The 72089-nt window shown below is 33.2% G+C and overlaps 4 protein-coding genes across 5 annotated transcripts; 2 read left to right on the top strand and 2 right to left on the bottom strand.

Moving 5' to 3' along the window:
- The first annotated feature begins 7536 nt into the window (after positions 1 to 7536).
- On the top strand, positions 7537 to 9251 carry LOC133175008 (proteasome activator complex subunit 4-like). Its single transcript, XM_061310106.1, has 2 exons — positions 7537 to 7726; positions 8947 to 9251. Exons 1-2 carry the CDS (start codon positions 7580 to 7582, stop codon positions 9079 to 9081), a joined length of 282 nt encoding a protein of 93 aa, XP_061166090.1. The 5' UTR covers positions 7537 to 7579; the 3' UTR covers positions 9082 to 9251.
- A 3970-nt stretch (positions 9252 to 13221) lies between these two features.
- Positions 13222 to 34796, bottom strand: LOC133174803 (neutral alpha-glucosidase AB-like). Of its 2 annotated transcripts, none has more exons than XM_061309904.1 (22): positions 34731 to 34796; positions 31577 to 31672; positions 31068 to 31310; positions 30355 to 30522; positions 29034 to 29145; positions 28560 to 28668; positions 27990 to 28086; positions 27715 to 27816; positions 27398 to 27476; positions 27072 to 27245; positions 26696 to 26757; positions 26363 to 26440; positions 25982 to 26184; positions 25373 to 25596; positions 25156 to 25252; positions 24830 to 24990; positions 24263 to 24512; positions 24033 to 24109; positions 23591 to 23779; positions 15704 to 15813; positions 15511 to 15608; positions 13222 to 15140 (listed from the first exon to the last, which is right to left on the bottom strand). In XM_061309904.1, exons 1-22 carry the CDS (start codon positions 34748 to 34750, stop codon positions 15028 to 15030), a joined length of 2862 nt encoding a protein of 953 aa, XP_061165888.1. In that variant the 5' UTR covers positions 34751 to 34796; the 3' UTR covers positions 13222 to 15027. The 2 variants fall into 2 exon arrangements, with proteins under 2 accessions (XP_061165888.1, XP_061165897.1); XM_061309913.1 differs by having other exon boundaries at positions 29034 to 29091.
- A 383-nt stretch (positions 34797 to 35179) lies between these two features.
- Positions 35180 to 41048, top strand: LOC133174905 (CCA tRNA nucleotidyltransferase 1, mitochondrial-like). The gene is made up of 8 exons (XM_061310002.1): positions 35180 to 35329; positions 36694 to 37041; positions 37155 to 37284; positions 37458 to 37584; positions 38143 to 38228; positions 38488 to 38595; positions 39055 to 39167; positions 39885 to 41048. The coding sequence occupies exons 1-8, from the start codon at positions 35267 to 35269 to the stop codon at positions 40329 to 40331; spliced, it is 1422 nt and encodes a 473-aa protein (XP_061165986.1). The 5' UTR covers positions 35180 to 35266; the 3' UTR covers positions 40332 to 41048.
- A 28561-nt stretch (positions 41049 to 69609) lies between these two features.
- Positions 69610 to 71102, bottom strand: LOC133201548 (forkhead box protein G1-like). The gene has a single exon (XM_061337351.1). It carries the CDS (start codon positions 70968 to 70970, stop codon positions 69759 to 69761), a length of 1212 nt encoding a protein of 403 aa, XP_061193335.1. The 5' UTR covers positions 70971 to 71102; the 3' UTR covers positions 69610 to 69758.
- Between the last annotated feature and the right edge of the window lie 987 nt (positions 71103 to 72089).

Raw genomic sequence — 72089 nt, 5'->3', positions numbered from 1 at the left:
AAATACGGCAATATGCATTTTTCAGTCGGATTTCGGCGAAATACTGCTCTGACCTCATAGGCGACAATTCAGTGATAGAGAGATGAGAATATGCACACTGTTTACCGAGTTATCAAAGACAAATGCAGCTTTATTACGAAAAAATGCAAAAATTCCTAACGTGCTTTTCAATTACTATAGAAACATTAACTAGTTCTGAGGTATAAGACTTTTGAGATATTTTCGTTTTTATTCCAAACATTTAGAATCTGTAGCTCTGATTACGGCAATGTTTCTTGATTGGAAAATTATTGTTCAAGACCGCCATCCTTTACAAAACATATGAAGGCATACTTGCATAAATTATTATTATGGTAAAAACGAAGAATAACAAAGATATAAAATATTAAATTTGTGAATCAAATAAGTTAATACATGTGATAATATGAAAAATCAAATTGCATTGTGATGGCGAGTTTCTCCGTCTTCGACGCGTCTCCCTCGCTATCGTCGGTGATATTTTTACAATGTTAACAGTTTTTTTTTTTCAGATCTTTTCTTGCTGACAATTCTAAAATATAAGGTTGGATATTTAATTTCATATCTATGAAATCAGTGATTTGGTCGTCCACAATGCAGAAAATTCAGGTTGTATCGCGTATATTTTAGTAAGATTAACGTGAAGAGCTGATCAGCCATTGTCGCCTTTGACGTCACAGGGTCACATGGTCACGTGATCGCTATCTAATTAACTTTTTTAATTTTTTAATTCAGGGTTTTCATTTGAGTCAATAAATGGTTAATTATATCGGTTTATCCGCAGTAGAAACTCAGAATTTATAACGAGTGGTCATAAGAAATGTTTTATGCTTTTAATTTCAAATAATTTAGAAACATACAATAAGTCCTTTTAAGGGCCAAATTAATTAGAATAATGGAAGCTTTATATCTAAACATTGTTTTGATTTCATTAGGTGATGGGACTGAAGTCTTGGCATTCCCGTGTCGCGATCTTTGGCTACATCCAGGTCACGGTGTTCTGAAATCTTTTAACCATGATCCAGACAAAGTACAAAAAGGAAATCCAGAACTTTATCCTGCCTCTTATCTGTGATGACCAAGTAGAGGTAGGTTATATACTAAAACAACCCGAGGGGGACAATTTTTTTTATTTTCCTGAAAAAATAGGATAAAATTCTAATAAAATAATTAAGAGCTATTATAAATCTTTATGTGCCGAAACCATATTTCAAAAAAGATGTCTTACAGCTCCATTAAATAAAATTTTGATGTAGCATTCCTCCGTAAGAGCATTATAATGATTGATCTGTCTGCTGTTTTATAATTATTATCCCCTTGCAACGGAGTTGAAGGGGATGTAGTAACGTGCTTGTGTGTGTGTGAGTGGGTCTGTTTGTCCTTTGTGCAAAAAGGAAATGACGCAGTTTGCATCGGGATCAATGTCGAATGTTGCCTTGCTTTATAGATATGCTCTTCGTGAGGGGATGCTCCACTTTGTGGTGCCCTTGTTTGAATGTTTCTTTAAGGGGAAATAGTATACAGTTATGGGATGGGTATGAGGGAAATAACAAATTTATGGTTCCACAAGGGAGGAAACTATTTCCCGAGGCGGCAAAGCCGCCGAGGGAAATAGTTTCCTGCCGAGGGGAACCATAAATTTGATATTTCCCGAGTACCCATTCCATAACTGTTTTATTATACCTAAAAAACCATGGGAGATTTATTAAACTAGAGACTCAGGCATTTTTTAAAACAATATAGAGTCATTAAAATAATCACAAATGCATGTGATTAAAAATATTGTAAGATTACAAATGCATCAATACCGAGGAAAATAAAATTATTAAAAAATATAAAATAATTTCACTGACACTTCGAAGAATTATTGTTGTCTTCATTTTGCTAGAATTCCAGTATGATTTTGACAGCGCATGTCGAAATGTTTTGGCGTCATAGTTACATTACTAATAACATTACGTCACTGACTCGAGATTCCTTGAACGCTCCGCCCACTGGTCATTTTAATTGGTTAGAATTATTTATAAATATTCATGAGGGAATAGTCCCAGGGAGTAGCTCCGATGTTTCAGGGAGTAGTCCTCAGATGAGGGAAATAGTATCTTCTCAGGAAATAGACAGTTTTATGGTATTAATTTTATATAAGTAATAACAGTAGAGGTATAATTATTATCATTATCTAAGAGTGAATCATTATTATTATTATTATTATTATTATTATTATTATTATAAGATAAATCACTTTACTGTAATAATTGTCAAAGATTTCACTTCAGATATTTGATTTTCTTCACTCCTTTGTTTAACAATTGAGCAACAAACAGATTGTCTTTTGCATCTGTACACAGTCCTGTTGGTTTACTCAGTCCACAGGAAATTTTGTTCCCTATAGTTTAAGCATGTAGTACTGAATTTTCAATGACATTCCAAATTGTTTTGTATGCTCAGAAAAACTTCAAAATTTTTTTTACCTGATTTCAGTAATGGTGGCAGTCCTATAAATTGATCTCCAAGGGCAGTCTCTATGTACTCTGATCACATGACATACCTGTGTTATCTACCTGTCAGGTGTTTATACTTCCTGGTCTGGAAGGGGATTTAAACACCTTTAACAACTGCTCTTTGAAATGCATTTATATTTATTTTATATATATAGTTTATGTGATATTTAGCTCTACTGGTTAGAGACCAGAAGAGTTTATTACAGATGGGTATTGCCACAAATTTCATATCGCGATATATCACTTTTTTTCAAAAATATCGCGATAATATCATGATATTATTGCAATTTTTGCAATGATTTTAAATGATTATTCATATTTTTCCCGAAAAATATGCTGGAAAAACATAACTTCACTTTTTTCATTTTTATTTACATAATAGCAAGCAATTTTGGATGCTAGGATGCTGTTCTTTTTTCCGTTTTCAACATATTTTACACTTCCTGTAAATGTAATTTGAAAGATTAAACAAATAAATGATTTTTGGAATCTATAACTATGTACCTAAATACCGGTATTTTAGTCTCCATATCACGATACGTATCACGCAATTAAAAATCACGATATAGCGGTATACCGATAAAATCGTACATCTCTAGAGTTTATGTGATAGTAAGGTGTCTGTCATCCATCCATCAGTTTGTCTGTCTGTAAACAATTTTTCAAAACCCCACTCCTCTACAGTTTTGGTCTGATTTCAATATAGTAGACAACACTAAGGTACCTATTCTGTTTATGGGATTTTCATGGTCTCACACAGGTCACATTAGGGTTGTGTATTGAGAAAAAAATTTCTATACAATACGATACGATATCTTATAAAGCGATATGCGATATATTGGATTCTTTAACAAGTCTATCAAAAAAGTTTTGTAAATCATTTAATGCATAGATTTTATAAAAACTAGGTGTTTCATAACCCATTTCTAAAATCTTGTCTCACTGACATTACAAAATTCACATCAAATTCATACTTTTAATGACTGTAAAACCAACATATTAAAATATAGCTGTCCTAGTATTTTGTAATACTTATTTATTATGTGCTATCTCTATCATGTTTATATCATTATTGATCAGTTTTAATTAAAAACAGTTAAATATAATCTTTGCCGATTGAAATTCCCAACTTTTTCACAGAATTATGAGAAAAACTACCTGCCCAATACGTATTGGAAGTTATTTTTTCGATACGATACATTCTTGAATATCGATACATATCGATATATCAATATATTGATTCAGCCCTAGGTCACATAGCATCATATCCTGGGCACTGGCATGGAGGTCCATGTTTTTGCAAATCTGAATTCAAAATTAATAACATGAAACTGTACTCAGATTTGCTCTTATACATAATATGTGTTTGATAACTATCATTCCACTCAATTTCTTTACAATTATTTTTAGCTCTTGTCAGTAGAGATTGTTCTTTCTGACGTATCCGTATAATTAAGTATCCGTAACCGTATACGTATCGAGGTGAAAGAGGCATCTCGATCCCGATGCCTAAACTTTTTACTATAATTTCCATCGTTATTTGTTTGGTTTTAAAGCAGCCCCATTCATTTAAGAATAGCATATGGTATTTTTTCTAATAAAAAATGTATTAAGCTGCTGTAAACGTCTATCATTTCGCTGGAAAATTTTTAAAAAATAGATAATAAAATTAAATAAATTTGAATTTGTTTTCATTATATTGTTTAAAACTTTAATTGCAACTTTGTTTAAAAACATTTATCTGGTTCCCCCACTTTCCATCCTACCATCAGGATATTTTATTGATTGAATCTGTAATTTACATTAGATGACATAAAAGTTACCCCCCCCCCCCCCAGTCACACACACACACTAAAATGCAAAAGACGTTGATATCCACACAATCAATAAAACCGTGTAGCCGCGTCTAGACTCTTACCAATATATGCTAAAAAATGCCAGCCCCCCCCCCCCCCCCCCCCCGGGGGACACACACAAACTTTCATAGCGTCGGTTGGCTTTCTTCATTCTTTTTTTTAATGAACTATTTGACAATTACCTGTATGTCTCCCCTTCCTCTCCCCAGTTGAAATTGCTACTTCCGTGCCTATTCTCATACAGCTTGATTTTGCTTTATATTTTGTCCTTTCAGCAGCATTAACTTGAAAAGACTTCATGGCGACAAAAAATAGGCAATGAAATGAAAATGCAATTGTTAAATTTGATTTTTCCTTTTAGTTCTCTTGTTGTTGTACATGCGTATTATAATTCATGGTTTGATATAGAAACTGTTTCAGAATAGGATATTCATCATCTTAACTCTCTTTTTATAAGAAATAAAAGAACATTAGGTTAAAAAATGTTAAAACAATAGACATATCTATTTCTTCCATGCTACCTTGTCCACTCTGCTACCTAGTCCATCCAGCTGATTTTTATTTATTTATTTTATATTTATTTATTTATTTATGCATTTTGGCCCAGATCGGGACAAGTGTGAGTCAATTCAACACGCAGTTTATAGAACTGAAGAGAAGAGGCTGTTTCAACGTAGCAGAGAAATAAAAAACAGAATAAAGGATAAAATTTATACAAAACATTTAATTGATAAAATATCAGCATTTTTTCAGAGTTTTGATCCCGCTTGTACACAAAGAATTACAGTCATCTTAATTTCAATAAATAAATCATTAAGTAAACTTAAGTCAACATGTATATAAAGAAATGTATAAGACAAAAACATTTTTCTCCGTTTATCTCCTTTTGTCGACTATTGATATTGTGTGAGTGAGAGAGAGAGGTGGGGGGAGTCCCTTTTTTAACTTTTTTTATTTTAAACAATTTAATAAAAATATACATACTTTTTTACTAATTGTATTTTTTTTTTTAATCCTTCCATAAAATGATAGGTGTGAACAGCAACTTGATACGTTTTATTAGAAATATTACTATATATCTTATTTTGAAATGAATGAGGTTAAAATCAAACAAGAAACGATGGAAATGTTACCCAACGGTTAAATCATCGGGATCGAGAAGCCTCTCATACCTCGATACGTATACGGATACGGATACGTATACGGATACGTCAGATAGAACAATCTCTAGTAATAATGTTTGAAATGTGAGTAATTCCTATGCAAGTTTTTCAAAACTTAAAAAGGGGGATTTAAAGTATTTTTAGCTCACCTGAGCTGAAAGCTCAAGTGAGCTTTTCTGATCATATTTTGTCTGTCTGTCTGTCCATCCATCAGTCCGTCCGTCTGTAAACTTTTCACATTTTCAACTTCTTCTCAAGAACCACTAGGCCAATTTCAACCAAACTTGCCACAAAACATCCTTAGGTGAAGGGGATTCAAGTTTGTTCAAATGAAGAGCCATGCCCTCTTTCAACTTTTTTTAGACCCTCGTGGGTAGGGTGGGTCTACAATGGGGTACATCTAAGTTTACATAGGAGTATATAGGAAAAAACTTTAAAAATCTTCTTTTCAAGAATAGACAATCCATGATTAGTCAAATTAATATAGAAGCATTCTCAGGTAGTGTAAATTCAACTTTCTTTAAATCATTTCCCCTTGGGGTAGAAAGGGCCACAATGGGGGATCAAAGTCCTTTTTACAAAGGAAAATATAGGAAAAAAATTTCAAAAAATCATCTCCTCAAAAAAAAGGAGTACCTTGATTAGTCATATCATTATGGAAGCATCCTCAGGTAGTGTAAATTCAAGTTTGTTAAAATCATGACCCCCAGGGTAAGGGAGGGGCCACACTGGGGGATCAAATTTTTTACAAAGGAATATATAGGGAAAAAATCTTTAAAAATCTTCTGCTCATGAACAGCAAAGCCATTACTTATATTGATATGGAAGCATCCTCAAAGTGTTAAATTCAAGTTTGCCCCCCCCCCCGTAAACTTTTCAATACTGAATTGATTTGTGCTTTTTCCTAGCTAATGTGCTCAGGTGAGCCATGTGGCCCATGGGCCTCTTGTTCATTTTAACAATGTTTAACTTTTACAAGTTTACAAAGAATCTATTTGCTTACAGAGGAAATAAATTCATTATCCAGGTCCAATCAAGGGTGTACAGGGATTTAACCCATATTGTATTTCATACACCCTGAACCCAAACATAGAACCTGGATAACTGATAAATTTAATTTATATTGAGAAAAATAGCTGCAGAACAACAGGGCCAAAATGTCTCAGATGAGCTTTGTGGCCTATGGGCCTCTTGTTGTAAGTTCTTTAAATTTCAGATATGCTCTTAGATATTTTAATAAAAACTCAGAACATGATTCTCAATCTAGAATTTTACTTCTCATCCAGAGCTGTAATTCCAGTCATCCCATCTTTACTAGCCAAGTGAATAAGTAGCAGGTCAGGAACACATACTTAATCAAGTTGAGCTCATCCTACATTAATCAACCAATTCCCCTTTATTTGTTGCTAGACTAACAATAGAATGTCAATGAGAATAGGACCCAGATCGAATCTCAAATGTTAACTCTAACTAGGTCTGTCAACAAACAGGAACAATTTTCCTTGAAAAAATAGTGTAGATGAAATCGTACATTGTTTTGTGTATGATTTTGTTTTTAAAAATTGCAACAAACATTTGATATTTGAACATCAATGTAGCATGAGTACATACGTAATTGAATGTATTGATATTACAGGTAAGGGAGATGGCAGCCATTACATTGAGTGGATTAGTACACTGTGGGTTTCTAGACATGGACAAAGACATGCTGGTAATGTCTTGTTCTGCATATGTTAAATTGCTATTTATTTTATTTGATTTCTCTGAATTAAAAACACGAAGTCCTCAGTCAATACAAGATGACCTCTTTGTATTTACTTTTTTTTTTGGAAGGGGGGGGGGGGTTGGTTAAATAGACTTAAAAAATTTCTCTGAATTGTATTTTTTTTTCTCCAGAAAATTCTCAGAATGAAACAAATGTACCATGCTTAGCAAAAAGTGTATATATGTATACATCTTTAGTTATGAATTTACTTATATACAGTAACACTTTGAAATCCTAAGTAAGAACAAGGTAAAGAAGCGTAAGTTAGCCGACTCGATGCCTCTGGAGGCACTAATAAAGCGTCGCGCTGGTGTACTGGGTCTCAGTGCTCTAGTAGAAGCTTATCCTTACAATGTACCAGAGTTCATGCCACAGATCTTAATGGACCTGAGTATCCATGTCAATGATCCTCAACCAATTCAGGTCAGTAAAACCTTACACTCATGTCAACAAATTCGGATCAAAACTTACACTCATCCAATGCAGATCAGTAGAACCTCGCACTCATGTCAACAAATTCAGGACAAAACTTACACAACCAATTCAGGTCAGTGGAACCCTACACTTGTCATCAAATTCAGGTCAAAACTTACACTCAACCAATTTAGCTCAGTAGAACTTTACACTCATGTCAATAAATTCAGGTCAAAACTTACAATTTACCAATTCAGGTCAGTAGAACCTTACACTCATGTCAACAAATTCAGGTCAAAACTTACACTCAACCAATTCAGGTCAGTAGAACCTTACACTCATGTCAATAAATTCAGGTCAAAACTTACAATTCAGGTCAGTAGAACCTTACACTCATGTCAACAAATTCAGATCAAAACTTACACTCAACCAATTCAGGTCAGTAGAACCTTGCTCTCATGTCAACAGATTCAGGTCAAAACTTACACTCATCCAATTCAGGTCAGGAGATTCTTACATTCATGTCAACAAATTCAGGTCAAAACACACTGAATCAGTTCAAGTCAGTAGAAACTTAAATTCATGTAAAAAATTACACAACCAATTTAGCTCAGTAGAAACTTATAAAGTCACCACAACCAGTTCAGGTTGGTAAAACTTGACACTCATTTCAACCATTTCTGGTACATAGAGGCTAACACTCACCTCAGCCAGTTCAGCTCAGTAAAAATTTACATTCAATCAGTTCTAGTCAGTAGCTACTTGTCTCAACCACTTCATCTCAGTAGAAACTTGCAGTCACTCCAACTTGTTCAGTGCAATAGAGCCTCGTTTGCCTCAACCAATTTTGGTCTGTAGAAAGCACTCACTTCTACCAAATCTGGTTGGTAAAACCTTAATAGAAATTTACCTCAACCAGTTTAGGGGTCAGTAAAATCTTACACTCAATATAATCTTCATTTATATTTATACATAAAGGGAATCCAAAAGCTGCATATATATATTACTGGACTGAAGATTTAAGGATGATCATCCATTCATTTTGTCATAGGCAGTATGCTATAGAGCTGCACATGGTACCAGTAAGACAAATGTCGGTACAGACAATACATCTTGTATCCATTTGTATTGATTTTAATATACTTGTAAACGCATTTCTGATAGTTATTTATGTTCTATAAAAGTTGCATCATCGGTGAATGTTCAGTTGCTCTGTTAATGTTTTGCAGATGACTGTGAAGAAAACTTTATCAAACTTCCGTAGAACACACCACGACAATTGGCACGATCATAAACAAATGTTTACAGACGGTCAACTTGTCATATTAACTGATATTCTTGTGTCCCCTACTTACTATGCTTGACAACGGATCATCATCCTAGAGAAATTAAATACCAAGGTGTAAGGCCTAACCAGGAACAGCTCAGCCATGGCAGAGCAGCCCGGAGTTATCTCCCCCCAAAACAGGGTCCCAAAAGTCAACAGCACCTTCTCTTCTCATTTCACAGATTTCATCATATTAAGGGACATGTACAATGCCAATTTTACAATTCCTCTTCCTATTTAGTTTGAGTATTTCAGTTATGTACAAGGGGGTTGTCATATTTTTATGTACATGTATGTCATGATTAAAATATTTCTTTGCACTTTCTTAGGTAATCAAGTAAACATATGCAGTGCGATCAGTTTTATGGACAAAGCTTGAATGTTAGAACATATTCTGTTGGTTAATGGGAAATAACTTAGATAATTGTTTTTAAGATTGCTAACAAAGGGAGATTTATTGTATATGTTGTTTTAAATCTGTGTTTTACCACAAAGGTTCCTTGCAGAAATGTAACCAACGTTTGACTGATTGATTAGTACCTGAAGCTCTTGAAATGTAATGTAATAGTAACATGTATTTATTTTCAGAAATAGTTTGATTCTATAAGACTTAACCATTAAATATATTTTATCTGGATAGTCAAGGATGCAGTGCCAAAGTCATATGGCATTTGATGAAAGGTATTAACTTTATGTACAATTTACTATCAGAGAAAGTGAATGAAAATAATTCTAATAGTAAAAGTGTGCAATTTAATAAACTTCAGGGTGTAAAATTGTAAATTTTACTACAGTTATGTGTAGTTTTCATCCTGCATGAGGGTAAAATATAAATTTAGTATGAAACATTGCATTTAATTATTCAGTATAGTAGTTCATTGTTCCTGAAGGCACATTAAAACTTTTCAACTTGGTAAGGTTTTCTTAAGAGATTCTGAATAAATAGATATACATATTATATATAGTTAGACCAGATGTTGGTCAAGAAACACAGTGTAACGATAAAAAGGTAGAGACAGGCTAAAATATCCCAAATATTGAACTTTACATTTCATGTATATGTTTTTAAAGTTAACTTCACATTTCATGTACATGTATCAAAGTGGACTGTGAACTGTGTCATAATCCATGGGTTTTTATTTAAGCTATTCCTGATGTGATACAATTAGTTTACAATTATGTCATTAACAAATTATTTTACCATAATGATGAGAATCCTTGTCATGTTTTCATTTATGAAAAAAATGGATTTAAATGAAAATTATGCTTTCATAAAATTGTTATGTTACTGTTGTTGTTACTGTGCAAAAACAACACGATTCGATCAGTATTTGATCATATTTTGAAATATCCTTACTGACATTTTCATCATAAACATGACTGTACAATGTAAAATTAAAATATGAAAGAGTGGAAGAGAAACTTTCTATAGATTTTGTATTTTAATTTTTAAGAAGTCTAAATATGTATCTGAATATCATCGTGTTACGGACATTTTTATTTCCATGGTTGATAATTTTTCAAATGCATTCTGCTGAGTTGTTGCACAGATAGATAGCAATTACATGTATGTAGTAACATATTTTTTGGAGATCAAAAATTAATTTTCAAATAATACAAGGACTTCCACTAGAACTCTATTGGTTTTTCACTTAATAAATGTAGGAAAGAAAGAAGGACCCTTCCAGAGATTAGACTGAAATAGACAGAGGACATAACCCAAAGATCAGACTGAAATAGACATAGGACATAACCCAAAGATCAGACTGAAATAGACATGGGACATATCGCAAAGATCAGACTGAAATAGTGAAATGTAAAATAATATAAAATCAAACAACAGAGGTATAAATTTTCACTTGGTATAATATAAAAAAAGTACATGAACATGAAAAATTCGGAGCTAAAGTTAGCTCCAAAATTCCAAAAGCAGCGACAAAGCCATATTTCCATTACCTTTATGGTATTTTGAGGTCATCTTTTTAGGTCACCTGAGTCACTCAGGTGACCTATTGCTATCCGTTTTTGTCCGTCGGCGTTCGTCGTGCGTTAACATTTGAACATTTTCAGCTTCTTCTCTGAAACTGCTGAACCAATTTCAACCAATTTTTGCATATAGCATCTATGGGTGAAGGGGAACAAAAATTGTGAATTTCAGGGTCCCTGCCCCCTGGGGCCTGAGGGGTGGGGCTAAAACCACCAAAATTAATGCAATCTTTAAAAATTTTCTCCTTCACTCCTGGACATCAAGCAGTCAAACTGTTGGCATCATTGTAATAAGCAGTGAGCCCTCTACCAAAATTGTGAAGTTCATGGCCCCAGGGTCAGGGGTTCTGGTGTTAAGGCGGGGCTATATAGATCATATAGTGAAAGTGCATTATTTCTTTGAAAATCTTCTCTGCTCCTGGGTATTAAACAAACTAACTAAGTACAAAATTATGGTGAGCAAGAGTGCCTCTTCCAAAATTGTGAATTTCATGGCCCCTGGGTCAGGGTTTCTGGTGTAAGGGGGGGGGGGGCTCTATTGATTATATAGTGAAAATACATTAATTCTTTGAAAATCTTCTCTGCTCCTTGGCATATCAAAGGCAAACGAAGTAAAAGTTTTAATAAGCAAGGTTGTTTTTACCAGATTTTTTTAACATCTGGACCATTTGGCCAAGTGTTCTGGTCCTGGACAGGGCTCTATTTATTATTTATTCTCCTGAGATAAGTTATTCCCCTTTGCAATTCACTTTTGATCATTAATCACTGTACTTTTGATAATTAATCACTGTAAATAATGTATTTGAAAAGTTAATAGAATAAGAGAATTTTGCAAGAAATTTTATTGTATAATACAAAAACTACTTTCATATTTTTAATGATCAGATAGACTTGTAAATAATAGAATAATAAAAATGAGACAAAAGTAACTTATTAATTTGTTCTTCAAAGACCAAGAGAGGCCAATGTGAGAGATTACAATTGTACAGAATCACCAATAGTTTGATAACAGTCTGCATGGTGATAGTGCTAAATAAGGGATAGATTAGAATATAATTTATGAGTTGTTACTAAATATTAGACTAATTATTTCATTGATCCTGATCATCCTATTTCTCTTGCTTTTGGCCAACAAAGCTTCATCTACCAGTTTATTTTATATTCTATGGATCCTCTAAGTTGTTGTATTATACTCAGGTGACTGTTAAGGCCCTTGGGCCTCTTGTTATCTAAAGTTATCAACATCTGTCATTCATAAACAAATTTGAATAAAGAAAAAACATAACTGGATGAAAATATTCTAAACCAATCCTGAATGTTATGTTTGTGATTCAAAGGACCACGTACAGGTACATCTAGAAAAGGGTTGCCTTTTGATATTCAGGTGACCCAAGGTCCAATGCCTCTTCTTAAAAGACAATTATAAACTTAAGAGTACCAACTTAAAGCAATAACTTTGAAATAAATTTTTCTGTTGGATGAAATTTCCTATTTAATACAGAAAAAAAATAAAACGCTATATTCTTTGTTTTTATTTACGACCATCAATCAAATTTGGACTTGCAAAATTTTTAATCTTCAGTTTCATGACAAGAAATAACATCATATTAACACATTGAATGAATGGTGATTCATTAAAAAGACCATCATACAAACTCATTTGTGCTACATTCATTAGAACATCTTGGTCTCTAGTACTCACAGAAAATTATACATATACATCACATTTGTGAAAAACAATTAGACAATCACAGATATGTTCGATGCGTATTTTATCTCTTCAGATTTTACCAGAATATTAGTTGCAAAGTATGAGATGTATATGACAATACTCTAATTATTCTTCTTGTCTTTTTAGTCTGTGTAGAAGAAAAAATTTTGCTGTTTCATCATAAAAATCTTTTGCACTAATGCACATAAACAGGTATTGCAATTTTTCCCTTCATTAAGATAATGAACCGTCTAGCAGTTCTTAAATCTGTCTAGCAGTTCTTATACCCAAGAGTTTTGAAAATGATCAGAAAGCAACAGTATACAAATAATTTTTCCATGTCCAGCTGTCCATGTCTGACTTTTTTAAAACCATGAACAACCATAAGTCACAACATGTGTTTTCCATAAATATATCAATTCTATATCAAACTACACTCATGTTATTCATAAATATTCTCCTTCATGACTCTGTAAAATATTTCATATTTTCTGGTTTGAATAAAAACAACTAACAATTTTTCCTAGGGTTAAATATGAGCAGTTTATATGGGTTATAATGCACCATAAAACATATATGAAAAAAAATTTTTGACCTGGTCAAGATTTTTAATCTATAGTTCTGCTTTTTTAATTAGATTCATAGCACTTACATGATCAGCAATAATTTAGAAAGCACTTTTCAATGTATTAAATTGGATGCAGCACAATGCCAACAGTAAATACAAAATTAATATTTACCCAGTCAAAATGGAGATACCCCATCCTGATATTTTACAGTGATTATCAGATTTCTAAAATCTGAGATTATTTAACACATTTTAAATAAATGATGGCAATAACAATCATGACTTTAATTCTTTCTTGCACCTCTCCAACTACAGAACATGTAGTTACATAAACAATATCACTGGTACAAACACAAAAAGCATCATTCTGACCAAATGTATACAAAATATATTTTAACTTAAAGATCTAGAAAAAAAAATGAGGATCTTTTTCTTTCTTGGCTTGTGACAAAAATATCAAAGGATTTAGCTTTTAGAAAAATGGTTGCTCTGCTTTAAGGAGATCAACTTAATTAAATATGGATAAATCCTTATGATTTTCTCTGTGTAATAGTTTATCATAAAGATTTATAAAAATTAATGTACAGTATTTGATGGTAATTTGGTTTTCCTATCTTTCCTATGACACACATTTCATGAGTTTCTGCACAAATAGGAATGGCCCTTTGTTGAGAGAGGTAACTCTATCCTTGAAAACAAATTACTTTGCTAAAAAAAAATTTAATAAAAAAGTCAAAAGTATACAGTACTTAATGCCAGCTTTTGTTTGTGACAAGTCAGAATTATTACGTTCTTACAGAATTATAAGTTTTTACTAATAAATTAAATAAACAGTGCTATTGTTAACAACATGTGTTGTTTTCATGTACATTTCTCCTAAAGAAGTAACTTTTGACCTACACTGTACCTTTACCCTCTAATGAAATTTTTATGCTTGTTTTCACAGAATAATAAGATTTTTTTTCATTTATTTTAAAACCCTAATACTGTAGATATTTATGGGTATATATATCACTTCTACTGGCTCCTCCTGTCTGCTTTTCTGGACTGAATACATTTTCAAAAGTTCAAATAAATACAGATTGTAATTCTGGGACAATCTTGCTATTAAATGTCAATCAAAAAGCAAGCTAACAAACATGGAATGTTCTACATTTAAACATGTATAAGTACATGTAGGTATACTATATATCCTGATGATGAATTTAAAATCCAAAAATTTCTGACCATTGGTAATTTGACTATTACAATCTATTATTTTGATTTTTTTTTTTAAGTTTCATTCTTTGGAAATAAATGTATTTGTAACTTAAGTCATGGGTGGAAATCAGATTCTATTGTGAAAATAATAAATAAACTTCTCCCATTTTTGGTACAGGAAACTTCTCAGACAAAGTTTTCTTCTCGGATTATGAGATGTAGTATTATATTAAATATTGTAAAATGCCGTCAGTAAAATACTGTAAGATTTTTGGTATTGCCTCTACAAAAATGCATTTTCAAATTGTTTTTAAAAACATTAATTACTTGGAAAATGTTCAAACAATAATCCAAGACAAAACATAATCACTAATTGTAAGTATTAAAACATCCATTTGATTCAAAAGTGAGGTGAGGGGTCAAAAAATAGAGAGATGACAATGAAATTCAGAGCTTTGAAATGTTAAACAATTCCTGATTGGCTCCTTCATAATGATATGGACTAATGAGGCTGCTCTTTACTGAATGGTAATGGTGAAATCTTTAGCAATGTTAACTCCCGGCTTCCTAACTGTTAACACTCTAGTGGTACTGTCATAATTATGATACAGAGACTGTGAATTTCCATCAACTGAAAAAAATACATTGGAAGGGGATTATAATAAGAGATACATGTACAAGAATACTGAATTTTTTTTTCTTCTCCTTAAGTTGGCAATCTTTAAATACCGCAAGACCTTGACCTTGTTAGCTCAATCTCAAAAATTATGAGATATCCGAGCACTCAATATACTGTGGTAAAAACACACAAAGATAAAAAGTGGGTTGGGACTTCCAAATCACTTTGACATAATGTACATGGTATTCAACATACAGATGTTAGAGACATGAAGTTTAACTGTATTATTATTTTTTCATGGGAAGTACAGTGTATGCTTTATATTTCTCATGTTCTTTCAAATGAAATTTTTATTATCAGAAAGTAATGTTCGTTAACCAACCTGTCATATCGACACTGGACGCAGCTTTAGGAAATCCTACAATGACTAATTTTTCTAGCCATTCTTTAGTTGATCCTTGTCCATTTGGATCAGCATTACTGAAATGAAAGAATTATCCTCTTGTTCAAATTCCACTCTTCAAACACATCAAGTAGGAAGACATTATTATAAAGAAAAATCTCTCAGAACCAACCTGCTTTTTAATATATTATTTTTGAAGCTAAATTCTCTGTGAATGTAATTTCCACTTCTGTAAGCGAATGATTTATAATCATCTGCATATAAATCTCCCTCAGCTTCACCCTGTAGGAATGAAAAGGACACAACAGAGATTGTAAGATTGATATTATATTATTGTCCAAATTTATCCGGATCAATTTATTTATCCAATTTTGTCAGAATATGAATTTTCAATCTTGACGTGTGAACCCGCCATATTTGCACGATTTTTCGATGTTTACCCAAAGCTGTAGTGAGTTTGAGCTGTTTTACCTTAGATTTTTGGATGAGTTGGAAAATAATCATGGTAATTACCTTTCTTTTATGGTTGTATAAATGCAGTGTTAACTTCATATCTTTTTGTATACTGTATTTTTGGAGGAAACAAGGTTAATCTTCAGTTTGAGCATATGATGTAAATTAGCGTTCTCACACGTTAGATGTTAACGTCATTTATACATTTCTATTCACTTAAATTATTCAACACCATCATGCATTACTAGTTTATTACATAAAGTATTCATATTTATTGTATTCAGTATTATCAGTCAGTCGAATGGTGCATCATTTCGGTCACATTTATATAATGTACAGCATTGTAAGTTCTGTTTATTTTTTTTGTTGTAGTCAATCTTTTCCCTTTCCTTTACCATTTCCTTTACCTATGTTGATGGAAATAAATGATGGGAAACGAATGTGACAGTTATTTATGAGAAACATGAAAGGAAAACAGTGTCATAGCACTACATCATTGACGTGATTATTCTATTATTGGAACCGGACGGCAGCCATGACAGAAGATGGTAAACTACCAAGGGCTGAGGCCGGAGAATCACGACCAAGTAGGGAAAACAAAAAACTTACAGAAAAGGCCAGGTCATACAAATTACAAGAATATTATGACAGTTTTAGAAAATTAAAATCGTCAGTAACACAAATAAAGAATTTGATGTTAGAGAATAGAGACACTGAACTTATAAGAAAGAGGTATAGTTCCTGGTTGGATAATTATGAACACTTTTTAAACTTATTTGATGTTCTTAAAACCCAGACAGGGGATGAACAAGAGAAAAGCAAATTGCTGTTAGATCATCAAGATTATGACATATTCTTGATAAATTTTAAGAAAGAAGTAGAAGCATTCTTTTCGTATCAAGATACTGTGAAAAATGAAACAATGAATGTGAATAGTGTAAACAAAGCACAAAGTAGAAACTCTAGAACATCGAAATCTTCTTGTGTCTCCCTTGAAAAACTTAAGGAAGAACAAAAGCTAGCAGAACTTGAAGCACGCAAAGCGTCGTTAAAGAAACGAAAGGAATTGGAATTGGCCAAATTAGAACTTACACTTAAGGAAGAAGAATTTAACATAGAGACAGATATTGCAATTTCTAATGCAAAGACTGAAGTTTTACAAAAGTACGAGCTAGAAAGTGAAATTATTGACACTCACAGTGATAAATTTTGTGAAGAAGAAATTACACCTAGAAGAAATCCACCTATGCCATCCCTCAGAATCATAGTCAACGATGCAGAACTTGGTTCCCAAATTTCTGTGTCAGAAAAACAACTCAATCCAAACGCCAGTGTTTTTGTGCCAAACATTTCAATGGAAACAAAACAACAAAATGCAATGCAGGATGTTGTGAACAACCTAAGAAGACCATTGCCAGAAATTAAAAAATTCAGTGGAAATCCATTGGAATTTCGGCGATTCATGAGACAGTTTCACGCAAAAGTAGTGATGAACACTAGTAATGATGATGAGCGTCTCAATTATCTGGAACAGATGATGCAAGGTGAAGCAAACCGTGTCGTATCTGGATACACACACATGTCTGGAGATAAAGGATACCAAGCAGCAATGAAGCAATTGGAAGAAAGATACGGAGACAGTGAACTGATAGTGACATCATTCATCAAGAAAGCTCTTGATTGGCCTATGATCAAAGACGCGAAAATGTTAGACGAATTTGCATTGTTCCTGGTAGAATGTCAAAACGCGTCAGAAAGCATAGACTGTGTGTCAGTTCTGGACTATGCTGAAAATATTAAAAGACTTTTGTCAAAACTTCCGATATATCTACACGATCGATGGAGAACTGCAGTTCTCAAAATTAAGGAGACTAAGAGAAGAATAGGATTTAGTGACTTTGTGACCTTTGTGAAGACTGAGGCAAAGAAATCTAATGATCCCATATATGGAGTTTCATCGTTGAGTGGAAATTCACGTTCACAACCTGATAAGCACCAGAAAAGAACAGTTGCATCAGGAGGCCTAAGTAGTGGAAAGGAATCACCTGGAGCATTAGTATTGAAATGTGACTTTTGCGGTGGTGCTGGCCATGTGTTGATCGATTGTTACAGATTTCAAAGAATTGGTATTCAAGAGAGATATAACTTTATGAAAAATAAAGGACTTTGCTATGGATGCTTGAAAAAGGGACATGTAACCAAGAAATGTAGAAACAGACTTAAATGCATTTCATGTGGAAGTCAACACCCTACCATTCTTCATGACCCATCAAGATCAACACCGAATTATCCAAACAATAGGGAAGAACACAACAACTCAGTTTCATCAAATTCTAACGTTGATCAATCTGTCATCCACACAGGGAATTCTGATGTCAGTGCTTCTTGTGATACTGGGGCCGGAGAACAAACATCGGCCATGGCGATAATTCCTGTGAGAATTAAGTTGAAAAACAAGAACCATAGTGTCATTACATACGCATTCTTTGACTCGGGTAGCAGCGTTACTTTCTGTTCTGAAAACCTCATGCGACAACTAGGCGTTAGTGGAAAGAAATGTAACATCACTCTGAACACAATTGGAGAACCATATCAGTTGGTGTCCCAGTCTGTCAGAGGCCTACAACTCTGTGATATGAACATGATGGAATTCATAGATCTTCCAAAAATTTATACGAAAGACAGGATGCCTGTCACCCATGAACATATTCCTAAAAAGGAAGAAATTTCAAAGTGGCATCATTTATCGAACATAACGCTCCCAAATGTTGCTGCTGAAATTGGCCTTCTTATTGGCAGCAATGTCCCAGACGCTTATGCTCCATTTGAAGTGGTTACCGGACCAAGTGGATCTCCTCACGCCACAAGGACGCACTTGGGATGGATTGTGTGGAATGTACTGAGAGAAGTCGGGTCAGGATCATATGATGTGAACAAAGTGACGCTGGAGCGGTACTGTGAATGTGACACTAAGCTGGAAGAATTAGTGAAGGCGTCAATTAACTCAGACTTTCCAGAGCACATGATAGCAGAAAAGAAAGAACATTCAGTGGAGGACAAAACTTTTCTGAGCCAAGTTGAAAAGTCCATCAAACAAGTGAATGGTCATTACTCAATAGGACTTCCTTTTAGAAACAATTCTGTGAGCTTGCCAAATAATATGATTCAAGGACTACAGAGACTCGAATGTTTGAAGAAGAAGATGTTGAAAAATCCACAATTTAGAACTGATTACACTGTTTTCATGAATAAACTGTTCGAGAAAGACTTTGTTGAGCCAGTTCCTGAGATACAACTACAAAGGGATGATGGACGCGTATGGTATCTTCCTCACCATGGTATATATCATACAAAGAAGCCAGGAAAAATAAGAGTAGTATTTGACTGTTCTGCTGTGTTTAGGGGTGTGTCTCTAAATAGTCAACTACTACAAGGACCTGACTTAACTAACAGTCTCTTAGGAGTGCTTCTAAGATTTCGACAGGAACGTATTGCGATACAAGGTGACATTGAGTCTATGTTCCATCAAGTTGCAGTACCAGAAGAGGATAGAGACTGCAAGAGATTTTTTTGGTGGAAAGATGGAAATCTGAGTGCTGAACCTAAACAGTATAGGATGAAAGTACATATTTTTGGGGCTGTCTCATCACCTACTTGTTGCAATTATGCTTTGAAGAAAACTGCTGAGGAACACAGTAACGACTATGATCAAAGCATACAGAATACCATAATGAAAAATATGTACGTGGATGACTGCTTAGCATCAGTTGATACAGAGGAGAAAGCCAAATACCTCATAAAGGATCTGATGGCCCTTTGTAAACAAGGAGGATTTCGGTTAACAAAGTGGCTAAGTAACTGTAAGGAGGTATTGAAATCCATCCCAGAAGAAGATAGAGCAGAAGACATCAAAAAATTTGGCCTAAATGAAGAAACTCTGATTGAGCGAGCCCTTGGAGTTTATTGGTTCGTGGAAGACGATTCCTTAGGCTTTCAAATACAGTTAAAGGACCATCCTACAACAAGAAGAGGCATACTTTCTGTGACAAGTTCCATTTATGACCCACTCGGCATTGTAGCGCCATTTGTTTTGACAGCTAAATCCATACTCCAACAGTTGTGTAAAGATGGTGTAAGATGGGATGATGAAATTGATGGAACCATGTTAAAGAAATGGAACAGCTGGCTCATGCAAGTGAAACATCTGGAAGATGTAAAAATTGAAAGATGTTACAAGCCAGGGAATATTGGACATTCTGTGTTATACCAGTTACATTGTTTTGCGGACGCAAGCACACTTGGCATGGGAGTTGTCATATATTTGCGCATGTCTGATGAGCATGGAAATGTACATTGTTCCTTCGTCATGGGCAATCAAGAGTGGCACCATTGAAAACAATGACAATTCCTAGGATGGAACTCACCGCTGCGACATTAGCCGTCAAGTTAAGTAAATTGGTGGACAAGCAATTAGACTTTCCTATAGAAAAAATACATTTCTGGACAGACAGTACAACAGTACTTCGCTACATCGCTAACACCAAGACTAGATTCCAAACCTTTGTCACCAATCGACTTGCCATCATCAACGCCCATACAACTTTTGATCAATGGCATTATGTGAACACAAAAGAAAATCCTGCTGACTGTGCATCTAGAGGAATATCTGTGATTGATAAATTCATAGATCATCAGTTGTGGTTTCATGGACCTGAATTCCTCCTGAAATCAGAATCTACTTGGCTTTTGAACTGTGACATTGATACTACTATTGGGGTTAACGACGTGGAAGTGAAAAAATACATCAACACTACCCTTATACAGTCTTCCTTCAATAGTGTTGAAAAAATTCTTCAGCATTTCTCAGATTGGAAAAGACTTAAAGTCACGGTTGGATGGTTCTTGAAAGCCAAGGATAACCTGAGAAAAATAGTCAAGCAGAAAATAGAAAGAAGAGAGAAAATGATAGACTCTGGAGCTTCAAAAGAGAGAATCATGCAGATTGAAAGAGTGGAAAGTGAAACAAGAGTAAAGGAGTCCAAGAAGGCAAAAGACATTCCTTTTCTCTGTACTGATATCCTCGACAGAGCTGAAAGAGAACTTGTGGCATATGAGCAAAGGCAGTATTACGCAAATGAATTGAAAATTCTTGGAGACAAACATGGATATGTCAAAAAATCGTCACAGCTTTCTAGATTAGATCCTTTTTTACATGAAGGAGTCATCAAAGTGGGGGGCAGACTAGAAAAGCTAAATGCATCTTTTACCACTAAGCATCAGATGATCATTCCAAAAAATTCCACACTGACTAGGATGATTGCTATAGATGCCCACAGATCTGCAGGACACATGGGCAAGAATGCTACTTAAGCAGTCATTCGAGAGAAGTTTTGGATACCCGGTATTTCATCTGTATTAAAATCGCTTATCTCAAAATGTGTTATATGCAGACGATACCAGTCTCCTCCAATGCACCAAAAGATGGCCAATCTACCTTCTGAAAGATTGGAAACATGATCCCCCATTCACCCGTGTAGGTATGGACTACTTTGGATCATTTGAATTGAAGAGAGGAAGGAGTATGATGAAACGATATGGTGTAATATTTACCTGTCTTAATACACGAGCAGTCCATCTTGAAGTGTCATTCTCTTTGGAATCAGATTCATGTATTGATGCTATTCGCAGATTCATCGCAAGGAGAGGAAAACCTAAATTTATCCAATCAGACAATGGTACAAATTTAGTGGGTGCAGAAAAGGAATTAAGAGAAGCTATCAAGACATGTAACGTTAACCAAATTCATTCTCATTTGTTGCAGTCAGGGATAGATTGGATGTTTAACCCACCATCAGCATCACATTTCGGAGGTGTCTGGGAACGACTTATCAGATCCGTAAGAAAGGTGATATTTTCCGTTTTACATGAACAAACTATTTATCTGAACGATGAAGGACTCACAACTTTGTTCTGTGAAGTTGAAGCAATTCTCAATGGAAGACCTTTGACGCCCACATCAGATAACCCTAGTGATCTAAGCACCAAACCATTTGCTACTACTTAGATCTGGAGAAACTTGCCCACCTGGAACTTTTTCACAGATGGACAACTACGTTCGACGTAGATGGCGCCAGATCCAATATCTTGCAGACATCTTCTGGAGAAGATGGATTAAAGAGTATCTACCCCTTCTTCAGAGCAGGCAGATGTGGTTAAAGGAGGGACGCAATGTTAAAGAAGGTGATTTGGTTCTTATTGTTGAAAATGGCCCAAGGAATTATTGGAATCTTGGACGAGTTCTGGAGGTTCAAAAGGACAGACATAATATTGTTCGTGTTGTGAAAGTGAAAACTGTGTCCAACATTCTTACACGTCCAATAACGAAACCGTGTCTTGTGTTGGAGTCGGATGACAGAGACTAAATTGTTTCACATGTTTAAAGATGTTAATTGCTCATTGGAAAATTGTAAAATATGTTCTGTGTAGGACCATATTTTAGGGGCCGGTGTAAGATTGCTATTATATTATTGTCCAAATTTATCCAGATCAATTTATTTATCCAATTTTGTCAGAATATGAATTTTCAATCTTGACGTGTGAACCCGCCATATTTGCACGATTTTTCGATGTTTACCCAAAGCTGTAGTGAGTTTGAGCTGTTTTACCTTAGATTTTTGGATGAGTTGGAAAATAATCACGGTAATTACCTTTCTTTTTATGGTTGTATAAATGCAGTGTTAACTTCATATCTTTTTGTATACTGTATTTTTGGAGGAAACAAGGTTAATCTTCAGTTTGAGCATATGATGTAAATTAGCGTTCTCACACGTTAGATGTTAACGTCATTTATACATTTCTATTCACTTAAATTATTCAACACCATCATGCATTACTAGTTTATTACATAAAGTATTCATATTTATTGTATTCAGTATTATCAGTCAGTCGAATGGTGCATCATTTCGGTCACATTTATATAATGTACAGCATTGTAAGTTCTGTTTATTTTTTTTGTTGTAGTCAATCTTTTCCCTTTCCTTTACCATTTCCTTTACCTATGTTGATGGAAATAAATGATGGGAAACGAATGTGACAGTTATTTATGAGAAACATGAAAGGAAAACAGTGTCATAGCACTACAGAGATTACTGTATTTTAAAGAGAAATACGATACATATTTATTAGTCATTGATAAATTTTTACTTTGTATTTTTCATTATTTTTTGTCCCAAGACTTCGCGCAATTCCTTGATCTGTCTCTTTTTACCAGTACTGTAGATTTCTTATTTTACAGGAGTACTTAATATCACAGTGACTTTGTATTTTTCATTGTTTTTTTGTCCCCCAAAAGACTGCATTATTCCTTGATTTGTCTCTTTTTACCAGTACTGTAGATTTCTTATTTTATGGGACTACTTAATATCACACTGACTTGTAGATGTCAAATTGCAAGAACATTAATTAGCGAATTAACTGTTTATGAAGAGTATTTTAGCAATAAGAAAATACAAATGGATAATTCTATTCATGAGTGGTACATCTCATGAATTTACGCAATAATAAATTCTTCATGTATATATTGGAATCTAAAGTATTCTTTAATTACCTGTTTATTGAGACATATAACCAAAGTGAAGGGATCAGATGACATAAGTGAGGAAGACCTCCGCACCCTCATTTTACGTGGAACAATGGATCCACCCCTCTGAAAGACTGGGATTTTCCCAAGAGGTGCATTAATGTAAGTATTCTGAGCACCTGCATAGCTTTGATGTGTCTGTATGTCATACCAAACCTAGATAGAATCAAATCAAAACCAATGTCTGTGAAAATCAAAATAAGTACGCAAATAACAGATTTTTAAGCTACAGTCATTAGCAAAAGTTTTCTTAATTTTGAGAAAATATGCATTTATACATTAGGGTGTATAGATGTATACTTCACTGATTTAAACAATAGGAATATCTTACATCTAGTGACATTATCATCAAAATTTAAAATTCAAAGTAATGTATATTATTAATATTTGTTAAACCTTTGTTACTTACATCATTTCTGCCAGGGAAATACACGGTTGTACCAGTTGCCCCCTGATCTGTGATTGGTTTAACCAGAAGTGATGACCCTGAAGTACAAATAAATATTACGCATTTACAGTATGTAAAAAACAAAATATTGTTGCATTTACAAAAAACACTATTCAGATCTGATCAGATGGAAAAATGGACAGTCATAGTTGAGCAGATTTAGGCCATATCTTATATATCAGCATCTTTACCTAATAGATATTCATCGTCCATTTTGAATGTGCTTTTATCCTCCGGGAACTCAACCCACAGTGGACTCATTACTGTCTCACCGCTACGGTAACCATGGTAAAACAGTGTGTACCAGAAAGGAAGGTAAGTGTACCGCAGACGGATGGCATCCCGGACAATTTTCCTGTTCTCCTCCGGTAACAAGTATGGCTCTCGTCTCTTTGTGTCAATGTGGGCGTGAGCTCTGAAGAACGGTTGGAAGGCTCCAGCCTTTGAAAATACAAAACAATATCACAACAATCTGTTATTTACATGTAGTTATAGAAAGGAACTTAAGGTTAACCATCCCTCTGTTCATTCACATAAAACTTTGCTTTATTGTTAACGATTTTCCACAAAGAAATTTTAATCATAACAAAAATTTCAACATACCTTGCAGGGCAAAATTTGACAAAAATGTCCTTTTCACTTGACAATTTTATAAAGGAGAAATAGTCATTTTTCCCACTGAGTGTTATCTCCATTATCAGAGGGTCAATGGACCTTAAATTGTAAAACTTTTATGCGAAGTCTGAATATGACATTACCTGATACCAGCGGGTCTGGAGTTCACTGTCTGGGTTCTTGAAGAAGCCACCTACATCGGCTCCAGAAAAGGTTATTCCCGCCAGGTTCAAGGTCAGTAACATAGGTACAGATACCTTAAGGTGTGACCATTCACCCATATTGTCCCCCGTCCACACTGCCCCTGTTATGAATCAAAAATAAAATAAACAAAGCCTTTAATATCTCTGTTACCCAGTATATCATAGTACATGTATTCTGATTATCATTTGATGACAAACTGTTTTTACTTGTCTCAGAATTGGTAGGATTTCGAATATCTTAAAATTTTTGATGAAGAAGTCCTTACCAAACCTCTGAGATCCTGCAAAGAAAGCTCTGGTGAGAACAAATGGTCTCTGCTCATTGTTAGACCTCATCAAAATCCCCTCAGCTGTGGCTTTTTGCTAAATCAAATAAACAAGCCTTCTCTTTAGCAAACAATTTCATATCAAAATTGACAAGAAAAAATCCATATTTAATAAAGAAATTTTTTATTCTTGTATAGAGTAAAGCAGATTTCTTACCACATAAAATCCATATAAATTGTGTACATCTCTGTTTTCAAATCCTCCATGATGGAGTACGTCTTTGTGAAAGGTAATTTCTGGCCCGTTAAAGACAGAAGGTTCATTCATGTCATTCCAGATGAACAGATCAGGGGTACTTCCGTCATATTCAGAGTACTGGAATTTTGAAGCCCACCAGTTCCTGACATCAGGGTTGATGAAGTCTGGCCAGCTTGATGAACCTTAAAATAAACATGTATTACATCAGCTTTATGGACCTTAAAATAAACATATTACACCATCATTGTTGGAAAAATGATTCAGTTTAAAATTTTGCATGTTAAGAGAATTCTATTAATATAAAAAGACTTTATTAAATTTACAGTATATAAGAGGGCAGTTATTACCATTTGCCAGTTGTTTAATCTTTACTTACAAAATTACATTATAACTTGTTAATAAAGTTTATGGTAGAGACAAAGTTGCAATTGATGAAGGAGAGACATAATTCATCTACATTCATGTCCATAATGTCACAGACTTGAACTGGTGTTTGAATTAAAACCTTTGTGGTTCATGTACACTTCTAAAAGATACTTGTTCTCTCTTCACATTATAAATTCCTACCTGGCCAGCACCAGCCCTCGTACTCCACTCCGTTCCCTCCTTTCACCATGAGGTCCCTACTTTTAGCATCAGCGTACACTTTGTAGTTGTCGTCCCTCTTCAGATGAGGGTCCACGATTGTCACCATCTTTCTTCCTTTAGCTCCTTCAGCGTCCAGCATGTCCTTAGAGGCAGGAAACTTGTGGGCATCCCACGTAAAGTATCTACAATAAATCAAATTAAATAAATCACATCCCATATCTACCAATACAATAAATCAAATCGATCACATCCCATGTAAAGTATCTACCAATACAATATATTAAATCCATCAAATTCCATTTAAAGCATATACCAATATCAGTATCAGTAATTAAAGCCTGAGATTAATGAGAAACCTACCTTTTACCATCTGTATGTTCAATGTCTAACCAAATCACGTCAAACGGGATGTCAAATAGGTCCATATTGGCATCAACACTGAAGTAAGAAAGTGAAACATGTGGAACATGGTAGTATTAATTCATGATTGTGTCAGACATGTTTGTGCTTAATTTTGAATTAACTAAAAAATATACTGTAGATATGCAGTATTTTTGGATAAATTAAAAAGTTGTGCAATTAATACTGTGCCTAAATACTAATTTGTTTGCTGTTAAATTTGTGGGTTTTACTTAACATCATATACATGTAGATTACTGCTCACAAATATCTCCTAGTCTACATTCTACTCACTTTTTCACATCTTCTTGGTCATTATAATTCCACCTGCACTGATGATATGAAATTGCAAAGAGCTGCAAAGAAAAACAAAATTAGGAAATCATGTTTTCTCTATGTCATTTAAATCACTAATTAACTTTGCTACAGAATTACTTTTGAATCCTTGAGTACTGTGTGTTTTTTTATGTTTTAGTTGAACACAGATTTTCAATGTTTTTCAGGTTGAGGCTGACCATAAAATTAGGTGATCAGAAACTATAAATTTTACTATTTTTAGCTCTCCATGAATTTTCACAAAAAATAGAGTTGTATTTTTTGCCCAAAACACAAAATTTTATTCCCATGAAAATAAATGAATCCCTAGTATACAAATGCTTCATAAACCTACAGGTGGGAGCTCCGTGGATCCAGTCAGAGCAGCAAACTGTTTGAAGACATCTTTGGGGCGGGGACCTAGCATAACAAACACATCAATGACCCCACTCTCAGAAAACCAATGGGTGTCCATCTGAGCCATCTCCGTGTTCCCCTTCACAAGGTCCGCAATTTTTGAAAAGAAATTCTGCAAGGTAAATACACTAACCTACTAAAATCATTTACATTTATATGTATCTGAAATTGGAGAAAGCCTACAGTATTGCATATGGTTATTTGGAATCCAGTAATTGTATTTCTGTATCATTATTACATCTGATAACAGAGGTTAATCTTTACCTTGTCTGCTGTTGTGGAGCTGATATCTATCCACGTCTCTGCAGCATTGTTCCAATATATTCCCACTGTGCTCTTCTCACTACAAACAAACAGGCAATTGTAATCAACATGTAAAATGTTGATTGCAAAATGTAAGATGTTGGTAACAACATGTAAGATGTAAAGTCATCACAATCCAGCATCAGAATCATCACCAAAAAACAAGGAAAGACAAATAACTTTTACTTATTTTTATTTTCACTTTAGCCAAGATGCACCACTTTTACTTTCACTTTAGCAGATCTACACCTTTACTTTCACTTTATAGTAAAACTTACTTGTGGGCCCACATGACAGGTACAGATCCATATAGTGCCATGGGGTTGTACAGTTCATACTCAAAAACATCCAAGTTAAACAAACGATAGGGGTCTGTATCTCTATAAGTATACAAGATAAATGTACATATAGATATACACACACATACCATATGTAGCTTCTGTTAATTCTTATTGGCTTACAAATCTGTATTTAAGAATTTTAAGTTAACAAAGACTACATGTAACTCTCTGTCACATAAGACAGTCACTTTGTTCAAGTACAGTTCACTTACTTTGTAGTTTTGAGTGCCATACTTTCAGCATGTTCAGGAATTCCATACACATTCTCAAAACCTGGGTAGGAGATGTCAATTCCAACAGAGGCAGGTCCTAGAGTAAGAAAACATTTCATGGGAAACACTTTATAAATACATGTGTATGCTCTTGAATGGAATACGTTCTGATTTAATACATGTATAATTCAAGTAAGGACTTTTTTTTCCTTTCACTTATCAAGTAATTAACCCACAGAAAAATTTTCACACTAACATTATGTAAAAATTAATTTTACTCAGACTCGATTGAATCAGCATTGATGGCAAGTTCTTAAGTTTTGCAGTATTCAGAACCATACGATGTTATTTAGGCTGATATCACCGATTCAATTAATTCATTGATGGAAATTTGATTATTTACAGTATATATATTTTAGACAATACCCTCCAAGACATTTAGGTCTTGATACAGGTATATGATCAGGGATCAAATTAAAATCCATGGAAAAATCCATTAGAGTCTAAATTAACTTAGAGATGATAACTGAAGTAAGAATAACAACCATAAATGCCCATGTATAAGCTCACCATTGGGCTTAGGATCATGGAACGATTTAAAGGTTTCTTCCCATAATCCTGACTCCTCTGCTTCCTCTGGCTTCTTCTCTCCTTCTTCTTCCTTCTTCACTTCTTCTTCCTCCTAAAATCAGCCAATCACATATCTCAGCACAAAATAAAGCAACCAATCAAATAATTCAATACATAAGCAAAGCTAATCCAAGATCAATGAAAACATACATATTGCGACATAATAATTTCAATCAAAACCATATTTCATGCTTTTGATTCTATCAATTATCACTCACTGTATGCTTTCCAACAATAAAATAATTTCAAAAACTACAATATTTGCATACTCATATTCTCATCTGTTCTCAAAACATAAAGTAGATACTATATGTACATTTTGTAGTGCATGTATTAGATACATGCTAAAAACATAATATATCAAAAATATAGTCAGAACTCTCACTACTGCCTGGTCCTGACACGCCCACTGACCTTTTTCTCCTCTCCCTCAGCTGGCTCCGCGGGGGCAGCTTCCTCTGGCTTAGCCTCTCTGAAAGGTTGGGAAAACCATGAGAAAACAGAAGTCACCTTGTCGACCCAGCCCCTAGACAAGAGAGAGGCTACTGACTTCTGGCTAGTACAACATGCAAAACTAGTAGCACATAGAACAGTACAAAATGTTCAGAATATAGTGGTATATGTACAGTCAAGCTGTCTGAGAATGGTTATCAGAATAGATATTTACACAACACATTTTAAACTTTACTTATTAATAACTACATGTACATTTTCATTTGCAATGGTTTCTTCAGAGAAAAAAATTTGAACCTTATTTAATGTATTCAAGATGGAACTTTGAGAAATGACAGTTTGATTTTAAATTAGTACAATTACACTAGGGTTAATCTATAAGTGTGGCTTTTACAGATATACTTTTAGACATGAATACTGAGAAATTATTTATTAGTACAAGTGAGATAACATTTTTAACTCTGTGTATGAACCCAAAGAACAACCACATTAAGAAAATTATCAAAGATGTTAACAAAAGCAGTATGTGAAATTTCAAAACACTGATTAAAACAAAGAACAAGATAAGATAAGGCTCCTGTTTGGCCCTTAAATCATGATTGAACCAGACTTGAAGAAATATATCAAGTTCAGTAATATAATGTAAACAAACTTAGAAAGTGCCAAAATCTTTTGAAAATCCGGTAATAATGCAATCACTGTACATGTATCCTAAAATATGGGGAAACTACAAGTAAATGGACAAATTGAACATTTTTTGCTTTAGAAGGTATTACTATTAGCGCTTGGATTAGCAACAAGTAACTTGTAAATGATCTGTGCTATGTTATGATGAGCATAGTAGTATTTGCAAGCTTGATACATGTGCTCTAAATTTTCTAACTGGAAAACTATCATCTTTAAGGTTCTAAATTGTTTAACTGGAAAACTATCAGCTTTAAGGTTCTAAATTTTCTAACTGGAAAACTAGCATCTTTAAGGTTTTGATTATATTATGAACAATTATCATATTTATTGTTCCACAGTCAGACAGTTAACATATGTTTGGTTTAAAGGATTGTAATTTTTTGTTTTCTCTTCTCCAATGAATTTTATTATTTTCTGTTTATTATCATGATTACTTGATTAGTTTTCTGAAACCATCTTGAAATTTTTGGGCTAAAATTAAGCAATAAATAATATCTGATTTAATAACATATTCATTCTAATTTTCAAGCCTCCACTCTCCATTTGATAAGTGTTCTTATTTACACTCACACAAAAAGGCAAAAAATAAACTTACGGTTTCTTCCTAAAATGTTCGAATTTGAGCAGGCCCTGTGCGTTGATACTGACCAGTGGTTCCTCTCCCGAGATGAAGTCGATACGGAACGGAGAGTACGTCAGAACGATTTTACTGTTCTCCAGACCTAATGTTATACTACTGGAGGCCTTGTCCAGAACTTTTATGCTTTAAAAATAAAATGGGAACACTTCGTTATCAGACTTCATTAGAAAACAGATGTAATTTTTCTTTATTAAGTCTTCTCACTTAATTAACATGCTTAACAAAACTCTGATTCTGTTTTAATTGAATTATACATATCTTTTTTATAAACAGACACTATTAACTTACTGTGAAATCACTAATTTTCAATAGGGTTCCATTTTCATGTTTTCGCGGTATGAAGAAACCCCACGAAACCAAATCCCCACGAACCAATAATTTTTCCTTGAACCTCAAAATTTGAACCCACGAAAATATGTGATTTTACAGTATATAGTCTGACAATGAAGGCAAAGCAAGCTTCAAGATATAAAGATATTAGCTCCATGGTCAATTTATTTAGACTCGCAAGCCAAGTTTGAATCTTAAAAACCCATTCACTGTAGTTCTTGTGTCTTTCAACACAGCATGTTATTTATATAGTTTCTGATGCCACTCAGCCACTAATAATTAATGTGGTAAAAAAAGGTTAAAAACATTGCTTAACCAATAATAACAACAAGACTTACTCCTGTTGCCTTGGCTCCCCAACCAGAACATCCCCAACAGGAATCTCATAACGAGGCTTTAATGGTTCCAGTTCATTAATTTTCACTCGGGCTGTATTTCCTTGTAGGCCGAATAGCTCCACTATAAGTCTCACATTTGTTTTAGTATTAAGTAACTGAACACTTATTTGAGTAGGTGTGATTTTTAATGAGTCCATCAACACAACGTACGGACTATTGCCAGGTTGTAAGCTCCGGTGGCGCCTGAAATGGAGAAATCACTGAAAACAATTTGTCTGAACTTCAAAAGTAAAGATAAATTATTAAATGAATAACTTCAGTAACAATCAAATGTTCTGAATTATTCATTTCCCCAAAGCTATTAAAACTGAACATCAAAAAGGAGAGATAATTGAATATATGTAAAAAAAAAAAAGACAATCAAACATTTTGATTTTTTTTATATATATTAAAGCTGAAATTCAATTATTTATCTTTTTATTAAGGCTGGATTTCTAATTTTAACTTACTTGCAAAATCCACTCTGATCACACGTTTTGAAGTTGTCTCGATTGACTGAGTGCACTTGCACTATCAGCAACAAACAACAAAAGTATGATGACAACCTGTAAATTTAAGATATAATATCACTAGTCCTCCTACACCTGGAGTTTGTTTGATAAGAACTGACAATAGACAACTCCGGGCAATTCTCCCTGAGCATATAACAGACTACTAAGAATAGAGGAATCAGTCCTCTGTTCATTATAAATTTCAATCACTGATCATATCTTGACCATGTTCACTGTCACAAAGTATACAATATGCAGTCAAATATTTTATTTGCAACAAGAGTCAAAGCAGCTCATGTTACCATATTTAATTTTAGCTTTAATTACATAACATTTTTCTATTGGTGAAGAAGACAGTTGATACATTGCAGTCAACCAATAATTTCCCCGTGACTGCAGTAAGCCATACATTATACAGTTACAGTCAAACTTCGTTGTCTAAAACTTGATAGGACCGAGAAAAAATTTTGAGATATCCAAGGATTCAAGATATCCAGAGTAAAATACTTAAAAGAGAAAGTGGTTGGGACTTCCAAATCATTCAACATATCCATAGTATTTGATATAATGGTGTTCGAGATACCGAAGGTTGCATAGCTTAAAAAAAATTGCAGGTTTACTATTAAAAATTGCACTTATTGCAAACAGAAATGGAAATGCAACTAACATGCGACATTATCCAGTTCACTGAATCAAACTTGTATACTATCAAAGAGAAAAAGAATAAAATTATAACTATTCAGTACTGTTAGATACAACCTCCTTACAAGTAACAAACAGTCTTCTGTCTGATGGTGAATAAATTCATGAATAGTTACGCTGAGATATGTACTACTTAGATTCAATTTAGGGACTGACTTCCTTACTTCCTGATGGAAAGGCAAAAGGGTTTTCTGTTGTTGTTGATTTTTTTTTTAATTATTTAAAGACTTATTGGACAATTCTATTTTTAATACTGCTTCCCAAGATATTTTAAGCATACGAACAATGAAGATATCAACACTAAGGATTTAAGACCCATGAACTCCCTTAAATAAAATATACATTACAAAGTTCATTGTTGGCTTTGTTGCACATGTATATATTAACTTAATACAAACAACTTTCCAATCCATTTTGAGATTATAAGGCTTTCTAAATCCTTAATTGAAGGTGTCCGTTCCATTTCTTTCATATTTTTTGAAAGGTCTTAAAATTCTAAACAACTCTTCTTCAAAACTTATTAAAAATTTCTTAAAGTTTTCTAAGATATGAGGAAATTTCTAATTTAGGGGTTGGCACTGTAGCACCCTAATAGGAGATAATTTATTTTAATTTCAAGGAATATTTGGTCTCTGATAAAAATTTTAAAAAATATTAAAAGGTTATAGAGGGGTCAATATTTAGGACTCCAGACCTGGAAACTCCAACATTAAATAATACAAGTATACAATTTAGAATCATCTGAATACATGTATTTTAAGTTGTAGAGACACCAATTTAATTAACTTTGCTTCAATAGACATAAAACCCATTCCCAATGGGTGGAAAAAAAATCACTGTGGTAAGGTAAATGTTTAGGATTCTGCCTCAATAACTTCTCACTAAGACTTTTTGAGAAGTTTGAGTCCCAGCTAAATTTGATGCATCCAAGAAAAATTATTTGAGCTTTTGCTGTATCCTTCCATCCAAACAACAATGAAAACCTTTACTTTAACAGAAGTGTTTGTATGCAATAAATGAAATGTAATTAACAAATGTTAATGCATCCAACCTATATCCTCAAATATACACACAATTAATTCCCATAAAAATTTACTTAATGTCGATGAAGAACACATCCACTAACCTATCCACAGATACACATTTTTGAAGAAATGTCACATCCCATATAATATTGATGTATCCAATACACACAATAATGAGAACCCTGGAAAGAGCTAAAAAGACCCTGAAAGAACACAATGCTTTAAAAACTTTATTGAAACCCAAATGGAGGAGGAGTCAAAATGACATTACACTCCTTATGGTTTATAGCAAGCGCAACGAGGCGGTGCGAAGCGCCGTTCGCATTGTGAGCTCCATAGACAACGTGTATGTACGGAGTAAATTCGGGTTGAAATTTGCACATTGTTCAAAGAAATTTTTATCGGTCCACATGAAAAAATTCCAAACTCCCAATAATCCTTTGCAGTGCATAGCAACACGGTGACTTAAGCATAGCTTAATTACGATATGCAGTAAATGCAAGCCAAAGGAGTTTACTGAAAAGTGCAACATCATAAGCAGAATGTAAAACAACATTTGAGAAGGTGTGTAGAGTTGTTCAATAATGTCTACACTGAAAAATCACCCTCTATATAATATGTCCGACAGTGAAACCGTTAGGGCGAGCACAGTTCATTTCTGAACAACTCTACACACCTTCTCAAATGTCGTTTTACATTCTGCTTATGATGTTACACTTTTCGGTAAACTCCTTTGGCTTGCATTTACTGCATATCGTACATGAAAGTTCATCTTTTTAAAAATGATATTGACTCTGAAATATGGTACATATCGTTGCAGACTCCAAATGCATCGGGATCAAGATTCCTAACTTCTCCGACTTTTCCGACAAAATCGGAAATACCCGAGCTGTTGAAGTGACAAAAATATGACGTCACATACAAAGTCATGTTTACTGAGGACGCAAACGATAGTTTTGTGGCATGGAAATTGTATTAAATCGTTGTTTGTAATTTTCCCCAAGTAAGTTGTTGCTATGCTTAAAATTCCAGGTGCCTGGTCAGTATCAAGCATGAAAAAATTATCTTATTTCACTAAAATCGTAAAATATTTGAGAAAAAAATCAACAACAGATAAAACACGATAGCACTCTACATGTTGCAATTGAACCTCTTTATTGTGATTTAGAGAAAATTCGGATTGTCATTTTAGCCAACCAGAGAATCCCACGCAATTGTCCCGAAAAAAAATCGATCAGTTTTTGACAACAAATGACAATCTTTTATAATAAATTCCATACATTAAACATATCATACTCTACTAGAATGTGCACATGCATATATAGTGTTAAATTCCTTTTGAGAGAAAAGCGCCCTTCCAAAAGAAACCTATCGTGAACACGTACCGGATAGTGGTGGCTGCCATTTTCTTTGGACTAACAAATGGAAGTTGGTGGCAGAGTTTCGAACTTCCCAAACAGTCTTAAAAGATTACAATTATAGCATTAAAAATTACCTTATGTTGATTAACTGTGCATAAGATGAACATGAAAATAACACAATAAAAAACTACGAAAATGACAAATCGGTTTGAAATGTTATGGAGACGAAATCTTTTTTTTTTTTTTAAGTATTCAATTTTCTTTTATTTTTTTCATATTTCTAATTTAGTCACTGATTTCAGCATGTATTTTGATATTAAGAAATAGAGAATATGAATATATGGTGAATAAAAAGATATGAAGAGACAGTGGTTAAAATTCTTAAATTAATATTTGGGAGTGAAAAGACTGTGGAAGAAATTCACGACTCCCCAAGCTGTATCCTTTCTGCGTTTGAAACCACGAACTATGGAAAATAAATTTGAAAACACAAATCAACATTGACGTTAAATTAATTTCACATTGTTGCAGAAGGTTATTTTGCATTGTTATGCGTTTCGATGTTATTTATAACCACTTTATTGTCACGAAGGTTTGCCACACGAATTGCAACCCCAATACTGGTAAGTATTTTTCAATATTCTTATAAATATATTCACTGACAAGGATGTTGCCAGATGTTGGTCGCTCTAGAAAACGTGAAGTACTGATATTGCATCATTAGGTTTCATTAAGTTAATATGTTGACGGTGCGACCGTTAGGGCGAGCGCAGATACCTACATGTATATTCAGTTTTAATTTAGATCGGGCTCTCCAAACCGCATGCACGTGACATTTAGTACGTCTAGACTCTGACGTCACATGACGTCGCTTGTAAGTTGCATTAGCAAAACCAGGGCCAAAACGAAGTCTGAACAGTGCTTATTTTAATAAAGAAGGTTTCATCTACTATTTATCTGCTATATCCATCAAATCAAGATGAGTTTCATTTTTCTTGAAACTTCTTGTTAACGCGAGAACGTTGTTTCCGGCGAGATGCAATTCGCAAAGCATTATGGGACCACAGGTAACTGCGAAAAAAAAATCATTTGGATCATTGTGCAAAGTCCGAATTTTCTCTTCGCCCGGGCATTACTTTAAGAGCTCGCAGTGACAAGCGGCACTCGCTATTACTTTATTCGATGAAAAAAATCAACCTATTCAATTTGATCAATCTGGAAGTGCAACATTATAACATTTTTTTTTTCAAAGCTAGAATGTATTATTATTTATTCTGTTCACAAATTTGATGATCATGACCAGTAATAATTTTGGAGAGTATATGATTGAAATAAATCTTCTGTCAACAAATATAACTTCAGTAGAATAGCCCAAGATGTTTCAATTCATACACTGAAGAATACTAGCTCATCTTTCTTGGGATTTTGTTGTTTCATAGTAGAACAATTACAATAACATTATTTGTTCAAAGTTCCAAAGAAGATTTTGCTGTGTTATATATAATATTGTGGCAGTCAGATGGGTTCAGTCACCTGTGGCCAGATGGTTAAGTTGGTAGAGGTCCTGACAAGAGATTCAGGGGGAGTGGGTTCAAATCTTCATCTGGTCCATCACATTTTTCTCTCCTGGTACAATATTATGTTGCTATGTGTTTGAAGAGTTTTATAAATTTCCCATTTTGAATCATCCAAATTTTCATCAACTTTTTACAATGCATATATTCAAAGACAAATTTGCTATTTTTAATTATATAGTTTTCAGTTCTTACTGAGCAAGTGGATAGTTGGTGGACATAACAAGAGTGGATCTAACAGTCTCAGACAGAAGAGATCACTTTTTTGATAGAAATGATTCATTTAATAAATTAACAAAGCAGAAAGAAAATACTCTATCTTTAATGTGTTTTTTATTATTATAATTTGTTTTATTTCAAGCTCAACATAGAAGATTGTAATTCATAACTAACAAAAAAAAAATCTATTACAGTTTGAACACCACCAATGCTTCATATCTAGAAAGTCTTTTATATCCCATTTACAAAGACACTGGAGAGGAGAATTAAAGATAATGAAACTCCAAAGTCCAGTTTTAGACAACCTAGTGACACCAGAAATGAAAAAGCTGAGTGATTTGTTTGAGAAATATAATTTTGAGTTGCGAATAGCAGGAGGGGCAGTTCGAGATGTCCTGTTGGACAAAGTACCTCATGACATTGACTTTGCCACAACTGCCACCCCAACACAGATGAAAGAAATATTTACAAAAGAGGGCATCCGAATGGTTAACATGAATGGAGAAAAACATGGCACTATTACGGCAAGGATAGATGATAAGGTAATCTCCCTTATTTGACTTTTGCATGTGTTTTATAGTAGTATTAATAAGTGGTATGATTATCCTCTGCATTGGCATTTTCAGTCTGAATTTTTTCTGCAATATTTTAAAAGGAGAATTTCGAAGTGACGACATTGAGAATTGATGTAGTGACAGATGGCCGGAGGGCAGAGGTTGCTTTCACCACAGACTGGCAGATTGATGCAAACAGAAGAGATCTCACAATTAATGCCATGTTCTTAGGTAATTATTTTTCACCCACAACCATAACATTTAAGAATTTGATTGGACTCCATCATGTTCCTCTTATAGGTTTCATTTTCTTTCAAAGCAAAGAAATGTACAAAGTTTATATATTCTAATCATATGTTTTATATATTCTGATTCACAAATGTTAAAAAAAAAACTTTTGGTAGATTTTCAGTGGAATTTGTATGACTACTTCAATGGGAGAGAGGATCTGGCGAATCGGAGGATCCGGTTTGTGGGCGATGCTACAGAGAGGATCCAGGAGGATTACCTGAGAATTATGAGATACTTCAGGTAAGATAGATAGGTACAAATTGACAGTCAACAGTCCTGCCTACTCCTGATTAACCCTTAATTTTCATGATTTTTGACCCCCTAAATACACTATTTGATCTAAATGCCAAATCTCCAATTTTCTGTATTTTCTCCATTTTTGGTTTTTAAAGTTATTTCTCAGTAAGATGGAGCAGCACAAATGCTTAAATGATGAAAAATCATTATACAATTTTGCAAGCACAATACATGGTAAAAATGATGCTCAAACCACACTGAGATTGGCAAACAGGGTAGTTATTGAAATATTTTTTAACTTCTACATGTACTTTGTGTAATTGTCCATAGTGTCAAGTATCATATCCTCACTGAGCACAAGGAATAATTTGTTTTATGTGAATTCACTTTAGTTAACTAATTGAAAGTAGAAAACTTTCTGCATAAAAGTCAAATCTTACTGACAAATTGGCAGAAACTACTGAAAAATTTGTTTGGGGTAGGCAGGTCTGCAGTCAATCAACAACACAAGCATATGGAGTGATTAGTGAGTACTTTTAAATGCAGTGTTCTCACATCTAGATTTTTTGGAAGAATAGCTGATTCAAACAGTGTACATGAAGAGGCAACATTGGAGGCCATTAAACAGAATGTACATGGATTAAAATGTAAGTTTAGTAGAAATTAATATTCACAATTATCTTAATTTATTGATGCTCTTTTTAACAGCAGTTTACGATTATCATAGCAATTTAAAATTTATTTACATAAGATACAAATAAAAAGAAAATAAAGATACCTTATCATCTTAAATATTAATTATAAATATGAAGTAATTTCTTGCAAATTTACTCATCAACACTGAGATTATTTTGCTGTTAATTTCAAAAGCACTGCAAGATTCAGATAACTGATTTTAATTCATAGCTATTTCTGGTGAGCGCCTTTGGATGGAGTTCTCTAAGATCCTGATGGGGAATTTTGCTGCCAGTCTAATGAAGATAATGGTATCCTGTGGTGTTCATACTTACTTAGGTACATGTACTAACAGTTTTTCATATCATTCTCCGATTCCTGTAGATACATGTATATGTATATAGCCTGCACAGTCTAGGAATTGAGATTTTTGATTCCTTGTTATTTGAAAGTTTACATTTATTTTCTGAGGTGTAAATCATCATTTCAGTATCATTCTCTCATTAGTACCCCAGCAAACTTTATGGTGCAACATTGTCTTTTTCTTATTTCAATAAGAACATTATTTAAACTGGAAGTATTTTTTCCTTTGCATTAAATGTTTATTTAAGAAATAGAGTAAATGTACATGTTTTCCTGGATGTTGAATTTCAAACAAGTCTGGAAGCCAAGGATGTTATTTTACATCGTCCATGTTAACTAGAACTTTATTTCTATCCTACTAACAGCTGTATAATACAGAATCTATAGAGATATGAATTTAAAATAATTTGAAGTTCACCTGTATTCTTGTAAAAGGTTTACCAGAGAATTGTAACCTGGAGGAGTTTGAGAGAGTGTGTGGGGTAACAGAAGAGACAGGATGCCATGTGATGACCAGACTCATGGCTCTACTGTCCACGGATGATGAGGTAAACTCATCACAATCATAAACTCAGTCCTCACAATCATACACTTAGTCACTGCCTGGTAAAGACCAGACTCATGGCCTTACAGTCCACGGACGATGAGGTAAGCTGTATCAGTCCTCACAATCATACACTAAGTCACTGCCACGTAATGACCAGACGTAATGACCAGACTTGTGGCTTTACTGTCCACTGACGACGAGGTAAACTCATCACAATCATAAACTCATCACAATCACACACTAAGTCACTGCCTCGTAATGACCAGACTCATGGCTATACTGTCCACAGACGACAAGGTAAACTCCTCACAATCATAAACTCAGTCCTCACAATCATACACTTAGTCACAAACTTAGTCACAAACTATAGTAGCCATCTTAATACAATGAATAGCAGTTAATTAAACTAAAATTTTAGTACTACAATAAAACTTTTATCTGTTTCAATTGCATAATCTTTTAATAAATTAGATATTGTACTCGATTGAATTTGAATATGTTTTTACTAATATTTCAAAAAACACTTATGGATCTCTCTCTTTATTTTCCTCATTCTCTTTGTCTTAATTTAAAAAAAAAATTAAATTAAATCTGAAATTATTAACAATTTAAATATTGCTTTTTTGATGTTTTCTCAGTTTGTTTGACTTGTATTAAAATTAAAAAGACACTTGAGTTTAATTCATGGTATTATGATTTGGATAATTTATTCTTGTAGCTATATGATTTGGACAAAAGAATTAAGTTTTCCAACGAGGAGTTTGCTTCTGGGATTTTCATTATTCACAACAGAGACACACCAATGGGGGAAGATAAAATGAAATTCTGTCAATATCTGTTAGTTGATTCTACAGGGAAACAAAAAATTACATTTGAACATATTTGTGAACTTTTGAAATATAAAAATGAGGAAGATTTGTTAGAAGAATTCCGCCAATGGACCCCACCATTTTTACCTGTGAGTGGAAATGACTTGGTGTCGTTAAACATTCCCAAGGGACCTCTATTTAAACGAACATTAGATGAAGTGAGACAGGTCTGGAAGTTAAGTGACTTTAGTCTTACTAGAGATGAACTTCTGGAGAGAGTTCCTCAGATTCTTGAGAATGTGAAGGCAACTCCAAGAAAACAGAGTCCAAAACCAAAACGGAAAAGAAAAGAGTAACAAGATTGTGTAGTAAAAAATTCTCCAAGAGTTGTCTTTCTTCCAACTTTAAACCGAATATGTTGAAGTGGTGCAGATATACATGAATTTCAATTTACAAATTTGTTTTCGATTGAATAGCCAGAAAGAAAAATTGCTTGTAATTCAAATTAATGTAAAGAGTGCACAATTTTTTATTGTCATTACATGATATGATATTATTCCAATGAAATACAAGGGCAAAACTTTTCATGTGACAGCAAACTTGATTTTCTTTGATGTGAATAGTACTGGTATTTCTCACATAAATGATTAAATTTTCTCTTCTGAAAACTGTAGGAAAAGTTATATAGACAAATGATGTACCATTTAAACAATATTTTGCATAAAAATGAAAAAGGGTCAATGACTGGTATTTTTCTCATTAATTATCATACATGTAAATTAAAATCTATGTACCATGCACTATTGCAATTCTCTGGTATATGTACAAGTAATTGGCAAATTAGAACTTCCTTTCTTGAAAACTGTAGAATGACTTATCTGGATAAATTATGTACCAGATAAACAATATTTTGCATTAAAATGATTAAATTCAACAACTGGTATTTTTCTTATTTTTTTTTAGCTCACCTGAGCCGAAGGCTCAAGTGAGCTTTTCTGATCACATTTTGTCCGTCGTCCGTCCGTCCGTCCGTCTGTCCGTCTGTCCGTCTGTCTGTCTGTCTGTCCGTCCGTCCGTAAACTTTTCACATTTTTGACTTCTTCTCAAGAACCACTGGGCCAATTTTGACCAAACTTGGTACAAAGCATCCTTGGGTGAAGGGGAGTTTAAATTGTTAAAATGAAGGGCCAAGTCCCCTTCAAAGGGGAGATAATTAAGAAAATACAAAAATTGGGTGGGATCATTAAAAAATCTTCTTCTCAAGAACCACTGGGCAAGGAAAGCTGAAACTTATCTGGAAGCATCCTAAGGTAGTGTAAATTCTAAATTGTTCAAATCATGACCCCCCGGGATAGGGCGGGGCCACAATAGGGAATCCAAGTTTTACATTGAAATATATAGGAAAAATCTTTAAAAATCTTCTTCTCAAGAACCACTAGGCCAGAAAAGCTGAAACTTATGTGGAAGCATTCTGGGGTAGTGTAAATTCTAAATTGTTCAAATCATGACCCCCGGGGGTAGGGCGGGGCCACAATAGGGAATCCAAGTTTTACATTGAAATATATAGGAAAAATCTTTAAAAATCTTCTTCTCAAGAACCACTGGGCCAGATAAGCTGAAACTTATGTGGAAGCATGCTGGGGTAGTGTAGATTCTAAATTGTTAAAATCATGACCCCCGGTGGTAGGGCGGGGCCACAATAGGGAATCCAAGTTTTACATTGAAATATATAGGAAAAATCTTTAAAAATCTTCTTCTCAAGAACCACTAGGCCAGAAAAGCTGAAACTGGGGTAGTGTAGATTCTAAATTGTTTAAATCATGACCCCCCGGGATAAGGCGGGGCCACAATAGGGAATCCAAGTTTTACATTGAAATATATAGGAAAAATCTTGAAAAATCTTCTTCTCAAGAACCACTGGGCCAGAAAAGCTGAAACGTATCTGAAAGCATGCTAGGGTAGTGTAGATTCTAAATTATTCAAATCATGACCCCTGGGGATAGGGCGGGGTCATAATAAATACTACCGGGGGGGGGGGGAGAAATCAGGTGAAAAACAGCAAGGCCAAAGTTACTCAGGTGAGCGCTGTGGCCCATGGGCCTCTTGTTCAAAAATCATAATCCAAGAATTATGCACATCTGTGATGTATGCACAATTGATCTGCCAAATAAAAACTTACTATCTTGAAAACTCTGGACGATAGATGTACCCTATAAGCAATATTTTGAATAAAATTGATTAGATTTAAACTGGTGTTTTTCTTATTAATTATCAGAAATCAAACTCCAAGTTCCATGCACGTCTGTGATATATGTACAGTTGATGCTTACAAAATAAAAACTTCCTATCTTGAAAATATCCGGACAAATGACATACCCTTTCGGCAGCCCTCCCCCAACCCTTCCCAGCCATTTCAATAACCTTATTTTTTAGACGGAAACCCGGTTAAAAATCCCTATTTACTTTGTTTCCAATTGAAAACAAAAAACATTTGCAAGTTTTGAGAACTCACAGATGAAAGGAAATAAAGACTATCAGTGATATGATTTTTTTGCTCAAAATTTTTCTGTTTAATTTAGATAAAGATTTTTTTTTTATCAGTTTTTAGAAAAATCCAAATGAAATTAGCAATTTTTATTTTCAGTTAAGCTCAAGCGCAAGCTATGTCCACTTACGGAGCTTTTATTGCTAAACCTGTAGAGATACAGTCTCTTAAGAGACTTTAAGCTTTATTAATGTTCCCCAGTTTTCCGGCTCTGTTCTCATTGAAAAAAAAATAATGGTCGAGAAGGTAACCGCTAAGGAATAGCTACAGTTTTGCATCTAATAGTTCATGGTCTTGGAATTAACTCCTTTTTCGGCAAATTGTAATTATAGAAAAGATATTTTTCGTTAACTATCAAATTTCCTATGCATGATACAAGTAACTCCGCATTACAAAAAAAAAAAAAAAAAAAAAAATAGATGCAGGCGCCAATGGATTCTGAAATGATGACATAATGTCACACTAATAAAATACATTCTAGAAAATCGATTGAGTTAACTTTCCGATATCATAACAAATAGCAACAAAAATATAAGTGTTTAAGAAAGAATTAAATGGTCTTTTTATGTCAATATATATATGTGTGTGGTCAGTAAGACAAGTGAGCTAATCCGGGTTTCGAAATTTGTATCGGTATCACAGGAATCATGGACAACTACAATGTAGTAATCCCCGTTTTGTTGTGCGTTCGTCAAGTGAGCTAAGTTTGTATCCGTATATAGTATATCATTGAGGGAGTTCGCAAGATTCCAGTTCCCCTCGACCTGGTCTACCTCTCTTGGCTTCGCCTCGGGAAATAGTCCTGGCCTCTCCTTGAAAAACTGGAATCTTGCTAACTCTCAATGATATACTTTAAAACTATATATTGAAATCAAAGAAATTAAAAATGAATCAATGAATAAATAAGTAGTGAACATACCTGTAAACCGTCTTGTAAAATTGAATTTTTGAAATGTTTAAAACATTTTATATGAATTGAATTCAGAATGAAATACGTAATTAATTTTTCTTCTCTACAGAAATAGGAGCATTTGTTGGTGTACTATACCACCATGATGAAGATGTCAAATATTGACAAGTGATAACAATTAAATGACTATCAAACAGACACGTCCCTATAACAATAAACCCTAAATAGTTACATGATGGATAAATTACCCTTTAATAACCTCCATTTGAATATTAAAATTCGCGCAGTGCGCCTGAGTAGTATATCATGTGACAATAAAAAAAGATCACGGATTGGGTCATCCGAACTACGATGCTACCCGGGTGGCGTTATCAGGGGTCGTTAATGTCTTTAATGCTATTTATCAGTTTATAATGGTCGCTAAATCCGTATCTTTGATTTACATTTCACACCACCCTTTCTAGGAATGTGCTGGTGACTTAATAACGGTCCATACGGCACTCGCGAATTGACAATTAAATATTTACCCGCATGATCGCGTCTAACGCTGTCAGAAGGACTAGATACTGCACGTGCACACAGGTAGATGCACGTGGACAGAATCAGGCCGGTCATTACGACAGGGTCGTTAATAAATGATTTGAAATTATTTGTCTCAATTTTATGGCACTTTGTGTTTAATAAAGCAGGAATTTTATTGTTCGTGTTGTTAATCATTACAATCAGGTCTTTAATTAACGATTAAAAGCTGCATTTTGCTGTACGCTCAAGTCAGATGCTCCATTTTATTTAATAACTTTTCAAATATTTGTCTTTAAGCGAGTGTATTTTCAGAGTTTAATACGTGTAATAGAAATTTCCGTACGTTGTAAGATTGAAATGTCTAGCATATATATTATGTCCAAATGAAAGAAGATGTAGATTTTGTGTTTTTCTTGTAGACGACATTCTGTGAAAATGACTACCTGGTATGTCGATTTGTCATTTATTCTGTTGATTTTGTATGTTTTATTTTCTCAAACCTCAAGAGAACAAAGGAGAAATGTACACGATCAACTAAGATTAGATTAATTAAGGACAGATGATGCAAACAAACTTTTATCAGAAATTAACAACTTCTGTCATATTTGTATAAGTAAAATGAATAAATTTCACCTCATAGTTTTTAATTTTTCATGCAAATTTCACAATTATGGGATTTAAAGTTACAAAAAGTTGTATAGATTAATAAGGATGATTGCAGAAAGATACAATTTCGAACATCATAGAAAATTAACAATTTCTTAATATTTTAGAAATTTATCATTTGCATCATTTACAACCAAAATAGATCCAAAAATATAATTATACAGATCTAGACTTGTATCATCTGTCCTTTTAAGTCAACAACGAAAATAAATGTATCTGATGAACTTAGTTCAGCTCACACTTTATTTCAATAACATTAACATGTCGTTAACTAAGACTGATACAGTACCATATGATGAACAGAGAGCAGTTGATTTCATTTCGATAAGGAAATAAGGTGAGCTGAGAGAAGTTTATATCAATAAAAAGGCAATATCGTGTGTTCAGTTTAGTTCCCTTTACAGGCCCGTAGCAACGGTCTCAAAAGGGGGGGGGGGGGTTGGCTTCCCAAAAAAATTGACAAGCCAAAAAAAAATAAACTTACAAAAAAAGAGGGGGATGGAGACTTCCCAAAATACAAGCAAATCCCCCCCCCCCCAAAAAAAAGAAAGAAAAAAGAAAAGGAAAAACCCAATTAACCGTCCAAATTCTGAAATTAACCAGTGCTTGACCTTAGTGCAACAAAAAGTGGGGGGGGGGGGGCAACCAGCATTTATAGGAAAATTTACTATTGCAAAGTACTATAATCACAAAAAGTGGGGGCACCCCCCCCCCCCCCCCGCGCATTCTACGAACCTGCTTTAATATGTATCTTAACAAAAAAGTAATATGTCATGCATTGAGAGTAAAGTTACGTATGAGAGCAGTTCACTTAATGTTAATAAAAAGATAACGGAGCTAAGAACAGTTTCATCGTAAGTCATTACCAATTTACCATATGATGAGCTGAGAGTAGTTAATCCAACGTATATAAAATTAACAAAGTACCGTATGATGAGCTGAGAGTTGTTAATCCAACGTATATAAAATTAACAAAGTACAGTACGATGGGCTGAGAGTTGTTAATCCAACGTATATAAAATTAACAAAGTACCGTATGATCCAACGTATATAAAATTAACAAAGTACAGTATAATGAGCTGAAAGTAGTTAATCCAACGTATATAAAATTAACAAAGTACCGTATGATCCAACGTATATAGAATTAACAAAGTACAGTATGATGAGCTGAGAGTAGTTAATCCAACGTATATAAAATTAACAAAGTACCGTATAATCCAACGTATATAAAATTAACAAAGTACAGTATGATGAGCTGAAAGTAATTAATCTTACGTCAATAAAATTAATATGCAAAGTACCGTCTGATGAGTTAAAAGTATTTCATCTTACGATTAACAAAGTAAAGTACAGTATGATGAGTTAAGAGTAGTTTATCTTACGTCAATAAAATTAACAAAGTACCGTATGATGAGTTAAAAGTAGTTCATCTTACGTCAATAGAATTAACAAAGTACAGTATGATGAGTTAAGAGTAGTTCATCTTACGTAAATAAAATTAACAAAGTACTTTATGATGAGTTAGGAGTCGTTTACCTTAAGGCAATAAAATTAACAAAGTACTGTATGATGAGCTGATAGTAATTTATCTTACGTCAATAAAAATATCAGAGAACCAAATGATTGGTTGGGCGTAGTTCATCTTATGTCAATAAAAATGCCAGAGTACTATATGATGAATTGATAATAGTTCAATCTACTCAATAAAATTTATAAAGTACCATATGATGAGCAGAGGGTAGTTGATTTTACGTCATTAACAAAGTACCGTATAGTAAACTGAGAGTTGTTCTCTTTATATCAATTAAAAGTACAATATAATGATTTGAGTTTAGCTCACTTTATGTCAAGAACAAAGCAATATGTTATGAACTGAAACTAAGTAAATAAAGTAACATGATAAGCCGAGAGCAATTTACTTAATGTGAACAAAAAAAAAAGTATAATGAAACTAAGAGAAGTTAAACAAAATCTTATATCATAACCAAAGTACCATATGATGAGCTGAGAGAATTCATCTTATGTCAATAATAAAGCACCATGTGATGAATTGTGAGTAACAAGTATAATATTATCATGTTGTAAATTTTGAATTTACTTCATTTTATTATATATATATATATATATATATATATATATATATATATATATATATATATATATATATATATATATATTATATGACATTATATTAACATGATAACTGTTATGTTGTAAATTTTGCATTTACCTCCCCCTAGTAAATTAAAAATTTACAACGTGATAATATTGAGAGGACTTCATCCTATGCATGTCATCAACAACGTACCTATGATGAATTAAGAGCAATTCATCTTAGGTCTAAAGATTAACAAAGTACCATATGAGTAGCTTAGAGTAGTTCATCTAAGGACAATAAAATTAATAAAGTACCATATGATGAGCTGAGAGTAGCTCATTTTAATTAACGTCAATAAAATTAACAAATATTGTGAGCTGAGAGTAGTTTTTCAAAATTAACAAAATCTGAGAGTGGTTCAATAAATCATAGAGTACCGTGTGATGAGTTGAGAGTATTTCATCGTACGTCAAATACAAAGTAACATAAGAAATCAGTTACAAAGTAACATATGAAGTCAATTACAAAGTTGCATATGACGTCAATTACAAAATACCATATGATGAGCTAAATCTGCATATCACGTAAAACTTTATTTGTAAATTTCAGACTTCAGTAAACTACAGAATTTAAGATTTCGTGGCATATTAAAAAAGATTTTAGACATTTTAGAATTTTAAAAATATTAATTAATTTTATGCCAAAATTTATCTATAATTTCTAAACCGAGGGTTGTACTCTATTTGAAAGGATAGTAAATAAAAACAAATTAAAATATTAGCCGTTCTGAAAGATTTTTTTATGAAAACAGACTGAAGCAATTCATGATGTCATAATTCATTTTACAGGGCCAAATTAAAACTGTTTCGCTCACAGTTGAGTTTAATTTCCAACTTTCTTTTAATTCTCTTTCAAAGGTGAGACCAAAACATTAAAAAGGGAGAACAAATATTATCATGTTTAGATACAATAGAAGAATGAGATTTCCCGAGATATAAACGCAAATAATGTATTTTTTAAAAAATCACTTATGCCTATCAAGAATATGCCATTCTTGGTAAGTGAAATTTTGAAGAAGAAGAAAAAATATATTGTGTCAGTCTATATCTCTACTTATTTATACATTAAAATATTTGTTCTTTTGAAAAAAGGAAAAGCCTTCGGTTTCTGATCACATTTTTCATTTTATACTGTGAAGAATGCTCAAGATAATAATTTAATCATTTATTGATATCTTTTCTATAATAAAGAGTTAGATCACCGAAGAGTGCTCTTATAATTATGGCGCGGTTTGATGCCGAAGGCGTGCGACATTTCCGGAAACGGATGTTTTATTCTCAGTAATAATGCACTGCGTCACTGGGTTTGTCGTCTGCTGAAAGCGGGCGCTCGTTTCTTCCTTTTTACGTCTACAATTAACTAAAAAGACAAACACGGAGTTATCCATCACACACTAAAGGAATGCTGCCGGGACTAATTAGAGACCTATTCCAATCTGCAAACATCTGCTCAAAGCGACAAATTACCGCATACTGATAGCAAACATCAAAGACTATGTCCCCGAATGTCAAAAAAGAAATTTCTTTGTCATATTCCTTAACAGCCATTATTCCAGTATTTCAGAACGCATTTCCTGTTTGGGCTTACAATTTTCCTCATTAAAACTTCTCACCCAAACCGCCTCTCTCTCTCTCTCTCTCTCTCTCTCTCTCATGGTAAGAAACAATGTTCTACCAATTTCAATTCCAACAAACACAGGCTTCAAACTTGTAATACCAAGGTGACATTTGTGGCCAAAACAATAGCATGTAATTTAACAAAATATTAAAATAATGGCATTCTATTCACTTCTGTTCAAGTGTGGATAATAGAGTCCTTGATAAGAGAAATTCGTGTTATTTGCTATCTGGAAATCACAGAGCTATTCCCCACTATTAGGCAGCTGCGCCTGCTTTGGGTTTATTAGTTGCTCTATGTTGTTTGCTGTGCGTTGCCTATTTACTCAAATTGATACAATAGCATAATTCGATGATTGTTCATTTGTATGTATTCTGTTCGTCGTGTAGCGCGACAAATCATTACATCTAGTTGGAAACGATAAAGATATGTAAATATCAAATATGATGAAACCTGCGTGATGGCCATTTTTTTTAGAACTGCGCTGTGATTTCGTGGGAAATTTCTATGGTTCAAGTTAATGCAAAATTGTATTTTAAAAGTTGGTGTATGCATTCTGCAAATTATTCATGAATCTGATATTTTTACTCATGTTCTGGTATACTGCAGTAGTTTCTATTACAATTTGAAAATATTTATTTATTAAAAAGCACGATGGTAAAATTTGATCAAAATTAAAAGCTCTTAGAAAAGGACAAAAAATTAGAGGGGGAAAAATGAATCAAATTCATGCTTTTCAGTTTCCACGATTTACTATGCCAATTTTCAGTATATCATCTCCATCTGTAGTCTTTCTGACAGGAACAATATGACTTTATTTACATGTATGCATTAATTCGTATTGTTTATATCCATTCCCTAGAATTCAATTATTTTATATGTTATCAAGTAGCTATTTCATATTCGTAGACTGTTAGAGTAATGTTTGTTTTCAAAAGGTCATTGTTAAAGAATAAACAAATTACTTTGTAAAGAAAATAACTTTTAAGAAAATTTTACTAAACGTCCTTATAATTGCATAAGATTATTCATAGAAATGTGGCATGTTGGGAAACAGTTATTTTACGCAAAATTTGATTAAGAAAGTGAAATGTAAACAAAGGCACCACAAAGCGGAGCATCCCGTCGCAAAAAAAGCACATCTTATTACTTGCATAACTTCCGTTACGCACACACTCATCCACCCACCCACCCACTCACACACACACACACAGACACACACACACACACACAAGCGCGTTACTTCGTTGTGTGAGGGGGGGGGGGGGTAAAATTGCCGGATTCTCATCATTTTCTTTGTTAAGTAACAAACTGTCTATGGATTTAACAGAATTAGACTTATTTCATACTCGATGAAAGAGAGGTATTTATTAATTAATTCGATAAAAGTGATCTGTTATTTTCTTCTGCATAGATTAGAATGAATTTAGATTCATATCGGAATTTTTTTTACATCTAAATTTAAGGCTGAAAAAAAATATTGTGATAAATTTATACTGAATATTCAACAAATCATCAGAATTCAAATGAATACAAGTTTTACCTGCCGATAAAAATTATTCATACACAATGAAAATTTTTGGGGAGATTGATAAAGCTAAATGAAATGGTATTATAAAATTTTGATATAACGTTTTAAAACTATCTTTAATTTTTTGGATAATTTACTTTGGAAATGATTGTTTGTAAGAAAGAAGGACAAGAAGTAATACAACTACCTACATGTGCTGAATATAGGACACAAGTGTCTTTCACTAATTTACAATTGTTAATGAGTATACGTGACTATCATGCCTAAGCCATGTATTCATTAACAATTACATGTAATTGAAAATTGTAAATCAGTCAAAGACACAAGTAACTGTAGGACAAGACATTATGGTCAAATCGCACTCAAATTGAAAATAAATAAATAAATACTTCTTAGCTTCATCTCATAACATTTTCTTTAGATTTCATATATTCAAAAAAGGGACATTACTCACACTAAGGAGGAAGTAACTTTCTGTATGTTTAGACATATCGTTAAGTTTCTGTCCACTGGTGCGGTTATATATGCAAGAGGCAGTTTCCGTATTTTTGCCTTCAAGGGCCAATGCCTCTTCCGAGGGGAGGTAATAAGAAAGGGCACAAATTGTACGCGGTCTCTCAAGAACATCTTCTCAAGACCACTGGGCCAGAAAAGGTGAAACTTATGTGGAAGCTTCCTGAAGTAGCTACGATTTTACCTGATGGTATAATAGTATAAATGAACATCTCTATTGTAGATCTATTTCTAATATGTAATAGAAAATCGATAAAAATAATTATTCATATATAATGTTTATGAGAAATTCGATGACTTGGTCATTTCCAGATTTCATTCAGTATACAACGATTTCAAGCAAAAATATCGTAGACATGTAACAATTCGTAAAGTACTTGAAGACATCATGATGTCAAAACAGGGATAATTTAAATAAGATACTCGCCAAAACATTGTATATTTAAACTGATGACAATATTTTTAGTGACAGGGGATTACAGATAATTGTATGCTGGAGTGTGAAATTCTGGGCGATAATTTGCATTGTACGGATCTGATACCGTGGCGAGGCGCGGTGATCTCGCAGTGATCTCGTTGTACCGATCTGGTCACCGAGAGTTCACCCCCTCCTCAGCTTACATCTTGTTTATTTTCCCAGGACTGAAAAATCAACAAAACTTTAGTGTATCAAATTTCTTTTATTAATTCACAACGGTAGAGTCTATTGCTCAGCATGCGTCTCTGGTTGGCTTGTCATTAATGCAAACGTTTTTACTAGCAAGACGCTCTCTGTTAGTTTTTGTGTTTTTTGTGTTTAAATCTATGATGTGAATGTAAAGTAGAAGGTCCTCACTTGTACTCCTGTCTAAATAGACTTCCCCAGGTAATTACTGACGATTTCAGATAATGCCATTAAATTTCAACATGTCACATTGACGATTGTCGAAATAAGTTTATCTGAATGCCGCGACCCCTGGTGTTGAGAAGATGTTTTACATACAATTTCTGACAATTAATACTTTTCTCTATCTTCTAGGTGGGTCTTGTAGGGCACTTGAAGGTAGCAAGACGTCTTGATTTCGGGTGAATTGTTATCTGTTTTCTGACTCATGTGTCAAATTTTATTACAAACATAAATTTTTTTTAAAAAAAACTTTGACATGAAAAATTGCAATTTTGCTTAAGCTTTTATTTTATTTTTTTCTTTGCAGCAAATCAAACAGTCCAATATACCAGCAGCAAGTTCTATATAATTCCTCAGAAAGTAAAAAAAAAATAATAAAATTAGAAAAAAAAGAAACAAATAATTAAATTTTCAAAAAAAAAAAAAACAATTGTGATTTTGATACCAGTAAATCAAAATATCTGTTATGAAGATATGTAATTATATTGATTTAACCAACAGCGTATTAAAATGTTATTCGTTTTCATAATCATTTCAAAGGATGCAATGCTTGATCGATGATATATATAGATACCTAAGTTACACTTGCTTTATGTAAATCGTTCTAAAGCACTAGCACATACATGTAATATTGATCAGTTATCTTTTTGTGAGAATATATTTATTTATATCTTTATCATAATTTAGTTTTTTTTTTCAATTCATACATTTAAGTATAATACCAAAAACATTGCTATTATTCGATAGTGTTCCCTTTATATGAAAAGTATCGTTTTAGGGGGAAATACCTTGCTCATTGACGTAAAACCAAAACGTCACTTCACACACCCTCAAAAAAGAAAAAGTCGGATTAATTATAATCTTATATATAAGTAAATATGAACTTAAATTCATTAATTTTATACTAAGAATAGATACTAAATTTAAAAATGATAACGAAGATGCAATATTCAAGTCTACAAAAAGTGGGCACGGGTAATTCAGTACTTCAGACCATGTGAAACCACCTACAAAAATCGTTTATAAATAAATTATACTGAAAACGTATTTATAAGTTTTATTCTGACCAGTTTTTAAACATTATTAATACGCACATGTCATATTTTTAAAAGAAATTCAATGGAACATGTTTAGAAAAATTCAATTTTACGTGAATGTGTTTTGTTTTACATTGTGCCTGCTGTAAATAAATTAGAAAAACAAAGACTGTGCCACATTTTTTTTCTAGTGATATTTTGCACTCATTTTCATGGCCAACTTTAAATCTCACTTCATATAATGCATTTATATTAGAATTCAATTTTTTTAGTATTTCATAATTCAATTTGATCAAAAATCATTTCTTATTTCCTTTTGTTTGAATCGTTATTGTATTACTTCAAGTCTACGACAGGTCAAATTTACATTCTAAAGAATTTTCTTTACAAGAAGGTTGCATTTTATAGAGCTTTACAGCTATCCGCCTTTAAAACTATTCAGCCTCAATATTTTATTGAAAACTCATTATTCTGAAAAGAAGTAAATTAAATGACGCACACATAATTTAGCATAGCCAAAAAAAACAACGTAAAAACATTTCGTGATCGATGGATCCAAAGAAGTTAATGTACTGTTTTGGAAAAACTAACGGTTTATTAATTAATATAAATAATTATGAGAAGACTTTAGAATGGCATTTCATTAACGCCCTGCCACGTGGCAGCATTAGACACGCATTTAAACCTCAATATCCATTTCCTATCTGGGAGATCAGTGCGGGTAGCCATTGTGTGGTTAGAACTCGTAAAACATTATCCTATTTCCATGCTAGACTCCGATCAGAACCGGGTCGACGTGATTTGTTTTTCTATTCAGTCATTAATTCCTCTTTTTCCACCATTTTTCTTTGTCATTTAGGGAAATTTTATGAGTATAAATTTATCTCTTTTTGTCGCGGCGGTGAAGTAAACGGAATCCAGCTGACAAATTTGTTATTGAACTGGAAATCAAATGAAGTGATATTTCCGTGGAGTGACAGTAAATAAAATTCATTATGTTTAATCATATTTACAATTATATATTTTCTATGAGTTTCTGCGACATATAGGTATCCACTATGTTTTCCACATGTACGTATAAGATTTTTTCCGACATTTAAGAAAAATATTCTTAATCCATTAAAAACTTTGTTATCTCGAACTCGATGGGACCGAGAATAAATTTCGAGATATCCAAGGATTCGAGATATCAGGGGTAAAATATTTGGTTAATAAGTGGTTGGGACTTCCAAATCACTTCGACATATCTATGTTATTCGAGATATCAGTGTTCGAGATACCGAGGTTCAACTGTAAATACAAAAGAATTCATAGAAGGAATTAAAGAAATTATTAACATGATTTCATCATAATGATTCTGATTTATTTTGTGCAGCCATTTTTCAGAATTTTAAAACACACTGGATCTAAATTTTACAGCAGAGAACCGATATCAATAACAGAGGTATGGCGAGATTGTCAATAGAAATATCAAGACAACATATAATGGCTCCCCATGTTCTGTGTACACCTGAGCAATTCCTGGGGAGAAGCTTAGAACGACATGTGTATCACGAAGGTAGGAGACGTTTTTCTCTGACCGTGCGGGTCTAAGACAAGGCGCGTCACTCTCCCCTCACCTTTTACTGTTGTCTGTGTTCCATGTTTACGAGTATCAATTAAGATGTTTTCTCGCTGTAGAGCGTACCGTGTGTGACCACAATTAGTTGGTCAATTGCGAATCAATTTGACACGGCTTAGTCTATTTCACACTGTGAACCCACAATGGTCAGATTCCTTGTATCCCATTATGTTGGGCGTTTAAGTGGCTCGAAGATTTCCACTCGGTCGATTGTGCCTCGGGCCCCGAGTACAGCTCAGCTGGACTGGGTAAATATTATCATTATGATCCTCGTCTTCATGTTGGGACTTCACTGTATCCATTCCCTTTGTTTCGGGCTTCTATTGAAGAGTTGCATTACAGGGATATTTTCTCAGACTTCCTATTGTAAACTAGAGAATATTTGTCCTCTGCTTCAAGCGAAACACCAACGAGGCAACAAACTTAACGATTTATGATTCACTGTGGAATTTTAGCTAAATTTGTTGAAAATGAGAAAGACTTCATATTGCAACTGAAAAATGCACAAATTAAATATTTCATGCAGTATTCTTCAAATGCACGCAATTTAGTAAGGTTAGCATGCACTTTCTCTCTAACACCATCAAGTTTTATCCTGAACAATTCAGTAGTACATGTTAAACTATTAAATGAATGTTGTGCCAAATTGCATGTCACATTAAAGGAAAAGTGTTATAAAAGATCAGAAATTAACGAGATTTATAAAGTACATATAAAATACCAGAAATTATAGAACGGATTTACAGACACTAACACTTATGTCCATACGTCCACAGGCGATTTATCAAGCTAACGTTGCTGTTTCATCTGAACATTTGTTGGCAAAATTTTGTAATTGCGTGCATCATCGCCTTTAATTTGATTATTTTTGTCTTGTAACAAACTTGATATTTTTGTATCTTGTTTAGTTTACACATCTGCGTTCTTGATTCTGACAATTTCCACGTGCATCCCCTTCCGCCTGGGTGGCGAGTTTATACACAAAAACCAAAAAGTGTAAACATTTACTCTAAGTATCCGGATAGCTGACCCAGTCAGATTTTCTCAAAACGCTTCGACGTCCCTCTTTGCTCCTTGAGAAATCTGTTGTTTTCCTCAGCATAGTTTACTGTCCTTTTTTATTGTAACTTGACGGTTTAATCTAAATGAAAATTGGTTGCCAGAAAGCGTGATTTTCAGAAACACTGATAAATGTTAATAGATGTTTGCATTTATTGCAGAATGGAACAATGTGGGGTAGAGACAAATATTTAGATTGTTTACATTATCATGTATATTCCCACAGCATTAAGCGGACATGATCAACATTGCGGAGTTTGTTTCATGTCAACCATGTGGCATCTTCCTTCCATGACGTTTTGGGGTTCTTTTTCGAACGACAAATGGTTCCACCTGAAGACACAGGTGCCCGCCAAAACTCTCGCGAAGCGATGAGAAGCAGACGCGCTAAAAATAGGAAACAATTGGGTAAATATTACGCAAACTAGTAATTGCAATTTACTTCAAGAACAATATTAATTTCAAAGATCAAAACATTTTCTAAATATATGTGCAATATGCAGTTTGTCAGGGACAAATTACTATGTCAAAAATTTACCTACATCGATGCCAAAGGCGAACTTTTGTTCCAAAAGTACAGACAGGCCCGAAATATTGCACATTAATCACCCAGTCTGGTTAGATTTCTCTTCAAATGAATAATGCTATGTTGTACATATTATCATTCTAGAACTCATGTAGCATAGTTGAAACTTGTTTTTGGAATTATAATTAATTCAAATTCTGTAAATTTGTTTATTTGTAAGTAGAATTCAGGCTCTTAATAAGTTATTTTAGCCAAGCATTTCAAATTTCTTCTTTTCCCCTTGTAGATATATGAATCTCCATGGCTATGTAACATGATTTTTTTAAAAATGCAGAAAAATCGCGCTTAATTCAATATTCAGTATTTTCGCCAGATTTCCTTCACCACTTTTAATGATGACATATTAATACAGCAAGAAAGAATGTGTTTGCAAATCTTTATCAGCAAGCTATACCACAGAGATTATCGATATTCGTTCAGCAAATAATGATGTAGAAATAATTTATTGTATATTATTTACAACCCTAGGGACAGTGTTGTATGCAGCCGCTGGCAGCAAGTAAATAGTTCTATTTGCCTCATTTCCCTTCTGTTTATAGCATAATTCGGATTTCCAGAAGTTGACAAGAAAATTGAACAGGTTCCCGTGTTTATTTGTGTTTCCAGAAACATGGAGCACGCGATCGCGGAAAATAATTACATTTTAAAAACACACGAATCAAGATGAAACTCTTCGCCTCCGAAACACAATTCTAATTAAACTTGACGGACGCACCATCAAAGGCAGAAATCGGTCTGATGCTAGTCAAGTATCAAACAATGCTGTACGTGTGTCATCGCCGCTCGTCAGGTCTTCGCCATTTTCAGGCGATGTATACACTTGGTCCACGTGTTTCCTGTTCCGGCCTTCCGTCTGTTGTGACAGCTTATGTAGCCGGGGTCTTCCAGACCTCTTTACCTATTCCAATCTACTAATATACAAAGTTTATATTTATATATAAATATATAAACATATTTATACAATATGAAAGATTATTATTGAAAATAATATTCATTTCTTAACAGTGATAACGAGTAATTGCTGTGGTTCGAATTTTTAGGTGTGTTTCATCAATTGAGGCTTTAAAAATTTGGGTATCCAAATTTTGACATTCCATCTGATCTGCGATATAAAAGATGAATTTGAAATATTTCACGGTTTTGTGTATACATACTTAAAAAGAAAATAATAGCAAGAGCAAAAAATTTGATTTCATTATCTGTATGTTAAAACACACACGTCATACAGTCTATCCCTGGTAGCAAGTCAAAAATTTCTAAAGTAATTGGTATTGATATTAAATGGAAACTTAAAAGGATCATATAATAACAACCAATATAATCTATAACTTCAGTCCTTAATTTAATTAAAGTCTTGCTTTTTTATAAATGCCTGGCCTTTCCGTTTTATTTTTCTACACACTGTAATAAAATTACAAAAGTGGTGCGCTACCTTAAATATGTAATGTGCTACCTTAAATATGATTCTCTTCTAGAGAATCATTATGATCCTTTAAGTATTTGAAATAGAAATCCTTAATTTTCATACTTAAGTATACTACATTTTCAATAAAAACACAACATTTGTTTTTAAGAAAACTAAATGCACTGCCATAAAAAAAATGAAATGGTGTATAATGCAAAGTTCACTTTCATGCAATGACATATTTGCAAAGAAAATGAGATGGCCCTGAATTTTGTTCAAATATCTTTTTTTAAATTTGACATTTTTTTCACTTATTCATACACGTGTACCTTATATGTAAATTTGTATTTTAATGTTAAAAACCTTTCTGAAAACTAGAGAGAAATCTGGAAAGAAATATAACCGGACGCTGTAACAAAATTGTTATACAAAATCAAAAGTAGTCTGATATTGTTCATTTTTAAATTTAATCTCAATTCTTAATGCTCAAAGTCTCTATGCAATTGTTAGGCAAGAATGTTGACGGAAGCTTGTTTACAAGAACATTCCAAGAATGAGTCTAGACCTCAGGACCAGGAAGCATTTTTTTTTTTTACATTTAAGGAAGAATTAGTATAGAAATTACATTAAATGGGAAATGTTTCTGAAAACATTTCCCTTTCATGTTGTTAATTTTATTTTCAGTGTCAGGTTATAATGAATATATATTAAATTTGATTGACTTAATTTCAAGTCTGCTTCATGATCCTGCATGGCCTGGTGGAAAATCCCTGCTCATTTTAAAACAAGCATAATTATGTGACTGAATAAAATGGTAAAACCACAGAATGTCCAGGCTATTTCATAGTGCTCATTTATAGAATGTGTATTGCAATTTTTTTCTTACTTTTACAAAACAGCTTAATTTTTTACATCGAATTTAAAGACAAGTTGCCCATTTAATTTTTTTTTTTTTTTTTTTTTTTTTTTTTGGTTGCAAAATACGACAAACATTTTTATAAGACCTCAAATTTTTTGACCTTTACAAAACATGCCTCAATTATTTTTTTTTACCTCAATTGTAACTAAAGGCAAGTAACCCATAACATGTGATTTTGTTTTCAAATTACGACAAACCTAATATTTTATGATACTCAAGAAAGCTTAAGCAAGAATTCGCCATTAAGTTGAACTTATCTAAGTCAATTCTATCAAAGACAAAAGCTTAATTACTTGAAATGCATGTTTGTCATCATTATCGAACTTTTTTAAAAAAGAAAAGATTGGATTAATTTTTGTTTCATATGCATATGTATTAGTATTTAAATGATGTAACTATAAAAATGAAATAAACTTTTCATCTTTTTTCTTTTCATTCAGCACACCAAGCTTGATTACGAAGGATATCAAAAAGAAGAGAAAAAAAAACTGAAAAACATATTTGAATTCTCGTATATAAATCAGGTATTTTTTATCTTAATTTCTTTTAAACAGTTGGTGCTTATTCATCTCCGAAAATAGCAATTAAGTTTCTGGTTTTTTTCTTCTTTTTTTGTTCCGAAGCTTTTGTCAGTACTACTTAACTGAAAATGTTCTTCATTTATCTGAAACTGACTTTCTAAAATTTTGCTGGATACTGTTCATTTGTTAATTCTAGTGCAAAAAAAGTTGGAGATAACCACGTGACACGAATTTTTTTTTTGGGGGGGGGGGATACAGTCTTGACAGCATTGGAATGTATATGTAGGGGGTTTTTTCTCTCTATTTTTTTTTCGTTGCTATTTTCTCGATGACCGATCAGTCATCAACAAGGTGTAAAATTTCACAACATAAACTTCATTTATATTTTTCTAAGAACCTCGAAGAATTTTTGTCAGAAAAAGACTTAAATTGACTACAAAGTATTACAAATTAAAGTTGAATTATTGTTATTTTTAAAACTTATGATTTTATTTTATGCCGACAACACTGTTTTGATGGCAGAATCTGCTAAGGATTTATAAAATGCACTGAATGAATTTTTAAAGATACTGTACCCCGCGGAAACTTAAATGTCAATGTTGACAAGACAAAAAATTTGGTTTTCTCCATCGGGCAATGTTCAAGAGGAAATTTTACTACAAAGCTAAGATTATTGAAAATATGTAAAAGAATTAAAGAATTTGAATATAGGTATTATTAATATGATCAAGAACAGGTTAATACTGTAGAGCAAACAAACAAACAAAACAAAAACAAAACAAACAAAACATTTAACTGAACAAGTGCATAAAGTATTGTATGGGAGATAAAAAAAATCTACTGGTAGAAAGCCAGCTGTTGGACTTGTTTGACAAAGTAGTGACATCTATTCTGCTTTGGATGTTAGATATGGGGTTATGAAAACCTTGATGTTATTGAACGTGCACATTTGAAGCTTTTAATGTGTTCACAAGAATGATCACATACTGAGCAAAGATGTTTACATGTACAAAACATAAATGTGTTAAACATTGTTTATAAATAATTATATATATATATATATATATATATATATATATATATATATATATATATATATATATATATATATATATATATATATATATATATATATAAACAATATAGTCATAAACATCAAATCGTCATAGAATCATGCAGATGGTGATGTACCTCTTTAAACGCACGAATATGTTTACTTCATAACAACAGATGTACAAGTATAAATCACTACATTTTAAAATGTTAAGCTTTTTTCAGAAATAAGGAAAAAAATTAGATATTAGATTCTGTAGCAAGCAGACCAAATTTTGTAATGTTCTTATGTCCCTCATACTCCTTCACTAAATGCAGTTGTAAAATATTTATGTATGTATATATGTACCTCTGACGATGTGAGATTTATTTTTAATTTTGTGTTCCTCGGCTTCGCCTCGGTCAATATTGATATTTTTCTGGTGAGTAACAAACCATATTCACCACCGCTAGAGTCCATAATTGTGTAATATCTTCTCTTGCTCTCCGAAGTGTACATGTTGTAAATAAAATAAAATTGAAATTATATATCTGTCTCGTACATGTCAAAACTTAATTTGTTTTCTTATATTTAAATATTTTGTTTTCTTATATTTATTTTATATTTTTCTTATATTTAAAGATTAATGAAATGAAATTTCTCAGAAGAAGATAAACAAATATATAACATCCACACTGTATTTTTCAAGAAGTTTTAAGGTTCACAATAAAAAAAATAAATAACCTCAACGAAAGACTTTTTGAGCTTCTCCATGCAAATCGAACCGTCATGTCCATGCGGACATTTTCGTTCTTTCACTTTCGGTCCTGAAGAAGAGATGACAGCAAGCCATGGGGTAAATTAAAACTGACCCCTGCCTAGAAATGACGGGTTTATATATAATACAGATTTACCTTGATGTGTTATTGATTATCTTGCAGGTGTGAATTAATGCAAACGTAAATAAAAACTCACCAAACAAAACTACATTTAAACAGGTGTTTGTATATAAAGAACAAAGGTGCAAATAATGTCATAAGCATGTATTTTTTTTTAATCAAAAAATTTGTTATATATTTCTTTATTTCCAGATTTTGCGTTCTTAATAAAATTCATTTATTTTTGAGATACTATATTAATTAATTTGTGTAATTATTCATTTGCGCAGTTCTTATATAATTCCTTTAACATATACTGGTTTGAAAAATAACCTATTTTTCTTGATTTTCAAATGGTAGTAAGCATATATTATTGGAAGTGTTTTTGACTGTTGATAAAATGAGTTTTCAACAATATAAAAAATATTCATGAATTTTATTTTTTTTTTCCTGTAATGAAATAAACTTTAAACATTCGTGTTTACTGAACTTCTTTTGCGTAAGATTTTTTAAAACTATTTTCTCTCTATATCTCTTAGCAGGTTTGATTTATCAGTAATGCAACTATTTTAATTATAGGACATTCTTAGGATCTATTTAAATTCCTTTTAAATGCGTATATATTAAGATTTTATATACTTTGTTCCATTCCTCCTACAGGGAAATTATTCGGCATATGTAGGGGGAAAATTTAGGTAGCAGAATACTTTTTAGCTCACCCGTTGTTCGGTGTCTGTATAGCTAGGTGTCCGTCCGCCCCCTGTAAACTTTTCACATTTTCGACTTCTTGGCAACCACTGAGCCATTTTTAACCAAAAGTCGATGAAAAACATCCTTGGGTAAAGAGGATTTTAAAATGTTTAAATGGAACGCCAAGCTCCCCTCTAAGGGAAGGGAAGGTCATCAAGAAAAGGCAAAATAGGGTGAGGTCATGAAATATATTCCCAAGAACCGGCGTGCCAGAAAAGGTGAAACTTATATGAAAGTTTTCAAAGGTAGTGAAGATTCTTATTTGTTTAAATCATGACCCCCAGGCAGAGGGTGGACCGTAACAGGGGATCAAAGTTGTACATTGGAATACTGAGTATATATTTTAAAAAAATCTTTAAAATTCTTCACCTCAAGAACAACCAGTTCACTAAAGATGAAAGTAATACCAGGTATGTAAGCCTCCAAACATGTGTACATTCTAAAATATACAAATCATGGCCCATGGGGGTTGGGTTGAACCTTAATAGGGTATCAAGATTGGACATTGGAATATATTGGTACAAATCGTTTAAAATTTTCTTTTCAAGAACCACAATTTCAATTAATATTGCTTTGTATATCTGCAATTTAATTTTGTTTGGATGTATCTTTTTTAAATGACAAACTTTGATCTCGATCGCCCACATCTTTGGTGAATTTAGCTATACCATCTTACCAGCATTGCAAAAACCTAGTGGACCACCTGGTTTAAAATATTTTTAAAAAAATTTTCCTCAGTGAAATTACTTGCTTTGCATGAATTTGCCCGTCGTTTGTTAAAATGGCATGTGCATACTTCTGCGGTTGTTTATACATATATTTTGATTTGATTACTTTCCTAAGTGGGGGAAGTTCCGTTTTGTTAAAACATACACCACGTGTGTTAGTCGTTACAACATAAGAACTCAGAAAAATCAAACAAGTTATTGAAATCAAGCCATTGTTTATCTTTCTTGATTGCTTTTTTGCGGGAAAGTCGATACAATATCGTTTTCATTTTGTCCATCTTCCTCTCATTTCTCAGAGGATGAAAAGTGGGACAGGAAATTTTTTTAAACGTACAAATAATATCAAATATATTGTTTGAAAAAGAAATGATCACATGATTTATTTTTTTTTTAGATCAAGAAATTAGATACTAAAATTCATTTCACTATCAGTTTGAAGTGTGTATATGAGTTGTAGACCATTTTTTTTAAAAATAAACTTAAAATTCTTTTTAACTTAAAATGATATATTCTTTGTATTTTTCGTACACGATAGCTTTTGGTAAAGTTTTTATTTAATATACTCGATTTAAAGATCCAATCATTTCCTAATGATTTTAAATTTGTTTTAATTTATATTTTATTGTAGTTGCCCTTATGTCGTTAGATTTAAGGAACTTTAATAGCTAAACTTTGCAAATTTAAAATGTACTTATTGACATGTCCGTTTAGATATAGTAAGTATTACACATGTACATGTACAGGGGGCCAAATTGGCTTTTATAATAGGCACTTGCATTTACATTAGACATTTCTTACAATACATGGAGCGTATATATTTTTGCATGCTCGATATCAATTCAGGTGAATAATTCTTCATAAATTAATTGCGATAAAATATTAACTCTAAATGGATTCCTTCCATTTTTGAATCACCAATAATTTTGCAACCGGAGCTTTAAACTGGATTGCAGGAAAATGTGGTGCCCACTAGTGGTATAGATAATTGTCTTATAGTACAGTAGACTTAGGAATTCGTTAAGTTATCACTAAATGATAAAGTTTGTCAAAGACAAAGTTATATAATGATCAAGGAAGACTGGCTAGGTTTGGGTCAGAGAGGTGCAGGAGAAATTTACTCACTTGATTGATCACATCGGGATCGTAAATAGTCTTGTTTGTTTACAAACTCGTGGCTTGCTGTTCTTTTATTGTTCTTTTCTTCGCATTAAAATACTCCCCGAAACCTACATCGTTTACATTGTGGACGGAAATTGCTACTTTACGTAAACTTTGTTAAATTTCCAGTGAAGAAGGACCCTTACACGACTCGTATTTGGCAATGAAGGTGCATATGGTTTCAGAAAAGCAATGGCAATTGGTAAAATATTTACATTCATGAAATAAAATGGATATACAAACCTGGGAATCGGTTATATAAAATTGTCGTAAATATGTCGACTTTCAGTCGTTAAACTTTGACGTGGGTAAACAGCGAATAATGGTCCATAATGTGAACACATAAAAAAATTACCAGAACATGCCACTGGCGGTTTGGGTCATTGCTATGTTTATTTGCCAGAACTATCTCTTTTTCTTTTCTGTTATTTGTAACTCTTACAGGGCCTCGTAGATACGTCCATCTTTCTTTGCCCAGTGCACAATAAAGACCGCATAGATTCTTTTTGGCAGCCTATCTCCTGTTTAGATGTTGCTCAGAATAACACAGAAAACATATTATTAAGGTATTAGAATTTTCATTCGATCCAAAGAATAATAGATATGTTCCTTTGAAATCAAGGTAAAAGTACTGTAATCTATATACTTGCAGGTAAGCCAGGCGGATTTTTTGGCAGTTAAATTTTGGTCCAAAACTTTTAGGTCTAACTTATTGAGTTACAAATATAGGATCCAACTCCGACTAAGTCGGGTTACATTAATTCTAAGATTTTTACAGTGCTTGCGGATTTTAATGATTTAATTTGTGTTAGTGTATGAATTGGAGAATAAAAGACTAAATATCCATATTTTGAAACACAGATAAATATATGTACAATAGAATATTTGAATTGGCAACCGAGTTTTGCAACAACAGCAAAAATGCACATTTACAGGACAGTCAATAACAAATTCCTTTAAAATAATATGAAAAATACAACCGACTAAATAAATATGCAAATATATACAGTACGTTGACCATGTCATGCAATTCATCTGAAAACTTGCATGTTAGCCATATGTTCTTGTTAGTTATCATAGAATGTTACATTGTTCGAATTACCGACTATAAATTGGTTTATTGTGCCTGCACATGTTGGCCCACTCATAAATGTAACAATTTCCTTGGTGACATTTCAACAGTCACCAAAAAAGCATCTGAACCGGTGATGCAGCACACACGAAATATTAGTGCCACTGATTACATAATTAGCCGAGAAAACTTATTAATTCTTGTACATTCATAATTTAAGGAAAATTATATACTCGTTTTTACCAAACAATAAACATTTTGGTTTACTGTTAGATTTGTAGATAAACTTATACTGGAAATGTTTGGAATGGTTACTAAAAATGCATATTGTTATTTCGCCAGTAATTAAATCCCATTTCATAAACAAATTCTGTATTAATTGAAAAATATGTACTGTAATTCATGAAAAAAAAAAAAAGAAATATATATATAAAAAAAAATATTTTAAAAAGTCACTTTTGAAAAAAAAGGCACTTTGATAGAGGGCAGAAGGAGGGAAACGATTTCGAGTTATGCACTGAGCTTCGTATTTGCTTTTCTGGTAGTAAGAAATGTAAATATACGTGTATCATATTTTCAAAATCTCTCTCTCTCTCCCCTCTCTCTCTCTCTCTCTCTCTCTCGCAGGAAGATCTGCTACATAAGCATCCTTAACAGTGTTTGTATATTTAACCTTGTTCCCTCTGTGACATTTTACTGGCCTCGACAGGTTCAAATAGATTTAGTCATTGTTACATAACAAGCAACATTTTTACCGCACATGGTGAGAAATTTTTTTTCTCAGTAAAAGCAACGACAACGCAATTATTAGTACATTAATTCTTCTTTACTTTTTTTGAGCATCAAGGTAATAATGAAAGATTGGAATTTCTTCACAAAAGTACTGCAGTGCATAATTCATCATTTCTGAATAGATATATAAATATTAAATACGTTTTACATTTCTTTTTGGTGATTTGTTTCAGTTTTCTTTCATAAAATCGATAAAAATATTTAACTGGGTCTCTTCTAATAGTTTTATCTCCATTTGACATTAAAGGTGTGTTTCTATTGGTAAGGCGCGATTGGCTTTGGTGGTCAACCACACTTGAGTACGTACTGGGAACGGTTAAACACCCAGACACCTTCTGTTTTTAGTTATGTTGCGACTCAATCAGAACATTAAAAAAGAATATGATGTTTCCGCTAACAGCTTTAAATTGTTATCCAAGAAAATACACGCCCATAGCGCTGTAATGGACACCCAGTTGAAACCTAACGTAAACAACTTTTTGGACATCTAACAACAGTGGTTGCGAGCGATGAAAAATAGTGAATACAGTAAGTGTTAGAATACCAAAATACAAACAAAACAATCCCAAATATTGACAAATCATTACACTGGGGTGTAAATAGTCTGCCCTTTCCATGAACCAGGCACTGCGAGAGGGCTATTCACCCCAAAAAGATTTTCCGGGAGTCGGTGTCATATTGTATCGTATACGGAACATTTTGATGAAAAATATCATTCAAGATGTTTGCTAAGAGGGGTGTCATCTTTTTCTTAATGTTTTCTTCGTTGTTTTTATTTGTGTAAATTATTTGAAGAATTTCCCTCAAGTTTTCTTCTAAGGACCATTTCTGTTCGCATGATTTCTTCCTCTGGCCATGGAATCAAGTAAAACCTATTACATGTAATAATAGTAAATTTTGACTTAACGCAAGAAAGATGCAAGTCTAAAAAGCTAATGTTCTACATGTATGTGTATTTACCAGAATTTTGACGCCGTTGGTAAGCTGGAATAAAAGTATAAACATCTTTAAAATTTAAAGATGATTGTGTTCTCAAGCAAGCAATATCAAAGGTTTAGGTCTGACGACACGTTCCTCGAATATCTGGTTTTGCATTCATTTTTAATATACCACAAACCTTTATAATTATCATTATCTTTTGATTTCTAAACTATTTTTAAAATGTCTGAAAATATATAAACCTAAAATGGCATTATGAGCAGTTCTAGTGATTTCCAGTATAGGATTACATAGGTAATGCCATACTCTGGAATCTTGCACAAATGCCTGGTAATGTACCCCAATTTTTTGTGAGGAAACTTCTTAAAGTAGTAATATTTCAATCACAAATTCTTAGGAAAAGTTATATATTTTTGAGGAATGTGTCGTCTGACCTTAACAGAAACCATTACATCTTTACTCAGTAGCTCTTGTAGCTCATAGACATCGAAACCAAAAAAAAAAAAGAAAAAAGAAAAGAAAAAGAAATTTCGAGAAAAGAGTATTCTGGCTTATCAAATTTATACTGAGAAACAAAAAATACGTACCAGGTTGCTTTTTATGCAATATTAAAAAAAAAACATTTTATAGGAAATCTTTCCTGTGATAATGAATACCTATACATAAAGAAATATCATTGATTCAAACTTAAGATTATGAATATTTATAAATGACGTCTTTTTCTATTAAAGATTGCTTGATCAAAATGTTTATATTTAACGTACACCTTCTAGCGGTACCTTAGATTTTAGAAAATATTGGGGTTTTATTTTAAAGTTTATTAATCAAAGTAGAAAACGTTGTCTCCATGTAGCAAATCAAACTTCCTGTGATCAGAATACAACAATGGCTTGTATTTTACATAAAGTTTGTGTAAATAACTACGAGTGATTGTATCACATTGTAAATTTTTAATTTACTAGGTGCATGGTGGTAAATGCAAATTTAGTTACGTAATTTTTGCATACACCTCCACCCATTCAAAATATATAACATATACATATAATAGTTTTTTTGCCAAACCTGTATTTCAAAATTTATTAAAAACATATTAGCTTGTTTTGATCAATGAGAACAAGTGATTATTAGAATAATCGAACACTCGATACAAATTTCTAATGTCAGAAGCTACACCAGTAATGCCTAGATGCGCTTGGTATGGGAAGTTACAAGCTTGTTTGATTTTCAATGAACACTATTTGTTTATCATTTCATACATCAATAGATGTTAAAATAAGCAAACGTCACTCAAGATTTCGCTTTCTGTTTGAGAAGATAAAATAATATTTTAAAAATTCTTAAGAGTTGCCAAAAACATATCCTCTCTCGGTCCATTTCTTCAAAGTCGTAGATAAAAAAAACACAGTTTGAATATCGTATGACAACATCGACATATTTTTGACAAATTAGCTCCTCTCTGTCCCTAACTAGCATCCCCAACAGTATCATGGCGTGGTGTCATATTACAAGTCTTCAAACCGCAGAAAATTATTTTGACCCGAGGCATTAAATAAACAAACTTAAGATGGAAAATAAACAGAAATCAATTCAGAGGTACTTAGTGATAACGATATTTATAAACATTTATCACTGATGGGCAGGCATCTCGAATGTTTGCCAAAATATTTGCCAAGACGAAGAAAAAACAGTTTCGTATACCCGCACACGGTACATTAAGGTGTTTCTACGCAAGGGGCTATTTGGATAATATTTTATTTTTTTATCAAGTTGTCAAAAACATATTTTGCTGACTTATACCAAATGTTTGGATTAAAGCAGATTAGGTCCGTTATTTGGTATGCATGTGCAATGGTGACCCTTGACCTCGAGGAAACATCTTCAAAAGGACTCCAGCCCTGCCGTCTGGGATCTTAGGTCCGACAGATGCGTGAACAGCGCAGGCCTACATTAAGCATACTGCCCTCTCGTTTGTTTTTTATTTGATAAAGTTCATGTATCGATTATGTGTTTGTAACAACACTTGTCAAATTGGTGATTTATTTTAGATTCTTTTGAAAAGGTTATCTTGTAGAAAAAGTTTGGCGGACGAATCGGATGACAGGTGAATTACTTTTATCGCAGTGTTTGACAACATATCGTTCATTTCTTTTTGATATATCAATCATCTTTGCACATTAGTAAGTCAGCAAGGTGCTGCAACCCCGTAATAGGAATTGCTAGGATTTTGTTTTCTACCTATTGGAAGGTATACTATTTCTTTCACACCAATCTTTTTAATTCAGGAGCATGTCACTATAACAAATTCACATTTCAATAGCATCCTGGTTTTTTTTTTAACTTTAAAAATATAATAATCTTAATTTCTAAAAAATATTTGGGACAATCTTTAGAAATTTTAGAGGGTCTTAAGTCTACAGTACATAATGAAGGATTAACATTATTAAGAGTACTTAAATTTTACTTTTAAAAATAAAGCTCTTGTCCATCTCGGGTTCACCTTCTACTACATAATTGACTCCCAACTAAATTCGGAAGAAACCCATAATGGGCAAACGAAAATTAAACCATGAAATGAATACATGTATTTCCGGACGAAATAAACATCTGTCTTTTAATTATAATACCTTTAATAATTGTATGGAAGTTGTAAAAAGAAAATATCTGAGAGATGTATCTAGTGTTTAGACAGTGATGGTCAGCTGCACATTTTTGTACATTTTTTACCATAATATGAGATGAAATGAAAACATCGATCCGGAAATGCATTTTCCACATGAATTAATCACAATGATTTAGGTTTTAATCAAGTTTCACGACAAGAATGTCGAATAATAGATTATAAATCTGATTCTTTTATCGTGGGCCATAACGCGTTCACAACAATGCAACAGTTGCGCTCTACTTTGATGGTGGCCATTGAAAAAAAAATAGTTACGTATTGGGGAGCAACATGTCGTATTTACGGTCCCAGAGAAAATTTAATAAACATAGGATTAGGAGATGTATAATAACTTTTCTCACTGTTTCAATGTCTTTACAACAAACTGAAAGATCAAAGGAGGTGGTTTTCTTCGTCGCAATAGGCGTGTTTGATTCAGCCGTGATATTAACAACATGTGATTATTACAAGCTCGGCGTAAACAATATTGTATAAATCGAACGGTCCTTTTATTGGTGTAAAATTCTTTCCTTTTTTCTCGTCAAGTGATTCATCTTTGGAAAAAGAAAATACATTTAAATCTCCATATCAAAAATGAAGAATGTTTATATCATTGTAAATTATTTCTTTCATGTTAATCTTCACAGAAATAAGAGGAAGAATTTTGACTTTATTTATAAATAATTAATCAAATGTATCTTTAATTCATAATCTCATCAGAACATTAATTTGTTTTTATTAAAATAGCAATATTACAAAACATTTTTAAAAACACTAATTTTTTTGGTTGCTTAAATTTTCTTTAAACATTAAAAAGCAAAAAAAATTAAGGTCATTTATTTCATATATTATGCTACAAAAATAGCTTGGAATAGAGAACATTTCTGAACAATTTACTTGAAAAAAAAATGTGAAGTTCGGATATTCATTTCATGTATTTACTATTTCCTTAAAATTTGAAATGAGAATTTTGAAAATTCGATATTTATCTTAATTAACATTTAAAAGTTTTATTTCTTTTTAATGTCAAAATACATGTATACATGTAGTTTAAAGCTCATTCTAACCTTGTAAAGAAAATTATCATTTATATATGTATATAAAAAAGCAAAACATAAAGAAAATGCAATTCTTTCTCTAATTATTTTAATATATACCTTTAGATTTAGCAAATAAACAGTCATTTATCGCTCACACATCAGCAGTTCTGGACATTTTCACTTCGTATTCTGTTATTGCACTTTATAGAGCACTAATTTTCTTCTTTCAAAAGTTTGATCAACTTGTTCTTGTTTCACCAATACTGTTTCTATTTATTGTCGGCAAAATTCCACGGGCCGATAAAGAACTCTGCGACATCACGTCAGGGGAGGTAAACGCAGACAAAGGCGAGACCGGAAGTCCATGAAGTCCCTTAAAGACACTTAAATCAAGACCCCTATTACTGGGAGATATTTGTTCCATTTGTGTTAGTGACATCGCGGTTTGGGGTGGCCAGGGAAGAAAAGAGCTGTTGGATTTGCTTACTGTTTGTTGTGAATTTATGTCCAGCCCTAGGAGTCTATCTACAGAGAAATTTGTCGTTCTGGGAGACGCACCTGCCGGAAGTGATGAAGATGGAGTGACCAGACCTCTGTAGGGGTACATAGAGAATCCGGAATATCTCAGAGACCCGGATGCAGATATTGGATTTGTTGACCCGAGATGAAACAAGGATGGAAATGGCCAAATGTAGGACCCGGGCTTTCCCGCATGTCCGAAGTAGGGATATACTGGCGACTGGTATCCGGCAAATCCAGCTCTTTTTAAGGCTGCCAGCCGGCTTCTAGATGCTGTTGTGGATCGTCGGCGGAGTTTTCCTGTGGTTCCTCCGATGAAAACGTCATCACATGATGGGTCTAGCATCCAGTAATTTCCCTTCCCGGGGTCGTCATAGTGGCGTGGAACTTTAACAAAACACTTGTTCAAACTGAGATTGTGTCGGATTGAGTTTTGCCACCCCTGTTTGTTATCCTTATAGTATGGAAAGTTCTTCATAATGAATTCATAAATCCCATTCAGGGTCAGTCTTTTCTCGGCGCTACTTCGAATGGCCATCATTATAAGAGCATTATAACTAAACGGTGGCTTCTCCGACTTTTTGTCGTTGGTCTGTTGAGAAGAATTACTGTTGTTATTGCGATCAGATTCATCTAAATTATCATTAACTGTGTCATTGTCTTTCGCGTTTGAGTTTGCAGGTGGTAGATCACAGTTTTTTTGAAACATTTTTTGGTAATATTCTGAATTTTCCAGCTCCGATTCCAAAGATTCAACATCCACATTGCTCGAATCATCTGCAGGCATATCCAGATTTTCCGAGGAATCATCGTGTTCAGTCGTCGCAATATCATCGTTGTCGTCGTTTAATTCCTCGCCAAGCACGCGGCTAATACTAAAAGAGGACCTTCGATCAAAATTGACTGGGGCTCCGAACTGCACCATAGTCATTGATGATAATTCGTCTGATTTTGAAATAATCGTCTCTTTGCTGCTACGACTACATCCAAATAATAATTTGTCAAAATTACACTGTTTATAAATTGGTTACAAATCTCCTTTCTGCCATAGTGTATGCGATATTTGATGAGGCTTCCAGCTGATGTTGCTCCGCCTATTTTCTGAGGTTCGTCCAATGATCGATGAGAGAAATAGCCTAGTGCGCGATAACCCCGCCTTTTTGTTTATTGGATCAGATTCTCGCGCTGTCGACTTGTATCAAAGCTCGCTGATAACATCAACATGCAGATAAAATATTGAAATACGGCCATTATGCCGCCCAATAACAATAAAAATTTCCGAGGATTTCTCATTGTCAGGCTGTAAAAGGTCCCTAAATCGGGTATGGTGACGCTTTTATTAAATTTTTTATCGATTTTACCACGAATCAGCAAAATTTTAAATTGTAAAATATATTAATTACATCAAAATCTCTTGCACCTGAAAACTTTTATAATACTTTAAAGCATAAAGTTTTAAACAATAGACTATACATTTATTTCGTTTTCAAGAGTGTCAAAATCTAAATCCATTTATAAGAATACAAATCACAAACTTATATAATATAGATCTTGTATCCATACACGTAATTCATGTGGTTTTGCTGATTTTATCTTGAATTACATATCTGAGCAGAAATAGAGAGAGGGGGGGGGCACTATATGATCTGTCATTGATTAATTCTTATACGATTTTAATTACTGCAAATTTCAAGAGAACATGTAGGTTCAGTTTTACAAGGAATTTGGATTTATGAACGCATTGATTTTATTATTGAAAAAAGTTTGCATATTTTTCCCCCATATCTCATATACACTCAAATGACTTAAGTAATACATGTATATCTATGAAGAGGAAATTGGTAAGATGAATCAGCCACAATGGATTCTACATGTTAGTTTACAAGAAAATGTTTCGGGACAGGTCCAACAAACTACAAGAAAGAACAGTTCGATATATTTGATGTAGCAGAAAATAATGATGAGAATGTGCTAATAATTAAGGCTACCCAAGACGGGATACAAAGAAAACACACAGCGGGTCTCCGTGTTATTTACAAATTGATCCAAT

This window comes from Saccostrea echinata, unplaced genomic scaffold, assembly GCF_033153115.1.
Source record: "Saccostrea echinata isolate AGI-Se365-2 ecotype Australia unplaced genomic scaffold, CSIRO_AGI_Sech_v1 ptg000002l, whole genome shotgun sequence".
Classification (NCBI taxonomy): Eukaryota; Metazoa; Mollusca; class Bivalvia; order Ostreida; family Ostreidae; genus Saccostrea; species Saccostrea echinata.
This window is presented reverse-complemented; position numbering and strand designations above follow the sequence as displayed.

What these genes read in the sequence shown, in the direction of transcription:
- LOC133175008 (XM_061310106.1), top strand. Translation starts at nt 7,580, where the DNA reads ATGCCTCTGGAGGCACTAATAAAGCGTCGCGCTGGTGTACTGGGTCTC. An exon ending in ATGATCCTCAACCAATTCAG is followed by an intron (nt 7,727 to 8,946) that starts GTCAGTAAAACC and finishes AATGTTTTGCAG; the next exon opens with ATGACTGTGAAGAAAACTTT.
- LOC133201548 (XM_061337351.1), bottom strand. Translation starts at nt 70,970, where the DNA reads ATGACTATGGTGCAGTTCGGAGCCCCAGTCAATTTTGATCGAAGGTCC.
- LOC133174905 (XM_061310002.1), top strand. Translation starts at nt 35,267, where the DNA reads ATGTTATTTATAACCACTTTATTGTCACGAAGGTTTGCCACACGAATT. An exon ending in AATTAATGCCATGTTCTTAG is followed by an intron (nt 37,285 to 37,457) that starts GTAATTATTTTT and finishes AACTTTTGGTAG; the next exon opens with ATTTTCAGTGGAATTTGTAT. An exon ending in GAATGTACATGGATTAAAAT is followed by an intron (nt 38,229 to 38,487) that starts GTAAGTTTAGTA and finishes TTTAATTCATAG; the next exon opens with CTATTTCTGGTGAGCGCCTT.
- LOC133174803 (XM_061309904.1), bottom strand. Translation starts at nt 34,750, where the DNA reads ATGGCAGCCACCACTATCCG. An exon ending in CCTGTCATGTGGGCCCACAA is followed by an intron (nt 27,477 to 27,714) that starts GTAAGTTTTACT and finishes GTTTGTTTGTAG; the next exon opens with TGAGAAGAGCACAGTGGGAA. An exon ending in TGCAGGATCTCAGAGGTTTG is followed by an intron (nt 24,991 to 25,155) that starts GTAAGGACTTCT and finishes GATTCATAACAG; the next exon opens with GGGCAGTGTGGACGGGGGAC.